Genomic DNA, 71,928 nt, shown 5'->3' on the forward strand with positions numbered 1-71,928 from the left:
ATGATCCCAATTCTACCTTACAAATCCGGCTACACCAGAGCATGTTCATGAGTACAGATAAGAGCTGGAAACACTCCTCAGGACCAAAAATGAAAGTAGTGATACCAGGAGGGCAAGGGGAAGGTGGGGGAGAAAGGGAGAACCAATCACAATGATCTACGTATAAGCCCCTCCCTGGGGGACAGACAACAGAAAAGTCGGTGAAGGGAGACATTGGACAATGTAAGACATGACAAAAAAAATTTATAAATTATTAAGGGTTCATGAGCGAGGGAGGGTGGGGGAGAGAGGGGGAAAATGAGGAGCTGATTCCAAGGGCTCAAGTAGAAAGCAAATGTTTTGAGAATGATGATGGCAACAAAAGTACAAATGTGCTTGACCCAATGGATGGATGGATGGATTGTGATAAGAGTTGTACGAGCTCCCAATAACATGATTTTAAAAAGAAAAAAATTTCCAAAAATGGGATTGCAGATTTGACAAATGTTTTAAGTGTCATAGAGAGTACTTTGAAGGTGATAAAGTTGTCTTATAAAAATTTTTTAAATACATAGTTTTAAAAAATATTCTGTTTTTTGGGGTACCCGCTCGTATGCTCCCATAACCGCAGTGCATCAGTGACAGTCAATGAGCAATGCTGTTCACAATGATGGTGCCGACTTCCATAAACATAATGTTGAGTGAAAGAAGCCAGACACAGAGATTCTATTTTGATTCTCCTGATTCTATTCTATCCTTGATTCTATTTATAGACAGAACATTGGGCAATGGTGGCGTCTGGCGCCAGCCGTGAGGGTGTAGCTACTATGGGAGTGGCGGGGACAGCACTCCCCACCACTGGAGGGATTCTGGGATCCAGGCTTCTTTCTTTTCTTGTTGGGCTTGCAAGATTTCAGTATTATTATTTTAAAATATTTTTTTTGTTAGAAATCTGAAGGGGCTTGAAGAAAGTCATGTATAAATGGAATGGGGGAAAAAAAGAATTATAGAATCTTTCATGAACTTTTTGAAGCCCCCTTGTTGCTATGAGTTGGAATCGACTCGGGGATATGAGATTAAAAAATAATAGTAATACATTTAAAATTTTTATTGGCCTATAATTCACATGTCATACAAATCAATCATATTAAAAGGGTTGTGCAATCATCGCTACAATCAATTTTAGAACGTTTGGTCATGTCGCATTGCTATTAGCTCCTCCCTAAGGGCGGTGAGTTTTTGAGATGTTGGCATGCCCAGAACAATGCCCAGCTCAATACGTTCTATGTGTGATGGTCTATGTGTTCACCCATGAGTGGATTACAACAGGGTGCTTGGTTTTCGAGACAATTTGGGGGTGTGCACTTGTGGTTTGTGCACTTTGCTCTTGTGAGTTTCCTTAACGAGGCATTTTCCATTGAGGAATGCCACACACCCTGAAAACACAGCTAAGAAACCACGAAACTCCTCATGACGGGGAGGGACCTGGAAACTATTACGCTGAGTGGAGGTAGTCACAACGAGGTAGAGAGCCTGCCTAGCGCCCAGGAACCATATGTGACCCCCTCTATACCGACCTAACACCCCCCTGACGGAGAAGACCTCCCCTCAGCTGGGGCAGGTTTTCAAGATGCAGTGGGGGGGGGCGGCAGGGGGAGCCGACCATTCAGTTGCTGCAGCACGAAATCGTGCTCAGGTCTTCCGAGTCAACAGCCACAGTGATTAGTGGAGCCCACTGGAAACTCAAGGGAAGACGTGGGGCGGGAGGCACGGATGTCTCAGAGAAGGTGATGGATGACATTTCTGCTGGTAGGAAAATGGGGAGAAGCAATCTCCCCAGGTGGAAAAATATCCCTGCTGCTATAGAACCTAAGAGGAGACTATGCCTGGTTGAGGAAACAAACAAGTTTCACATGGAAAATGCTGGCGACGGTGCGGAGAGATGGATTCCTCCACGGCTGGTGGACCTGTTACTATGCAGGACCGGTACGCAAAGTGATACGGCATTACCTCAAACAACTGGACTAGTGAATTCCTGTGATCTAGAAATACCTCTGCTGTGTATATATCCCCTAAAGCAGTAAGAGCCATGACATGAGCAGACATGTGCACATCCGTGTCCAGGGCAGCACTGCTCACAATACAAGAAGTTGGAAACAGCCAGAAGAAAGGGTCGAGAGGCGTGGTACATGCACACAATGGAATTCTACCCGTCGCTGAAAGACCATGCTGAAAACACGAAGCAGCTCCCGGTGTGGATGGACCTGAAGAGCATTACGCAGAACAACGTTGGTGGGAAACAGAACTGGGAAGAGAGTGGATGCGGGCAAAGCCTCAACATCCATACGTTACGGAGTGTGGGAGGCCAAGGCTCCCGTGGAGGAAACCTTCACGTTCGTGGGTTGGAGATGCATCCCACTCACATTCTCCTGAGTCAAAGATATTCCCCACGATGTCCCCACATAATTATGCCAAATCTAAGGTGCTGTCTGCAAACACATGGTCGCTTACTATACGCTTGAGGGTCCACTGCTGAAGGCTGTCTGCCTGCAGGTTGTCAGCCACCTGAGGCAATCAGACCCTATCGTCTGTCCCACCCTAAGTAGGACTCGCTCCCTTCTGATAAGGATCATAGATTGTTCCCCAGGAGAAGAGCCCAGGCACCTACGGCCAAGCCAACTCAGAGAAGACCAAGGTTAGGCCGCCCTCTTGACTCTAGCATCCACCCATCTTGCTACTTTTGTGCCTTCCTATCACCTGTATGCCTCCAGTACAACCCATTCCCATTGCGTGCACACCCCTCACTCACCCGCATCATGTCATGTGTATGACTCTTGTACAACCCCTTCCTGTTGACATTTGTGCTTACAGTGGGCTGTGTGTCCGAGATGCTAGCAACCCTTGAGGTTACATTATTTGCTCTCCCTGGCTCCTGAAGCCATGACTGAGGAGGTGAGCTCTTGCATGCTTTATCTTGTCTGATGTCTCTCTCACTTACCCCTCAATTACACAACCGCCCTTGAACCCATTTGGTTGTGGGGAGGTTGGTGCCCCACAAAAGTTAGTCAATCCCAAAAGGACTAATAATGTAGAAGGACCACTACTACAAGGTTAAGCATGAGAACGACTTGCATACTGAAGGGAGCAAACTTTGGAGGATCCCAAGAGAGGGGAGCAAGAATGGAAGACGAAGCAGTGGACTAGAAGGCTGATTGGTGTTGAGTGGGGTGAAAGGGAGGACAGAGGCCTACAAGGGGAGAAGAGATATCTGGGGAGCGGGGATGGGGTAGAATATGAGGGGCGGGGTTGATGAGTGATTTAATCTGCTGAATGCACAGTTGATAGCCTGAAAGGTAACACACACACACACACCACCACTGCCACCACCACCACCACCACCATCACCACCCCACCCCTGCTCGCTGGGTCTGTGGTTGAAGATGTGAAAGAAGCCAGCCTGAAAGACTGGCCCCTTTTGGGGAGCCCAGTCTCTGTGCTGAGCACCAATGTCAGTGGTCTTTAGGTCCCTTTCAGTGTGGGGGTGCACATATGAACCCCCAAGGGTTTCTGCAGGCATGAGGCTCAACCAGATGATGTGAGTTGCTAAGAAGGAGCGAGAACAGCATGTGAACCTAGCTCATGTTGGCTCCAGGGCCCAGCGTCTTAACCCCTCTACTCTTCCATGAACCAGAGAGACCCCTCCTCCAGGTCTCTCTGCCACTTGGGTTCATGCCTCCCAATCCTTATGTCCGGAATGGAAGCAGCAGCCTTGTCAGCGCTGATGCTTTCCTGGGACTTGCTATTGGCCTCACCCCGTCTGGGACAAAGCAATTGTTAGACATTTTATGAGACACCAAAGACTGGGGTCATGTCTGGGGTCACTCTGCTTCTGGATGAGGTCCAGATGCTTTGTGAAGGCCTGACCATCAGGCCTAGGCAGGGGGAGGGGAAGAAAATTGAGAACAACATACACATCAAGAGGGCGTGGAAACCACTCACTCTGGAACCCAAACTAACCACCCTGCCACCGAGTCCACCCTGACTCAGAGTAGCCCTACAGGACAAGGCCGAGCTGCCCCTGGGACTCTTTGAAAGGGAGGTCACGAGGAGGAGCCCATTGGAAGGTGTACTGTGCTCATGACCTTCCTTGCTTTGCTTTCTCTCTGACCTGGGCCTTTGCACAAGCTCTGTGCTCTACCCAGGCCCCTCACACTTCGGTCTCTGCTGAGGAGCCCTGGTGGCGCAGTGGTTAGGCACTGGGCTGTGGAGTGGAAGGTCAGGAATCAGAATGAACTTGATGGTAATATGTTTTTTTAATTTAATTAAAAAATTTTTTGAGTTTTAGTCTCTGCTTAGGAGCTAAGGAAGTGAGTGATTTTGGCTAAAGATTCAGACTTAACCTGGATTTGAATCCAGCCCAGATGCCTCTTGATTCAAAAGCATTCCATGGCCCCTTGAATCTGGGGTCCCTTGTACGTAGCCTGCTGTAAGCACTTATCCCATTGGATGTCATTATTTCTATCGGAGGGACGCTCCAGGTGAGCAGGGAAACCACCAGCCCGCCGTATCCAGACACATAGCAGGTGCTCAACAAGTAATCGTCGAAGGAAGAAGAAAGTGTTCTGCAGCCATCAGGTGATGGTCCTCCGCATAGCATTGGTCTCCAGAACTTGCCAAGAGCCACTCGCCTATGTGTGGAGCTTCTTTAACTGATGTTTGAGCAACTCGTCTTTGGGGGAAGATGAGAATGGGCGATTCTGATTTGCTGCGAGCATCATACGATGCACGCATCTGACTCCATGCAACTAAGTCAAAAGACTCCATTGTTTTAAAGCACTGCAGCAATGCCGTGCCAAGGGCGGCATCCACTTGGAGGTCAGGAAGGCTGACCTAGAAAAATGGAGGGAGAGGGTGGGGCAGGAAAGGGTGCCACAGAATTCAAACGGACTTAAGTGGCAAAGGCTCATTCTCACTGCCTCTCAAACATGAGTCCAGGGCTTCTCAAGGTCAGCACAATCAACATTTCAAGTCAGGCAATTGTTGGATGCGGTGGTCCTGTGCATTGTAGGGTACTTAGCAACCCCCTTGACCTCTAACCACTGGCTGCCTCCCCTCAACTGTGACAACCAAAAAGGTCTGTGGACATTTCGCATGTCCTTAACTCACTGCCATCGAGTCAATGCTGACTCAAAGTGACCCTATAGGACAGGGTAGTGCTGCTCTTGTGAGTTTCTGAGACAGTAACTGTTTACGGGAGTAGAAAGTTCTATTTTTCACCAGCTAAGCAAGCGGCTGGTGGTTTTGAACTGCTGGCCCTGAGAGTTGCTGCTGAACTTGTAACCCACCACAACACTAGGTCTCCACAGGGCCTAAATTGCAATGACAGTGCCAGGTGAGATAGACCTAGGTTTGAATTTTAGCCCCACCTGAGTCACTGCGTGACTTTGGGCAAGTTGCCTCACTTCTTTAAACCCCGGGCTTCTGATGAAATGACAGGCCATGCAAGTCCCTGTATCTCATAGAACCATCAAGCTGATGAAATGTGATCATGCGTAGAACGTGCTTAGCACAGCCCTGGGCCCATAGTGAGCACCAATATATAGTCATTGAAACACTAATTGCTAGAAGTGGTTTTATTAAGCAATAAGACTATCACCCAATTAGTAATAAATCCTTCTGGTTATTTAAAACCTTGCAGCCTGAGTCATTTTATCAAATAATCTACTAGAAATTGCTTCGAGCCAGGGCTAGGGCTTTTCCCAGGTGGAGGAGGTGCTGGGTTGCCCACCTTGCTATCTCACTGGCCAGTCTCCTCCTCCTTTTCCTTCCCGCCTTCTTCCTTCCCCTCCCAGTCCTCCTCCTCCTCCATCTTCATCTTCTCCTTGTCCCTCCTCTTCATTTCCCCTCCTCCTCCCTGTGCCCCCTGCTTCTCTTTGTCTTTCTTCCAGCCCCCCCCACTCCCCTTGCCCTCTCAATGTTTGATTGTAAATTGACTGAAGGTCTCCAGAGCAGGTCATCAGTTTTACATTCAACAACTCCAGCACATTTTGTTCCCGCTTATTTGTTGCAATCCCCACCTCTTCCTCCCGGTGTTTCCTGTTTCCATTCCTCCTCCTTTGAAGGCCAGCCCTTCTGAACCAGGTCCCTTGGATGTAAAGTGGTTGGTCGTTTCAAGATGTTCACACCTCCCTCGTGTCATGGCTTCCTTGGTAGACTGTCTATTATTTGGTTGGAAATTGAGCCACGTGGGGTGAGTTCAGTTCCAGATGTGAAAGGTCACTAAAGGGCACAGTCTTGAGGGATCCACCGAGTCTTTATGTGGCTCGTCAATCTGGTCTTTACGAGTTTGAATTCTGTTCCACAGTTTTCTCTTACTCTATCCGGGGCCTCTCAGAGCCTCCTACTCCGCTCGTGTGAGCCTGGTAGTAATCCTGTAAGCTGCACAAAGGAGTCAATGAGGTGAAAACGCTAAGACCCAAACCACTGATTTCTCCCAGCCTAAGGGGCCAGCAGCTCACCCAGGGCCGGAACCCTGGATCGGTAGCACATTCTGTTCTTGGTCCAATCTCGGGCAGTCACTGACCCTATCGTTCTGCCTTTTCCAGCATTTCACATAGTTGGACTCCTATAATCTCTAGTAACCTTTACAGACTGACTCCTTAGCAAAGCCTGATTTAGTTTTCATCGTGTGTGTGTGTGTGTGTGTGTGTGTGTGTCTTTTACTAGATTTCTCTCCCCACCCCCTCCCACTGACTCATAGCCCATGGTCTGGGTGTACTACAGCTGGTTGGGGCATTCCTGCGCGCGTCTGGTTGTCCCGGCAACGGGCCACCTGGTCGCAGCTCAAGTGACGCGGGCGGGCCCCTAGCCCCCGGCGCTCTCCCGTGAACTTGGCGCCTGCAAAGGCCGCTTGGGCAACGCGATGCACGAAGACGACTCCGAGAGCAACCTCACCGGGTCCCAGGCCGGGGATGAGAACGACCTGCCGGTTATCCAGCTGTGCGGGCTGGTGGAGGAGCTCAGGTACCCCCCGCGGGCACCCCCTCCTCCTCGGGCGCCCCGCACCCCACGTGGGCTTGGAGCTGGGGGTCAACGCGGTGAGGACTCCCGTCCGCCGCGAACGCTGGGGAAACGGACATCTCCGAGATGGTCAGGAGCTTGCCTCTGTCCCTTTACCCAGCGCTAGGACGCCATGGATGGAGCCACCACCGGGAGGTGCCCGGCCTGGGGCGCTGACTGGGGCTCCCAGCTGTGCGCTCACCCTGCCTCCCTGCTCGCACCTGCAGTGCTAAGGTTCCAGGATGAACCTAAAAGGAGGTTATTGAGATGAGGCCTCGGTGGGCCCGAGCCACTTTTACCAACTGGCCCAATGGTCTGTATGTTTAGCAGTTTGTGTAATATCTACAATAAAACAAAACAACAAGCCCACAGCCACCTAGCCCAGTCCAACTCACCCTCGACTAGACAAACAAACAAACAACCCCAAGCGCGCTGCCACCGAGTCGATGATGATTCTCGGCCTCTATGTCGGAAAGGGCAGAACCGCCTGTTGCATCTTTTAGTGGGAGTAGGAAGCCTCCTCTTTCCCAGCAGGAGCCGCTGGTGGTTTCGAAGGCACAGCCTCCTATTGGACAGAGTGAAATAGCTCCTTTGGATTTCGGAGAAGGTCCAAGAACAGAGTACCACATCTTTCTGTGGCAGAGAATGCTTAACCCACTGCACCACCACGGCCCATTATGTTCTCCCTATTTAAGCAAGTCGGTAGTTATGAAAATCCTATGATGTGCTTGAGGTAATTGTACAATGTATCGGTTTCCCTTAGAACAGCCTGGGTCTGGAAGGGGAAGTGCAAATGCTGTTACTTCTGTGTTGCTGGTAGGTGCCAGAGCGTCCTTTCTGACCACGGTGACTACCTACTACAGCAGGAAGCGTGGCCTGGCCCCGCGCCATCCTCACCATTGTTGCTCTGTGCGAGCCCGTTGTTGCAGCCCCTGTGTCAGTCCATCGTGTCGAGGGTCTTCCTCTTTTTAAAAATTTTTTGGTGCCCCTCCACTTACCAAGCGTCTGGAAACAGTTTAATCCGAACAGAGGTCTTATTGCAAATAACTACTATTATAAGCCAAGGATTTGGTGTCTACGAACACAGTAGCCCTCGGAAGTGGGTGACAAAAGAATAAGTCACTTCGGTATGGTCCCGCAGCTCGTACCGGTGTTCATACTGGACACATGATAGATTCGTGGATTACAGAACAAAGGATGCTTTGACTTATTGGTCTTTCCAGGCAGCTTTGCCACTAACCTTGACATTCAGTTAAATAAGAATGAGCTCAATAGTCTAGGAAAACATCAAAGCTAGTCTCTTCTCTCTAACTTCCTTTCACATGTGCTGCTGCTGGTGGTGTTTGTTGCCATCAAATTGATTCCAACTCAGATGGCAACCCCCCAGGTGCAGAACAGAGCTAACAGTTCTATAGGGTTTTCAATGCCGTTGACCTCAGGAAGGCAGATCACCAGGCCTGCCTGACGAGGAGTCTCTGATTAGATTCGAACCACCAACCTTTTGGCTAATAGTGGAGTGCAAACCATTTGTACCATCCAGGAACCTCTTCCCCATCTGTAGGTGTGTACTATATGCACACACACATATAACATACATGCTACATAGACAGAAGTTCAAAAGGCCAACAGCTTGACATATGCCGGAGAAACTAGGTTTGTCATCTCTAGTTGTCTAAAAGCCATCTGCTCATATCTTTCCCACCATTTATAATAAACTTCCCGTGGAGTGTTTCATCTGCTGGGTGCTAGAAATAAGAGCCGAGAAACCAAGAGAAACGTCTGAAGACTGCGGGGGTGGGGGACTTCAAGAATGGAGTCATTCCGGAGGAATTTCACAAATGGGCTAGAGCAGGCTCGGCAAACTGCAGCTCTCGGTACATACACATGGCTCTGAAGTAAAAGCGAAAATAAAAGTAAAATGATTACTCAGATAGTGGCAGTTTCATTTGCTTGTAAAAACATATTGACTCTTGAATACTTTTTCAGTGTGAGAGACAGGATTGGCTTTTCCATCTCAAACGTTTGCTGGTCCCTGGGCTAGAAGACGCAAAAAGGTGAAACCATAGCCTCTTTTCAGCAACACTTATATAATCCTGGGACGCTGAGTTTTGTGGCTCATTAGACACAGAACACGTAGGGTAGCAAAAGGATCCCTGGTGGCATAGTGGGGTATGCTTTGGGCTGTTAACCACAAGGTCAGCGGTTCGAACCCACCAATGCCTCCATGGGAGAATGATGGAGCTTTCTGCTCCCCTAAGGATTTACAGCTTCAGAAACCCACAGAGGCTGTTCTACTGCCCCAGGGGGTCACTATGAGTCAGAATCAACTCAGTGGCAGCGGATTTGTGGTGACACAAATAGTTTGTACTCAACTATTAACCTAGAGTTGGGTGGGTCAATTCCATTCAAAGACTTCCTGCAAGCACTGCCTGGCAATCTACCTTTTTTTTTTTTTAAATCTTATATCTCCTTAGAAGAAAGCATAGCATTATTGAGTGACTTTGGCATTCTGTGGAGAATCTCTTTTTTTTAAATCATTTTATTAGGGGCTCCTACAACTCTTATCACAATCCATACGCACATCAATTGTGTAAAGCACTTTTGTACATTCATTGCCCTCATCATTCTCAAAACATTTGTTCTCTACTTAAGCCCCTGGCATCAGGTTCTCATTTTTCCCCGTCCTTTCCCACTCCCCCTCCCTCATGAACCCTTGATAATTTATAAATTATTATTTTGTCAGATCTTGCCCTGTCCATTGTCTCCCTTCACCCACTTTTCTGTTGTCTGTCTCCCAGGGAGGAGGTCACATGTAGATCCTTAAAATCGGTCCATGGAGAATCTTAATCTACACTTGATCTTAGCCAAAAAACCGTTGGTCACAGCGTTAAGAGCTCTTGGTCTCCGTTCCACGAGCCCTCTTTGCAATAACCCGGGGAATCTACTTCTGTAAAACTCACAGCCAGGCAAGCTCCATGGGCAACTGGACTTTGTGAAAAATCTGCACTTGTCCTCACGCAGAATTCCCTGCATGCCAACAGGAATAATGTCACAACCACATCTCCTCACACAGCACTCACTCTGCGGGCTCAGAGTTCTTAGGACCCCACGTGTCCCACAGCAATCCTATCAGGTGAATGCTTTTTCCTTTTTGTCATTTCAAGGTTTCTTTCAGTTAAAGAGGCATGGATGGATTCAGAATTAACATAAGGCAAAACCTCGCAATGTTTGGCAAACAAAACACTATTTGCAGTTGGATTAAATGATTTCCGGTACCTGTGCTAGGTACTACAGACAGACAGTAATAAGACACACGGCACATTTTTGAAGAGAACCAAATTCTGATAAACTCCAGTTTGCCTGCCGCCCCCCCCCCCAAAATCACTTCGAAGTACAGTCCCCCCAAGGGAGAATCAGTTTGGCTTTTTCACTCACTGCCTGCCTGTGAGTTGCTTCCAACTCATCATCACCCAATAGAACAGCATAGAACTGCCCCTGTGGGTTTCCAAGACTGTAACTGTTTACAGGAGTAGAAAGCCCTGCCTTTCTCTTCGGAGTGCTAGGTAGTTTTGAACTGCTGACCTTGTGAACCAAAGCTTAACACATTACCATTAGGCCACCGGGCTTTTTGCCACCAGTTAAAAATCAAAAGTGTATAACTTTCCTCTTCTAATTTGACTGTCGCAGTATTGTTTACACGTTCAAACCCAAACGTTTTGTCAGGGAGTATAGACAACTATATTCACCAGGAAATACACTATGAACATGAAAAAAAAACCACCAAAAAAAAAAAAAAAGTCACACTCTACATTAAAAGCATCACATAACGGAAAATTGCATAAACTGGGACAACATTCCCAAACAGAAGTTCAAAGACCTTGGTAAATCCATACAGATAACATCAAATCATACCTAATTATCTTTATTAATGAACTTCAATGCAGAAAGAGGGAATAATCAACTGACCAATCAATAGACAAGCATTAAAAAAACCAAAGAAATAATTTTTTTAAAAATTGGGTTTACTATTATAATGCTGGGGAAAAAGAGAGAGAGAGAGAGAGAGAGAGAGAGAGAGAGAGCTCTTCTGCCCAACATAGATGCGTGCTTTTGTTCCCATTTTATGGAGGAGGAAACTGAGGCAACAGGAGGGTAAGTGTCTGGCCAGTGCTGCCGTGTTGTATGCCATGGACTTGAAAACAACGGATAAAAACCCTACAGGACAAAGTCCTGCTGTTCCATCCTTATGGAAGCAGGTCACCAGATCTTTCCTCCCACAAAATGACCATGAGCTTGTGGGTGCTTTACCCACTGCACCACCAGGACTAGATCCTAGTTCATCGAGGTTTAAACTCTTGTATCCACAGGACTTTGTGGTAGTTACATAATCTGGTGTCAATTTGAGGATTCAGAGTGTAGGGGTGGAGTTTGGCCTGTCAATCAGGATATAGCCAATGAGGCCTCTGTGTGGGCATGGACTTCTCCTGAGGATTCTGGGACCTCCTGGAAGCGGGAGACACTCTTTCTCTTGGCTCACTCCCTTCGAGACGTCCCTGTGGAGAGGACACATGGAGACAGGCTGATGGAGCCAGACCTCTGGAGCCAGAGAAGCCACGTGGAGACCCCTGCCAGCACTGTGATACTTACACAGCCACTGGATCCACAAGACTTCCCACCCACTGGCCTGTGATCTTCCTGCATTCGGCAACATTGCATGTGTTTCGTGAGTCTGAAGAGGAATTAATAGATTGGTATCGGATATATGGGCTAATATTGGACTTATGGACTTGATCTGGGCTGGGCCGAGATGTTTTCTTAATATTCAATTGTGCTTGTATGTAAAGCTCTTCCTTATACACATGTGAGTGTCCATGAATTTGTTTCTCTGGTCCACCCACACCAACACAGACTTATTCGGTGCCCTCTGTCTTACAGCTATGGAAACTCTGCTCTCAAAATTGAGACGGAGATGTTTGAGAAATATTACAATAAGCTGGAGCCCAAGGCTGATCGGTACACACAGTTTTCGGATGTCAAGGCAGCATCCATGGAATTCATGCAGGTATACAAGGGAGGCCTGAGAATGCCTTCGCTTCACTAGGCTGTGAAGAGGTACAGATGGCAGCTGTGTCTGTCCTTGGCATTCTTTGGCCAAAGAGGCTCTTTCCTCATTCTGCTCCATTCTTTTTCTTTGTATTGTGTGGTGGTGGTTTGCCTGAAAATTGCTTAAGATGTTCTCTCTTTCTTTTAATTGTTGTTACAATAGAGCTGCCAGGGCACATGCCAACTCAATGCTTTTCACATGTTATTTAGTGATGCCAGTCCTCTAGCCTCCTTTTGACTCCTCCTTGCCCTTCAAAGTTTCCCTTGTCAAAGAGCGAGAAGGGAACCGGGCTCAACGAGTGAGGTGACTATCCCGAATGACTCTCTTAGCTGGTGTGTTAGTCTGGATTGACTGGAGAAACACATCCAGAGACACTCAGATGCATGTAATAGAGAATTTTAGATCAAACGTCCCAGCCCAGTCCAGATCAAGTCCATAAGTCCAACATTAGCCCATATCTTCAATACCAAGCTATAAATTCCTCTTCAGATTCACACGACACGAGCAATGATGCCAAATGCAGGAAGATCACAGGCCAGTGGGTGGAAAGTCTTGTGGATCCAGTGGCTGTGTAAGCATCTCAGTGCTGGCATGGGTCTCCAGGTGGCGCCTCCAGCTCCAGGGCTCTGGCTCCATCAGCATAGCTCCATGTGGCTTGTCAACAGGAATGTGTAGTTGAGAGAGTGTGTGTCCCACCTCCAGGGAGGAATACAGGAGTTCCCAGAATCCTCAGGAGAAGGCCATGCCCACATGGAGGCCTCATTGGCTATGATCAGATTAACAAGCTAGACTCCACCCCTTCACAAGTTGACAGGAGATTATGTAATTGCCTCAGTTGATTTAGCAGAATTCCCTGGAATTGGTTGACTTGGACTTAAAAGTATTCAAGGCACAGCCAGCCACATGAAGGAGTGAAGTAGGCTTCCTGTGGGCATTGGAGAACGATTCCCTTGTCTAAAAGGCTCAAGCCCAGGCAGCCTTGGAGTTGCCAGAGTATCGGATTTTTCACAAGAAGCTGTCAATCAGGATTTGGGGGTCATCGTGGTAGAAGTTCCTGATTTTTAAAATGGAGTCACTTAATTAAAAACAAAAACAAAACTGCTTAGGTCTAGCATTTGAGACCTATTTTCAGGTCACCTATCCCCTGGGCCACCACTTTAGACACAAGCTTAGCGTCCAAAGCACTAGTTTTGTCTGGACACCTTGCTCTGTGTGCGATGCAGTCTCTGACCGACTAGCCTGCTCACCTGCACCACCTCATCCTTTCATTAGGTCTTCCTTCGCCCAGACTCTCCTTCTTGATCCTTTCTAGCTGGTCTGCAGGGGGATGGGGTGTGTGTGTGTGTGTGTCATTTTGGATTCCCCTCGCACCTCTGACCAATTCCTACCTCCAGTCGGCTTTGTTTTCTTTGGGGTTGCAGTTCCGCAGCATCCGGAAATCCAAAGCTCGGTTAGGTTTCGACCGCGTCATATCCCTCACCATCGACCAGAAACTCGAGCTGGTCCAGAAGGAGCTGCAGGACACGAAGGACGAGATAAGGCACATGCGGGCGAATGCTGAGCGGGACCTGCAGCACCACGAGGTACGGCCCCCCAAAACCGGAGCGCCCACGTCTACCTCCTTTGAGAGTGGCTCCCTCGAGTCCGACGGTGGGATTGCTGGTGCCTTGGGTGAAACGCACACAGAAAAACACACATTGCAGGCCCATTTCCAAGGGACTTACTAGCTCCGTGAGGAGACAGCACATTCCAGATGTTTTTGACGAATCATAATAACTTATGTGTTGTCATGGAAAAATAGACACAGCAGAGCATACACCGATGTACACGTTCTGCTCTTGGCATGCTTTAACCCCAGAGGTTCTTTCCTTCCTCAGTCTACTCCTTTAATCTAAAAAAAACAGTGATGGCTGTTTGTCTGAAAATGGCTTGATGCCCTCTCTCTCTCTTTAAATTGTCAAAACAGAGATGCCACAGTGCTCTCCAATTCAGCGCTTTTCACGTGCGCTCACACTCGGTTCTCCTTTTAACCCTTCCTCGCCCTTCAGAGTTTCCCTTTCCACTGAGTGTGAAGGGAATTGGGCCCAACTAATGAGCTGACTGTCCCAGAGACCACACCGTCTTTGTTTGGTAGAGTCAGTCGTATAAGCTCTGCCACTCTCCTTTACCCATTTGTTGCTCTCTGTTCAACTCACTGCCCCTTGCCTGTCTAGCCCGCCTTTTGAGTTGCTGTTATCGTTGGATCTTAGACGGCTCTTTGAGGAGCCCTGGCGGTGTACTAGGAGCCCGGGTGGCACGGTGGGTTACAGTTTGGGTTGTCAACAATATGATTGGCGGTTGGAAGCCACCGGCAGCTCTGGAAGGCAGCTACGCTCCACCACCATACCACCAATGCGCCTCGAGACGCTCTGATGGAGGGAAACGAGACTTCCTGTTCCCATAAAGAGTTACAGCCGTGGGAACCCACAGGGACAGTTGTGCTCTGTCCACAGGGTTGCGATGAGTTGGAATCGGCAAGCTGGCAGTGAGGGGAGTCCAGCTGGTGGTGTAGTAGGGTGAGCACTGAGCTGCTGACGGAAAGTCTGGCAGCTCCAACCCACCAGCCCCTCTAAGGAAGAATGCTGCCGCTGTCTGATCCTGTTGTGGTTTACAGTCTGGGGAACCCAGTGGAGCAGATCTGCCCTGTCCTTCTATGACTGCTGTGAGTTGGCATCAACTGCCCGACAGTGAGTGGGTTTTGAGACCTGAGGTAGTTAGTTTATTGTGCCAACCTGGCCGATGAACACATGTGGGGTTAATTGAAGGACGGAGGGATAATAAATGGCTCAGTGAACCTCACCTTTTGAGTTTTCGAGTCTCTTGCTTTGTGATGACCGGACCAGGGTGCAGCTGCTGCCTTAGCCAGGTCCTTGCTTCAGCCAGCAAAGCTCACTTCCTGCAAGACATCCCCAATGAGAAGCCGCATGGACCTACCCTGATGCAGCCCTGGGTGCTGGAGCAGCCGAGTGGAGACCCCTGCCAGCGCTGAGCTACTTACCCATTCACTGATTCGGCTTTGCTCCTGCAGTCGGCGTCATTGCGTGTGTCTTGTGAGATGAAGGAGGACTTTGTGGATTGGTGTCAGACATGTGGGTTAATGTTAGACTTGTGGGCTTGGGCAGCACTGGGGTGGGATGTCTTCTTGCTGTGCACTTAACCTTTATATAAAATCTCTCTCTTATACATGAGCTTCTGAGGATTTATTTCTCTAAAGTACCCAGACTCACACAAGACCATTTTAGAAAAGACCACGATGCTGGGGCAGACATTCTTCACTGGTTAAGCAGCACTGACTGCTGTTTGCTGTGAAGAAGGCTTCAAAAGGTGACTTCAGAGCAGTGGTTTCACAATTTCATGAGAAAACTTTAAATGCAGGAAATATTGTAAATGCAGGCAGTCCCCAGGTCACAAACATCAATCTAGATCCAACAAGGGATCTGTGAACCACCCCTCCGTATAAACGTGAGGCACAGACAATGATTTGTGAGAACAAACAGGTGCCACTCTGTGATGTACTTCAAAACATTATTGTTGGGGTACAGCTGTTTCAGCTCCCTGGAAATGTCTCTACGGTGTTTCATGCATACAAAGGTCCATCAGATGCAATGGACTAATGGACGTTAAACAGGAAACGGAGCTGACTGTTCTGATTTGCATGCAAAGTTGGCTCAGCAGATAGACTTAGCTGCCAGACTCACGTGTAGGCTGGGGGTGGCCTGTACACAAAGGTCTCAGTCTAGGCTTTGCAATGAATCCATTCCCTAGATACATCCTTCATCAGTGTCATGTGTGTGTGTGTGTTTGTGTGTTTGTGTCAGGGGGAGCAAACATTTGCCATTTCAACATGCTTCAGTTCAGTAACGTTAGTGATGCTCACCATGCCGGCCAGCCACCACCGCGATCCATTTCTGAGACTCCCAGAAGCACAGTGTCCCCTCAGCGTGGACGCCTCTCCCCCTCCCCCCCACCCCCGGGAAACCCCCAATACACGTGCTTAGTCTGTACGTGGGAGCCCACAATAGTTGTATGATTGAACTGGTTTTGCCAAGAAGCTTGGGAAGCCGGGTCTCCTTCGGGGATCCATGCTTGACCTCTCTGGAGACTCTGTTCTGTTTTTGTACTGACCCCCCCCCATCCCCCACCCCCCACCCCCCACCCCCCACCCCCCCGCAGGCTATTATTGAGGAGGCTGAAATCCGGCAAACCGAAGTGCAGAAAGCAGCACATGATTTTCAAAAAGATATTGTGAAAACCATATCCAAGAAGAAAGGCAGTATTCTGGCCACGCAGAAAGTGATGAAGTATATCGAGGACACGAATCGCCGCAGGGTGAGTTAGCAGGTGGTCAGCATGTAGGAGGGAGACCCAGTTTATCGAATGGCGACGTGGAAATGGCCCGTGAGCTCCCGGCGGCCCAGTTCCATTCACTCCACCAAAGATGCTGCCACTTACGCAGATTTTTAAAGTAACTCCCCACCTCCAAACAGCTAATACGTTTAAAACGCAAGGTTCTCAAGGCTAAAACCAAGGCAGCAAGATGACTCGGAATAGTATTACAGGCCAGCTTCCTCTTTTTCGCTGTTATTTAAGGCCTGGAGTTTTCCCCTAAGACGCAGGTGGGGCCCATCTGGTCAGGTGACTGAAGTGGAACACACCCTTTAGATCCCCTTATTATGAGGACATGGACCACTGCCTGGTCCTCCTCATTTCCAAAGAGACCCTGGTAGCACCGTGGTTAAAGCGTTCAGCTGCCAACCAAAAGGCGAGCAGTTTGAGCATCTTTCTTTGTGGGCACAGGAGGGAGACACGTGGCACAGATTCGTGACAGCCTGCCCCGTGGGCAATTCTCCTCTGGCCTCCGGGATGACAGTGATTTGGAATCTACTCAGTCTCAATCCCCCCATCTCCCTCCTGCGCCTCATGTTTAGAGACGTGATAGCACGCCAAGCTTTGACAGCTTGGAAGGACGGCGCATCCTGAAGTGTTCTAAGTAGTAAATGTTTTAGAAGCTACCAAGAGAATGAAAGACCAACGTCAGATTGTTTTGTCGGGAAAAGTCTGGAGAAGCTATATGGTCTGGTCTCTGCCCCCACACCCAAGTCACCTTGAACCTCAGAGCCATCTGACCTTGGCACGTGGTCCACTGCACTTCCTCTGCTGCGTGGTGAGGAGTCAGATGGCACAGTGCTCCCCGCCCGGAGGGGAATGGACCTGGAAATAAGGGCTTGCGTGGTGGGGCCCCGGGCGGGTGTGCAGCCCAAGCTACCAGCGCTCCAAACCAGGAAGGAGAGGAGCTGACTAAAACATGCTTTCTGGGTGGTTGTGTTCTAGGATAACATGAAGGATAAATTACGTTTGAAAAATGTGTCTCTCAAAGTCCAGAAGAAAAAAATGCTTTTACAGTTGCGACAGGTATGTGGCTTGCTTTCCTTTAAGGGGACTGAGGTGGGCAGAAGGAGCCCTGGTGGCATAATGGGTGAAGGGTTGGCAGTTCTAAACCCACCAAGTGCTAGGAGTGAGAACGATGAGGCTGTCTGCTCCCACAAGATGTACAGCCTTGGAAACGGAGTTCTCCCCTGTCCTATAGGCTTACGGTGAGGTGGAATCAACTCAGTGGCGGTGGGTCTAGGTTTTCTGTTCCGTGTGTGGTGGGCAGACTAAGGGCCTTCCATCATAATACCCCTCCCCCCAAATGTACTTAGAACATGTCGTCAGGAGGGATGAGTCCCTAGAGAAGGGCACCACCCTCTGGAGAGGGACAGTGAAAAAGAGGAAGGCCTTCGACAAGATGGACTGACACCGGGGCCAGCACCACAGCTCACGTATAAGAACGATTGCGACGGTGCAGGCCCGGGTCGAGACTCGTCTCCTGTTGTGATGCGGTGACACCTAACAACACCAGCTCCGAAGAGATCCCGTCCTCATCCCCAGCACAAGGGACTTTGCAAGTGTGGTCACGGATTTTGAGATGAGATTATCCCATGTCATCCAGATGAGCCCAATTTAAAATTGGTTCTAGTTCTTAATGTCTTCTGCTTTTTCTATTGAAGTGTTTCTCTGTTTACTTTATTATTGTTGGTAGGGGGTGTTTGTTTGTTTTAATGTTTTCTGTATAGGAAATCCAGAATAGGAAAACCTATAGCGACAGTACCTGCACGAATGATTCCTTGGGGGAATGGCAAGGGGAGGTTGGGGGGAAACGGGGAGCTCATCACGATGAGTGCAAGAATGAAGACAATGCTCTAAAATCGATTGTGGGCTGATTGTACAAACAACTCTTCTTGATGTGACACAAATATTGAATTGTATGGTATGTGGACTATATACACCAAGAATACTATTTTAAAGAAGAGGTCACCGGAGTGGAGCCACCAGGGGTCCTCCCGCCCAAGGGAGGGAGGCTCTGCCCTCCGTGGGGGCTGCAGGGAGGGTGTGTCGGAGAGAGGAAGCTCACACTCGCCGATGATGCAGACATGACTCTGGCTTGGCTCTTGCCCTTGGAGTCTCCTGGCCAAGAGGGAGAGGCAACCAGAGAGGCTCCAGGTTCTTCCAGAACAGTGGTTCTCAACCTTCCTCATGCCGCGATTCTTTCATGCAGTTCCTCATGTGGTGGTGACCCCCAACCATAAAATGATTTCTGTTGTGACTTCATCACTGTCATTTTGCTACCATTATGAATCATCATGTAAATCTCTGGTAGGCAAACTGAACATATTGTTACAAACTGAACATATAATCACAAAACGATATGTCACTATATATTGTGAAATATTTGTGTTTTCTGATGGTCTTAGGCAACCTCGTGAAAGGGTCCTTTGACCAGGCGAAGGGGTGGCGACCCACAGGTTGAGAACCACTGTTCTAGAAGCTCGGAGGAGGGAGGGCTGAGCCTCAGGTGTAGAGAACAGGTTGAGGGCATTTGAACTGGGGACTGGGTCACATTTGGGGAAGGGGAGGGAGATGGATCCCAGGAGGTGGACACCCAGCCTGGGAAGTGCTCTGGTGCAGACATGCCCCTTAATCACAGGAATTTATGGGTCGATTTCCCTGGGGCTTCAAGATTCAAAAATAACTCTGGAATACCCCAGCAGACCAGGCCTCTTCCTTCAAAGCCCTGTTTGAGCGCCCCCACCTTCCTGTGGGGTGCCCTCCCTGGCCCGCCCTAATGAAGGGTCTTTCTCTGCGTGCCCTCAGCCCCTGCTGCTCCCACCTGGTAGTCCCCTGGCCAAGTATGCACTCCTCCTCTACGCCAAGGGGCAGCCCATGAACCCTCATCTCAACTGCCATGCCTGGCTCCAGGCAAGTGCTCCGCCCAGGGCCGTTGTATAACCGTTTAGTGGCTGGCTGTCAGAGATGTGTCCAGAGCAGCAGGGTGTGAGCTGGACATCGGGGAGTCACGTCCGAGCGGGTCACGCTTGCTTGCTTGCTCCTTCCTGGGATATAGAAGGAAGAGGTGGGCGAGGCCCTCCACGACGTGGATTTTCAGCAGCTGAAGATTGAGAACGCTCAGTTTTTAGAAGCGATCGAAGGGAAGAATCAGGAGATGATCATGCTAAAGCTGACAACTGGAAATACTCTGCAGATCCTCAACATGTACAAAGTAAGGCTCTCCCCGTCACCCAGGCCCCGGGCACAACCACAGGCTCCCCACCTGCCAAGGGGCCCCTGAGGTCCAATCGTGTCCCCTCAGAATTCCCTGACTGCCCTTGTCTGGGAGAGCTTGGACATTAAGACAAATACTGATGACATTAGGGAGTGCAGACTAGGTGTCTTCTCGCTCCTGTCTCTGACATCCTGGGGGACCATTTGTTCGCTGTCAGCTTTCAGAAGCAACCTGGTCAGCTAGGATTGAGGACTGTTGGATTTAGGACTAAAGCAGTCAACACTTACTGTCTTCAAACTCAACAGAGGGAAACCATCTTCCCTGCAAATGAAACGGAATAACTTAAGGTCCAAACAGAGCTGGTTTTCAAGGAATAAAAAGAGGACCAGTCATAATTGGAGTCCTGGTGGTGTAGTGGTTAGAAGTTAGTTCTATGGAAACACAGGGAATCTAGGACAGATGATCCTTTCAGGACCAGTGGTGAGAGTGACGATACTGGGAGGGTGGAGGGAAGGTGGGGTAGAGAGGGGGAACTGATTACAAGGATCTACATATAACCTCTTCCCTGGGGAATGGACAATAGAAAAGTGGGTGAAGGGAGACATCAGACAGTGTAAGACATGACAAAATAATAATCACATATAAATTATCAAGGGCTCCTGAGGGAGGGGGACAATGAGGAGCTGATACCAATGGTTCAAGTAGAAAGCAAATGTTTTGAGAATGATGATGGCAACAAATGTACAAATGTGCCTGACACAATGGATGCATGATGATGAGTTGTACGAGCCCCCAATACAATGATTAAAAAGAAGAAGATGTTAGTTCAAAGCCACCAGCCAGCTCTAAGAGAGAAAGACATGACTTTCTATCCCCATAAAGAGTTACCCTCTGAGAAACCCACAGGGGCAGTTCTACTGTCTTACCCGGCTGCTAGGAGTCAGAAATGACTCAGTGGCAGCGAGTTTGTCCTGGTTTTCACCCATAATTTCCAGGTCAATAGGTATGAGCAGAGCAGTGGGGCAGCAGGTACAGAATTGGTCCCTTGCATGAGGGAGACCTGGGTTTCATTTCTGGCCAACACCCCTCAAGGGCAGCTGCCATCTCAGAGCAGCCTGGGGGTTTGAACTGCCAACCTTTCCGTTAGCAGCCCCACCTGTAACCCACTGACCACTGGCGTGCTGTAATCTCATATAGTTAGTTCTTAAAAGCGCATAATGCACAAGGCAGACACCTGTTGTTGTGCTAAAATATTTGGTTTTAAGAAGATTTCAGGACTAGCTTTGGTTTAAGGATTCTCTCAGAACAATCGTGTCCAAGGTTCATCCCGTCCCCTTGGCGCCTGAAAATCAGGAATTCTTGAAATTTTGAAAATCTGTTCTGTATTACATCCTTTTTTGATCTGGATTCTTACACAGGCGCTTAGCTCAAACTGTTCTGCAATGGTAGCCTAGTCCCATCTGGTTCCTCTGGTCTCCCAGCACAGGAGACAGTTGTTCCTGGGAGCAATGAGCCCCACATTCTGTTTCCTCTTCTTGCTCCTGACTCTCCTGCTTCTGGTGTGCCAGGTGAAGAGACCAGTTGTGCCTTCAGTGGCTGCTTAAAAGCTTTTAAGAACCCAGGTACTGAGCAATGAATTAGCAAAAGCAGAACAGAAGCTTACAGATCCTGCAAATGTATTTTGGGCTTCCGCTGTCATCCATAGCCTTCTGCACATCAGAATCTCACAATTTAGGCCCGGATACTATTCCCTCCTTCGGATTTGTATTATGGAATTGACAATCCTTGGATCACGGATGTGGGTGTGTTTCTTCCATATGGGCTTAGTTGATGTCTCACTTGAAAACAAACCTTTAAGACCCCAAGTGCTATTTTATCTGATAGCCGGGCACCATCTACTTTCTTCACCGCACTTTGCTATAGCACCATATCTTCTATGCTTCCTTCATGAGGGCAAGTATTGAGCAGGGCCTTGTCATAAGAACTAGTTGTTCTTAGATTGGAGCTAGGATTAAGTGCAAGCCCCACATCCATTCCTGAATCTGTTTTTTATCTGTCTCCAGTTCACCTTAGAGACCGCCGTGGTAATTTATGGCAGAGAATCTTATAGATCATCTCCCTGGAGCATATGGACCTTCTGTTTATAGTGTAATTGATCAGCCCGTGGTAGTAATTTTAAAACAATATCTAGAGAGGGAGATTGAACAAGTGTGGGTCACCTACATATCTCAGAACATGGGTAACTCGCTTGCACAGAATAAGCCTTATGTGACAGGATACGATTTGCACTAACCCTGGGAGCTGGTGGTCAGTTATGAATCCTTATGGCAGTACACTGCCACATCTTTCTCCCGAGGAACCGCTGGTGCGTACAAACGGCCAGGCATTTGGTTAGCAGCCAGCCTTTCAACCACTGCACAACGGGCTCCTTTTGGAGCCCTCCCCCGGGGCTGACCTTTGTGAACGTGCTGGATCACACTGGTACTTGCCTAGGTGGCAGAGTGGGTTTGGTATCGCGCTGCTAACCTCAAGGTCGGTTTTGTATCCTGCAGTCACTCTGAGGAGAAGGGTGAGGCTGTCTGCTCCCATAAAGACAGAGTCTCAGAAACCCCAGGGAGAAGTTCTCCCCTGTCCTATAAGGTCACTAGGAATCAATCTAACAGCGGTACATTCATTTAAGAAAAACACTTGTCTATTATTTTCTTTTAACTAAGGAAAATAAGAAGCCCATACACTTTTTTTTCTTCGTGGCATAAAGGAAGAGTAACTGTCAACTGCAGCCACCAAGCAGGGACTTCTACACAGATGTTTTACCTACTGACCTATGTTCGTCTGGGTAGACTAGAACAAATTCATAGACACTCATGTGTATAGGAAAGAGCTTTATATGTAAGACTCACACAGCACATGCAATGACGCCATATGCAGGGAGATCACAGGCCAGTGGGTGGGAAGTCTTGTGGATCCAGTGGCAGTGAAAGCATCTCAGCACTGGCGTGGGTCTCCACGTGGCTCATCCAGCTCCCGGGGCTCTGGTTCCATCAGCGTAGCTTGATGTGGCTTCTTGTCAGAAATGTCTCACAGGGAGTGATCAGAGTGTGTCTCCTGCCTCCAAAGAGGAAATACAGAAGTTCCCAGAATCCTTAGGAGAAGGCCACGCCCACACAACGGCCTCATTGGCTATGACCTGATTGACAGGCTAGACTCCACCCCTTCACTCTTAATCCTCTCAAATTGACAAAAGATTATATAACTACCACATGACCCCACTCTACCTCTTCCTGACATGACATTCGCCGAAAATCGTTACCGGGTATTCACATGTTCATGTTATGTAAATCCTCTTCTCCTCGCTTGTCTCACCTGAGCATAGCTTCTCCAGCCAGGGCCATTCCAGGATGCATCCAGGACTCCCAGGCTCCTGCTGACTGCAGGGTGGAGTCCGCGTGCCTTTACTTATCACGTTGGCCTGGATCTTATCCTGTAAAATAAATGAAGTATTGTAGCGTGGAACCTGTCTGATCTTGGGGTGGGGGTGTGTGTGTGGGGACACCCAGGGACTTTGGCAGGGGAGCTTCTGGTTCACAGAAGGAAACTCTCAGGAGGCAGAGCCAGACGGAATGTCTTAGTAGGAGGTCGACACAGCAACACAGCCGCTGTGGGCGCCAGCAGGCCCATCTGGTTCTAACCCCAGTGGACTTTGGGGCACAGGGAGCAGAAGCAGGTGGTGGAGCTTGGGAGTGCTCCCATCCCAAATCCTGAGGTGTTCTGAGCAGATTTGAGGGAGATGTGGATTTGCTCCTTCTAGTTCCTATTTCCCAGAGCTCCTGAAGGGATATGGAGGCAGGGCAGCCTTGAGCTGTGGCGTAGGACCTCTGCTGGTTGGAAGTGGGTACTGACTGGGCACCCAGGGCAAGATGCTTCCACCCTCACAGGCAGGCACTCTGGTCTGAGCTATGTCCCTCGCACTTAACCACAGCACTTGACCAAAGCAGGGGCTCAGCCAGTATTGTTACAGGTGTTAGTGCATAACATCCATAGTGTAATTGCTAGTACTAAATTGTGCACCGCAACTGTTGGATTGGCAAATGTCGTTATATATATTTTCAACAAAAAGACACATTGAATGAACAGGTAGCAATTAGCTGTTGGGAGCTGGTGGGAAGATTTCGTTTTGAATATCAATCAAGTGTGAGACCTTGTTACAAATGTGGAATTAAGTTCATCTCTTACCATGGAAGTGCTGGAAGCCAGGGGCTTGTCAGGCACAGGGTAGAGACACAGGTCCAAATGAGACAGACAAGCTCTGCTCTTCTGTGAGTGCCACACATGAAGCTGAGTCAAGGTGAGACTTCGCTTGCTTTCACACCATACTCTCAAGCCCTGCCGGTAGACTCAGGGAACTATCTGTGGAGGAACAGATAAACCCACTCTGGTGCATACACACAATGGAATAGTATGCACCCCTGAAAACTGAGTCTGTCAAATCCCTCACGACAGGGACAAAATAGGAGGACATTATGCTCAGCAAAATTCACCAGTCTCTACAGAGGAAAAAAATCAAAATGGTTTTCATATCAAAGGATAAGACTTTAAAGACTACTAGAGGCCAGTGCTAGAGTGGGGGATCCACATATCAGGGGTTTCACAGGATACTGTCACTGTAAAGATGACAGTCTATACAAGCTGTGCAGCTATGTATGAAGGGGTATCCCCCCCCAATGGAATTTTTCCCAAAGCTATATATGTAGTTTTTTTTCCTCAAAACCAACTTATCACTTTCAGCGTACTCTCCATTACACTTAATACATTGGTCAAATCTGTGATTCCATTCTTGGAAACATTTTCCAAACTCATCTGTTTGGATGGCTGGCAGCACCTCCCTTGTTTTTTCTTCATCTCTTTTATGGTGTCAAACCACTGTCCTTTCAGGTCCCTCTGCATTCACAGAAACAACAAGAAGTCCCACAGAGTGAAGTCAGGTGCACGGGACAAGCGAGGCATGCTTTTTTTTTTTGCCAAAAACTGGTGCACTGAGATGGCTGCATGAGCAGGTGCATTGTCATGGTGGCAAAACCAGTGGCCCCTGTCTGCCACAAATCAGGCCGTTTTGGTTGCTATCTTTTCAGAATCTCTAATTAGAAAGTTTGATTAGCAGTTTGACTTACTGGAATGAACTCCAAATGCAGTATGAGTCGACATTTTTGTCCGTTTGGGAAGTTGATGGACGTCAAGAATAAGGTTTGTCATCAAACAGCATTTCACCTTTATTGAAATGAGAAAACCACTCAGACACTTGAGTTTTCCCATAGTGCTGTCCTTGTAAGCTGTGTTCAACATCACAACAGTTTCTGCGGCATTTTTCCTGAGCAGGAAGCACATTTTCACAGCCACATGCTGTTCTCTTAAATTTGCCATCACCAAAAAAAAAAAAAAGTTTAAGTGAAACTGCTTTCACGAAAAAATTCTCTGTGACCAGAGAGAACCTTCCCAGGTGATGCCACTGGGTGAACTAACTCAGAGCGAGTTGCTTGAGGCTTGCCAAGAGGGAAAAATTTGTACTATGAAAGCTCTGCCTAGCAGAGTTTTTTTTACATTTTATGAGTGGGGAGGGTACCCCCTTGTATACTGTGTTTTTCTTTGTGTTATACTCTACAAACAAAAAGGAAAAACATTAAAAAGAGAAAGAGAAAGGTCACAGCCTGAAAAACTCCCTGGATTCCTTACCTATCAACCTAAACACTGGTCTGGGTGGTTATAAAAAGAGGATATTAAAATTGAAACCAACTTCAGTTCTATTGTAACCCACAAACTAGTTACAAACAAGCAAACAAGCTAACAAAAAGGGGTCTCCTACAATGTCTGTCCTTTTGTGATGGACTCATTTCACGCAGCATGTCATCCAGGTTTAGTCACAGATTCATAATTATTTTTCAGCGTTGCATTGTATTCCATTGGGTATATGGACCATGGCTGTTTTATCCATTCTTCCACTGCGGGGCAGTCAGGCCGTTTCCATCTTTTGTGCTGTTGTGAACAGTGCCACCATGAACGTGGGAGTGTAGACAGCTGTTACTGCTGCAGCCTTTAATGCTCCAGGTATAGCTCCTGCTATATTGAAGTAGGATGACTGGGTCATGTGGCATTTCTGTTCCCAATTTTTGAGTTAGCGCCATACTGTCTTTTACAGTGGTTGTACAGTACAGTTCCACCAGTAGTGCATGTGGGTTCCAGTCTCTCCACACCCACACCAGCAGTTGTTGTTTTCTGTTTGCTTACCCATGGTTCAGGTCTCTGGCGGATGCCAAAGCAGCTGTTTTGATGTGAATCGAAGAGTGCAGAATTCTTTGGGGGAGGGGTTAGCGAAATGGAACTACCCCCCAGAGAAGTATGGGGTCGGAGATGCAGGATTACATGGAAAAGCAATAGCTTCCCATTTAGCTATTCCTTGGTTTCGTAGTAAGACCTTTGGACCTAACCTCACCTGTGGGGTTCTCTCCCATGATCAGATTATGTCCAATGGCAAAGTTGAGCATCACACTGGAAGATCGCCCAGGTATGCTTGTCCTAATCACAGGGAGCCAGGAGAAGTCCGCCTGGAAGCGTAAAATGCGCTCCTGGGTGGGAAGTTCTGCGCAGCTGGCTTAAAGATGAACTGGGCCAAGTGGGTGAGAGCTAAGAGAGACATCTAGAAACAGTGTGTGCACTCTAGCCAATAGCCAGCAAAACCGCAGGGATCTCAGTGCCCCAACGGCAGGGAAATGAATTCCGCCCACAACGTGTGAGGCCACAGATGAGAACCATGGTCCCGGCCAAACGTTTTGGTGATAGCCTGGTGAGACATCCTGGTTGAGAACCCAGCCACACTGGGCTGGGACTTCTGACTGGCAGAAACAGAGACAATACAGTCTTTGCTTCATGCTACACAGTTGTGATGCAGCAGTAGAAAACGGATGCCTGCCTTTCCAGAGCCGGCCTGCTCAGTGACCCACATCTTCACTCCACATCACACACTGAGCGTAGGCCATACCTGCCTGAGGATGATGTCGATGGAGGATCCCCTGTTGCCCCAGTGCTTAAAGGCTCAGCTGGTGATTTGAAGTCCCAGTCACTCTGCGGGGGAAAGTCATGGTGGTCAGGTACTGTACAGGTGTGCAGCTTTGGAGACCTGCAGGGGCAGTTCTACTCTGTCCTACAGGGTCGCGAGGAGTTGAAACCAGCTCTATGGAAACAGGCTTGGTTTGGGAGTACCTGCTTAAAGGCTCTGCCTGAGAAAGCCAGCTAGGTGCCTTGTAGTTCCACTCCCCTCCTCTGACTCTTTAAGTGCCAAGTGAGCGTCTTTCCTCCCTGCTTCTCCCACTCGAATGGCTAGTGGGGCAGTGGAACCTAAGTCCTGCGCTGACCCCTTGCTCTCATAACAGACGCCCTCCGTCTGCAGGTCTCTGCTGGGCAGAGCGATGCTGGTGCAGAGACTCGGAGCAGGGCACGAGCCTTATAGAAACCAGTGCAGTGAGGAGGAAACTGGTGAGAGGATAGGTCTCTTACCATCCTCCAGACAGGTGGTTCTAGGCTTTTCTGCTGGGTCTCCAGTATGAGATCTTGCAACAAAACCCCAGTATGCTCCTCCCCCATCCTTCACTTTTGCCGGTAGCCCTGTGACTGCTTGCCCCACCGCCAGCTTCTTATAGACCGTCCTCCCCTAAGGTCAGAGTCCCAGGGGGTATACATGATGAAGTACTCTGCAGGTCACAGCCTTGAAAACCCCCGTGGAGCCATTCTACTGTGCACATATGAGGTCACAATGCATTAGAGTGGGCTCTCTGGTGCCAAACAACAGCAATACAACCCCCTCAGTCACTACCACTGAGTCAATTCCGACCCATAGTACCCCTGTAGTTCTAACACCCCTGTGGGCCTCCAAGACTATAGCTCTTTACCGGAATAGAAAGCCTCATCTTTCTCCCTCAGAGCGGCTGGTGGTTTCAAACTGCTGACCTGTGGTTAGCAGACCAATGTGCAACCACGAAGCCACCAGGGCTCCATACAAGGTGACCAAGTTTAGGATTTGGGACCTGATCAAGTGGTAAGTGGTGAGGCCAGGATTTGGGGGCCTGTGTGTCTTACTGCACTGCCTCGCCAGTGAGGACAAGACTCCTGAGACTCTCCTGATTGCTCCCCACCAGCACTCTGGGCGCCAGTTGTGAAGACATGAAGATTGGGACACTGTGAGTAGGGGTGATCCGAGTCCCACAAAGAACTGACTACCTTCCCTGTAGTTCTGGGACGTCTTCTTGCTCACAGCGTGCTGCGCTTTTATATTTCAGGGCAAGCTTCATCAGGCACTGGAAATGTCCAGCAGTCTGGACAGGGAGATGGTGCTGAGAAATGAGTTGATGGACAAAATGGCAAGAGAATCTATACACGCAGAAGAGGTAGGACCTCCCTGGTAACAACCTGCCTTTTCTGACGCCTGTCTCCTGCTGCTATTCCTTCTCAATGACCCAAGGGAATGCCCATTAAGATCCAACCCAGTTTGATTTATTGTCTCGAAAAGCCTAGACCATAAATAAAAACGGCTCTGAGTCATCAGGGAGAAGGCGACACGTGACGACTTTCAGCACAGGAGTGCCCTATTTTGCTGCAGGACTCGGCTCTTGAGTAAGCTCATGTAAAGCCCAAATAACACGTAGGAATTCGTTAACTGGCCCATAAAGCATGGCATTAAAAGCTTGATTTTATGACCCCACAATAAGTATATTATACATAGAAGTGATATAATTTCTGTAAGGAAAAGGATGCGTGTCAAAACACATTTTACATAAAGTGAGAGTCTTTAAACACATAGCTCTCAGTAGTGGATGTTCAGTTAGAGAAGCCTCTAGGCCAGCGGTTCTCAACCTGTGGGTTGTGACCCCTTTGGGGTTGCTGGATTCATAACAGTAGCAAAATGACAGTTATGAAGTAGTAATGAAAATAATTGTATGGTTGGGAGGTCACCACAACATGAGGACCTGTATGAAAGGGTCGCGGCATTAGGGAGGGTGAGAACCACTGCTCTAGGCAGAGACAAACTGAAGGACGGCAGAGCTGGGCTCCGTCCTGGGCTCTGTCTAGGGTCTGTGGTCACTGGTGAGATAGTGGGTAGAGGCATCTGAGTTCCTACATCTACAGGATTATTTGGCTCTTTATTTGGCTGTGATAGAAATCTGAGGGACCTTCATTGGCTTATGTGGCACAACTCAACATTCGATGAGACAGCTGCAAACATCCATCACTAATAGGAATGCACAAAATATTAATCTAGGAAAATTGCAAATCGTCAAAAATGAAATGGAATGCATAAAGATCGCTATCCTTGTTAGTAGTGAGCTGAAATAGACTGGCACGGTCATTTTGAAGCACTCATATGGTTTACTATTTCAGGATTTACCCTGAAGTGTAATGCTGTCATTTACAGAATAGCAGCTGCATGCCTATACGGAAGACTGGTTAAAATGACGACTCAGATTTACACAAACACCACGAATGCTAACGTGGAGGACACTGAAGATGTTTTTTTAACCAATGTCTGCATCCGAAATTGATCAAACTGGTAATTAGAATGTGAAACCTGGAAACAAAGAAGAAGGATAAACAGTTGGAAAATATGGCTGTAATGATAGAAATCATGCTTGAGATCACATGACATGGTTTTTTTTAACCTTATTAACTGAATTTTATTGTGGTGTTAAGGAGAGTGGATTAGACAAGTCTTTTAGTCCAAGTAAGGGATCAGTCAGGAGAATTACGAGTCTTCACTTCTCTGAAAACCAACATGTTTTGCAAAGCTAAGACATATCTATATCAAATGTGACTTGATGAGATTTCTATTTCAGGTGGGGGGGGGGACTGTTTTTTTAAAAACAGTTTTATTCATGTTCCATACAATTCAGTGATTTGAATCTATTAAAGAAATTGTGTGGTCATCACCACAGTAAATTGTGGAACATTTTCATCATTTTTGTACTCAATCTTATTAGCTTCTCCTCTCCTCCCAGTCTCCCCTGTCATAACCCTAAGAAACATTTCCTCTAGTTACTGTTTCTATTGATTTGCCTATCCTGGATTTCATATGAAGAAAATCATACCAACAACAATAACCAAATAAAGCACAGAAAAGTCTCAATCCGAAACAAATCAGAAAGAATAAAAACTAAAACAAATTTAGAATGCATCAAACGGAAAATTTTAACTGAACGTTATCTGCATTAATTCACTTTCTGAATGAAACTGAACAAAAATTCAAGCCTCAAGTTGCAACATTGAAAGAGTCTATGAATAAAATGTTGACTACCTCAGGAATCATCAAAAGAAGGTTTAAGGAAACCGGAGTCAGTGTTACCAAAAAGAACTGGTTGACGTTTAACCATTTCAGGCGGTAACATATCATTAAGGGCTGATGATATCGAAGGAAGTAGAGGCTGCACTGAAGACACTGGCCAGAAACAAGCCTCCTGGAATTGATGGGATACTACTTGAAATGTTTCCACAACAGATGCAGTGCTGGGAGTGCTAGGACATTTGGCAGACAGCCTTCCGACCAGAGGAGATCCATACTGCACCCCTTCCAAAGAAAAGTAACTCAGCAGAATGTGGGATTATTGCACCCTATCATTAATACATGTGCAAGTAAAGTTTTCCTGAAGAAAATCCAAAAGAAGGTTGTACATCAACAGGAACAGAAACTCAAGCCAGGTTCAACTGAGGACACAGAACCAGGGAGAGCATGGCTGACATCAGGTGGGCGGTGGCTGAAAGCAGAGAATACCCGGAAGATGTTTACTTGTGTTTCGTTGACTATGCAGTCATTCAACCGTGTGGCTCAGAACACATTAACATTGCGAAGAATGAGAATTTCCAGACACTGAATTTTGTGCACAGGTGGATCCTGTGCACAAAACAAGAGGCAGTCATTGAAACAGAGCAAGGGGAAACGGAATTGTTTGGTATCAAGAAAGGTGTGGTTCTGGGTTGTGTTCACGACATTTGTTTAATCTGTATGCTGAGCACATCTGAGATGCTGTATGAAAAAGTGGTCACAGCATTAGAGGAAGACTCATTGACAATTCACGTGCGATGTACAGGTGACACAAGCTTGCTTGCTGAAAGTAAAGACGACTTGAAGCACTTACTGAAAAAGACCCAAGACTATAGCCTTAAGTAGTTTTCAATATAAAGAAAACCCAAGTCCTCAACATAAAGAAATCAAAATCCTGGATCTGTTGATAGAAAATATCACGATAAGTGGAGAGAAGATTAAAGTTGCCAAGGATTTTATTTGACTCGATTCTACACCCACTGCCCATGGAATCAAACAATGTATCGCACTGGGAAAATCTGCTGCAGAAAATCTCTTGACGTCCAAGCCAGGATTTGTTCAGTCGCCTCAATGCATGCCAAAGTTGTGCAATGAATAAGGAAGAGTAAAGGATGAACACCCTAGAATGGTGGCATTGATGAAAAACGCTGACTGTTCTGCTGACTGCCAGAAGAACAAACAAGTCTCGGAAGAGGTACAGTCAGAATGAATGCCCCGTAGAAGGATGGATGGCAAGCCTTTGTCTCATTGACTTTGGACATGTCATTAGGAGAAACCGGTCCCTGGAGAAGGATATCATGATTCCAAAAGTAGGCCAGTGAAAAAGAGAAAGACCCTAGACGTGATGGATTGACACAGTGGCTGCAACAACGGGCTCCAACATAGAAACAATTGTGAGGATGGCGCAGGACCAGACAGGGTTTCGTTCTGTTGTTCATAGGGTTGGGGCAAGGCACAATGGACGCCGCAGCACTAAGCAAAGCAACAACGCACGGTAACTGTGTGTTTAACATTTATGAGGAATTATTAAAAAATGGTTGCATGTGGCGCATCATTTTATATTCTCATCAGCTACGAGAGTTTCAATTTCTCCACATCCTCACCAACACCTGTTATCTGTTTATTCTTTAAATTTTAGTTACCATGCTCTGAACTGACTCAGTGGCAGTGAGTTTGGTTTTTTATTTCCAAGAACAGTTGCCTCAGGACATTGACGGAGAGCTGCCAGAGATTCAGGCTGGATTCAGAAGAGGATGTGGAACAAGGGCTGTCATTGCTGATGTCAGATGGATCTTGGCTGAAAGCAGAGAGTACCAAAAAGATGCTTACTTGTGTTTTATTGACACTGCCAAGGCATTCAACTGTGTAGATCATAGCAGACTATGGATAGCCTTGAAGAGAATGGAAATTCCAGAATACTTCATTGTGCTCATGCAGAACTTGTACAAAAGGTAGTTTTGTGAACAGAACAAGGAAATACGGCATGGTTTAAAAATAGAAAAGGTGTGCATAAGGGCTGTAGCCTCTCACCATACTTATTTAATCTGTATGCTGAGAAAAATAATCACAGAAACAGATAATATGAAGAATGTGGCAAAAGGATCAAAGGAAAGCTTATTAACAATCTACAATATGCATATCACACACTCTTGCTTGTTGAAAGTGAGGAGGACTTGAAGCACTTTCTGATGAAGATCGGGGATTACAGCCCTAGATATGGATTACAACTCAATGTAAAGAAGACCAAAATCCGTACAACTGGACCAACAGGTAGCATCATGATAAAGGGAGAAAAGATTGAAATTGTCAAGGATTTCATCTTGCTTGGATCCACAATCAGTGGCCCTGGAAGCCGCAGCCAAGACATCAAAAGATGCATTGCATTAGGTAAAACATGCTGCATAAAGTCTCTTTAGGGCGTTGGAAAGCAAGGCTTTGATTTTTGACAAACGCTGTCATTTTGGTTTCACAGGTAAGTTGATTTTTTTCAAGGAGTGCATTCCTTCAAGGTGCCCTTGTTTATTTCATAGGCCAATTTATTCTTTGGCTGAAAGGTGGCTCCTGGGAATGTCTTTAGTTTCAAGTTAGACGGTTGTCTTAAGCAATAGTCTGAGGGTCCCTCCAGTCTCGTTCAGGCTGTTAAGTCTGGTCTTTCTTTTCTCTTTTGAATTTGAACTTTGTTCCACGAGTTTTAACCCATTCAATCCAGGACCTTCTATTGGGATCCTGGTCAGAATAGTCAGCGTGGTAGAAGGGTACCATCTAGTTCTTCCAGCCTTCTGTTAGAGGAGACTGCTGGTCCATTTGAGCGGAATCCTTTGGACTAATTGCTTCCTTGAATCTTTGGTTGTCTTCATTTTCCTCTGCTCCAGGAGGTAAGAGACCAATTGATGCTTTTCAGATGGCTATTTACAAATGTTTAAGACCCCAGACACTACTCACCAGAATGGAATAGTGAACATTGTCTTAATGAACTGCTTTGCCAATTGACCTAGATGTCCCCTGAGACTGAGACTAGTAGTTCAGCCTCGATGTCTAAGTGGTAGTTTCTGTAACTGTGTCTCCTGCATGGTTCTATTATATCAGAGCAGCATTCACCAATTTATAAGTAGCAATATCCGCAACCATACCTATCTATGTACACAGGCGTACTCTCACACTATCTCCCTCATATAGTAAGCATGCCTATTTACCAGTGTATCCAAGCACAAATTATTATTGTGTGTTATCACGATGCTGCAGCATTGTATCTGTTACAGCACTTACTGTGTTGCTTTTGTTCTCAGGTGTCTTCACGTCAGTTCTGATTCATAGTAATCCTATCTATGTGCCACAGAACCAAACGCTGCCGGGTCCGATGCAATCTTCACAGTTTCTGTTATGTCTGAGCTTATGGTGGAGGTCATGGTATCAATCCATTTTCTTGAGGGTCTTCCTCTTTTTCACTGACCCTGTACTTTCCTCTGCTTAATGTCCCTTTCCAGGGACTGGTCTCTTCTTAGTGAGGCACCATCCTCGCTCCTAAGGGCCATTCTAGCATGATTTCTTCCAAGACAGATTTGATTGACCTTCTGATCATCCAGGGCACCTTCAGTATTCCTCCCCAACACCATGAGTCAACTGCATCCATTCTTCAGTCTTCCTTATTTGTTTTCCAACTTTCAGGTGCATACGAGGTGACTGAAAATGCCAGGGCCCGGGTCAGACGCTCCTCAGTCCTCAACATGCCATCCTGGTTCTTCAACACTTGAGAGAGATCTTGTGCAGCAGATCTGCCTAATGCAAGGCATTTGATTTCTTGACCATGAGCACTGATTATGGATCCAAGCAAAATGAAATCCTAAACAACTCTATTTTTTCTCCACTTTTCATGATGTTGTCTATTGATCCAGTTGTGAGTTTGGGGTTGTTTTTCTTTAACATTGTGTTGCAATCTATACCGAAGGCTGCAGTTTTTTGTCTTCATCAGCAGCGTCAAGTCCTCCTCACTTCAGCAAGCAAGGAGTTATTACAATGGCTACTGTAGTTGCCCTTTAGTTTCACTTACCTTTCAGTATCTGTGCCTTGGCCCTCTGGTACTGACTTCCCCTATATTGTACACTGCCTTTTCCTTCACCAGAATTAACACATATGTACTAATTAGTGAGTCTCCCTTCCCCCTCCACCCGACCTTTAGTAACCATCAAGACATTTATTTCTGGAAGTAGACTATTCTTTACCTAATATATTTTATATTCTACAAGGTTTAAATTGGCTGTTGCTACTGTCATTTGAGTTTATTCACATCCATCCCTATCATGTCATATTAAACATCTTATTGCCTTTATTTTTATTTTATTTAATGGCATATAATTTGTATATAATTTACATAATTCAATTGTTTAATCATATTACAAAGTTGTGCAATCATCACCATAGTCAATTTTAAAACATCTTGTACTCACTTTTAGCTCCCCATTCCGCTCCAACGTCCCCGGCCAGAACCCTAAAAAACTAGAATCTAGTTACTGTCTCTATAGATTTACCTAGCCTAGATTTCATATATAGAAAAACATACAAAACAAAATTAATAATAACAAAAACATATATAGAAATGAAAGCAGAAAATATTAAAAATTAGAACAAATTTTAAATAAGTCAAAAGGGAGAACAAATGATAAAGCGTTACATTTTAACATAATCTACCCTAGTCCACTTTCCAATGCCCTCTGTCTTATAGCATGGCTGCTCATATCCTCCCCCCCTCCACCCCTGGTCAATGGTCTGATGGGATTCATCAGAGGCTTAATCCAAGGGGGACCCTGCAAATGGATCTGGGGCTTTTACTGTCGTAGATAGCCTTCTGCAACCTGTGTGCTCAGAATTTAAGCTCTAATACCATTCCCTCCTTTGGTCTTGGATTTTATTATTTATAATCCTTGGATCACACAGGCTGATGTGCTTCTTCCGTGTGGATTTACCTGACACCTCACTTAGATAGCTGCTTGTTTTCAGAGAAGCCTTGGAGACTCCAGATGCTATTCTTTCTGATAGCCGGGCACCATCTGGTTTCTTCACCACACTGTGCTATAGCACTCGTATCTTCAGTGAGACCTCTTCTGGAGGGCAAGTTCAAGTAGGACTACATAATAAGAACTAATTCTTTTATTAGGGTTCTAATTAAGAACAAGTTCAAAATTCATGAATATATTTCTGGTTTATTTATGTCCCTGATCCACTTTAAAGACATCTTATCATTTTATTGCAGATCATTATAAATCAGCCCCATGAGTTTTCACAATATGGCAATTCTATTGACAAAATCATTCATTTAGCTGATGGTATAGAATTTTTAAAATACGATTGAGAAGAGGAAAGTATATATGTATAGGGCAGCTTTTTAGACTCAAATACATAGATTGTTAACCTCTATTGATTAAAAACTTAATTGACCGGACACTATGCAAACAATGAGGGTTGGAGATAGGGCAAAACTTTCTGTAACATTCATTCATGATGGCAGAACTAAGTCTGCTGGACTAAGACATGTATTCTTGACCTTCATAATAGTGGCCTCAGATAATAGTGCCCTTTTGTGATTGACTTACTTCACTCAGTGCCCATGATATACGATGTTTCACAGATTCATCGCTATTCCTTATTCCATTGTATATATGTACCCGTCTATCCGTTCATCCATCAATGGACACTTGTTTCCATTTTTCACTAGTGGGAATGCCGCTGCAAAGAACATGCGCGTGCATGCGTCTCTCCATGGCACACTCTTATTTCTCTAGGTTATGCTTGTGTACTTATGGGATTTCTATCTTTTTAACAAAATGCCAATTTCTTATACAGTCTGGATTCAAGTCTTTCATCATCTCATCAGATAGATGATTTACAAATATCTCCTCCCCATGTACGCGTTGTTTTGTTTTTTTTTTACCCCTTGAATATATTGTGTGTAGCGTTCACTGTGATGAGATCCAATGTATCAGTTTCCTCTTTGGCCATTTATGCTGTTAAGTGTCACACAGTACAGCTAAAGGACATTCTGACTCTGCTAAAGGGCACAACGATTTACACTTGTGTTTACTCTGGAGTTCTTACAGTTTTAACCTTTTTAGGTCATTGATCCCTTCTCAGTTAATTTTGGTGTGAGATACGGGTCCTTTTAAAATATAGATATATATTTTTTAAATGTTTGAATGTCCAGTTGTTCTGAATGATTTTTCCTAGAATGGAAAGGAGAGATGGTTATTGTTGTTGAAAAGATGGTCCCTACCCCCCCACACCACACCCCTACTCATTGAACGGTCTTGACACCCTTGTTGAAAAATCCTCCACGGAAGGGCTTCTGGGAATCTCCTGGGCTGACTCGTCTTTCCCCACCCAGGACCGGGCCAAAGCCGAGTATGTGAACAAGAAGTTGCGGAAGCAGCTGGCCGAGTTCCGAGTGCCCCCCGTGATGATGTACGTCCAGGAGAAGATCGTGAATGCGGGGCTGGAGAAGAACATCAAGACTTGGGAAAGGAAGGTGGAGATCACGGAGGTGAGTTACAGCAGAATCCCAAGGGCGCCTTTTTCCCCTGGGCTTTTTTTTTTTTTTAATCATTATATTAGGGGCTCATACACCTCTTATCACAATCCATACATACATCAATTGTGTAAAGCCCATTTGTACATTCATCGCCCTGGTCATTCTCAAAACATTTGTTCTCCACTTAAGCCGGGATCCTATTTCTATCAGGACCAGACTACAGGTGCTGGGAATGTCTATGTGAAATCTTAGCTGTTGTTTCAGGCATCCTCAAACTATGGTCTGCGGGCCACAGGTGGCCCGCCGGGAGCATTTATGCATTCCGCCAGGTGTTTTTGCCCCATTTTGTTTTTTACTTCAAAATAAGTTATGTGCACTGTGCATAGGAATTTGTTCATATTTTTTTTAAACTATAGTCTGGCCCTCCAACGGGTCTGAGGGACAGTGTACTGGCCCCCTGTTTAAAAAGTGTGAGGACCCCTGAGTTGCTTTATTTGACCAAAACAAGGCTTGATTGTTGTCTTGACAGCCCTTGTCTCATGGCAAGGAGCACAATCTTTTCAGGTGCCAGGGAGAGGCTCCAGGGCAACAGTTCTCAACCTGTGGGATGCGCCACCCCTTTTGGGAGCTGAATGACCGTTTCACAGGGGCCGCCTAAGACCATCGGAAAACACAGAAAGATTTCACAATATATAATTACATATTGTTTTGTGATCAATCACTATGCTTTAATTATGTTTCATTATGTTCCATTTGTAACAATGAAAATACATCCTGCATATCAGATAGTTACATGATGATTTATAACAGTAGCAAAATTAAAGTTATGAAGTAGAAATGAAAATAATTGTATGGTTGGGGGTCACCACAACATGAGGAACTGTATGAAAGGGTCACAGCATGAGGAAGGTTGAGAACCACTGCTCTAGAGCAATGTGCTTTTAATGTTAATGGTTCGTGTTCTTCATGAATTCTGGAAGCTTACGAACCCCTTCCCCCACGGGTAACTTAATGATTGCTACTGAATACATGGATAAGCCAGTTAGGGCTTGGGTTGTTTGTTTGTTTTTTTTTAACACAATTGGGATAATTATGGATTTTTAATAGCACCCAGCACCCAATTCCATGCACGTCCACAGCCACACTGCATCTTCCTTTTCCACTAATCCTGCAGCCTGAGAGGAGGCATTGTGCACTGGAGCGCCGGGCTCCTGTGAGCCTCAGAAGAGAAGCTTGCAGTGTGGTCCCGACTTGCTGGCTCCAGAAGTCAGGAAAGCACTGAGATTGTCACAGACCTGGCTGCCACTGAAGTCACTATTTGGGCACCCTGCAAACCCCTTCAGGTGACCCCTCAAAGGAGCGGGTGCCCGGCCCTTGCTATCACATGTTGACCCCAGCGCAGGGCCCATGGCACTTTCTCCTCTTTCCCATGATCACATGGTGAGAGGACATGAGTGGGGCTTCAGGCGTGGGCCACATCTGGAGCTGAGAAGTAGCTACCATGCCATTAGGCACCTGCAGCCTGTCACTCTGGGGAAGGAACATCTGACTCCTTAGACATTTTCTGGATGCGTGTTGCTCATGGGTGACCCTGCCCAGCAGCACCACAGGGCCCTGCCCCCACGGGGGTCACCCACACCATCAACAGTGCTGGAGGAAAGGCTACACTCTGGATGGTCACACTCAGTACTAAATGACCTTCTCCCCCCTACCCCTTGCTTCTTCCTTTTTTCTCCCCCCTCTCCCCCGCAGATGTCCTTGAAAGGCTACCGCAAGGCTTGGAATAAAATGAAAGCCACGTGTGAACAGTTGCAGATGATCAGCTCTTCTGGGAAGTAACCAGAGGAAGACCGGGCCCTGGGCCACAACTGCAGCCCCTGCAAAGTGACCTATTAAAGTAATTGGTTCTTTTCGAGTCATGGGGTCCCCTCACTGCTCTCTGGGCTGATTGGTTCCCCCACTTCTCCAGCCAGGCTGCCCATCACCCCCCACGCTGTCCCCCGGGCCACAGCTGCCCATGCAGAGCGTTCACAGGCCGGCCCCGGCGAAACGTCAGTCTGGAAAGAATCACAGGGCACACGCCAATGGTTCGACACTTGTCAGCCCACATTTAGTTCACAAGCACAAACGGAGGCGACTTTCCCGCGTGTGGGATGGGAAAGAAGTGGGGTGGGGTGGCGGGGCAGCCCAGTATGTGCCCGTGGCCACCCAGAGGTGCGACTGTCAAACAGACAAAATTAGGCATCCTCCACACAGCCTGGTGAGGACCTGGCACCTGGCATCCCAAGGTGGGTGGGTCGGGTCCTAGCTTAGGTCCCACTGCAAAGGAGAAGCAGCAGGAGGCAAAGCAACATGGTGCCTCGGGGCCGATGGCAGCCGTTGCGGCCTGAGATGGTGCCCCCTTCCCCTGAACCCCCACCATAGTAGTCATAGTACATCGGCTGAATGGCTAACTCCGAGGTCCGGCCTGCCTCCCTCAGGCCCGGTGGACGAAAGTAGAGATTGTTTCTAGAGTGTTTTCCTGGCAGAAAATGACTAGCATGCCAGCCTGGTTTATGGTGGTGCACGTGAAACCTCCCAGGGTGGACAGCATGTGTCCTCTGTAGCTTGATGTTCTTCAGATCCATGGAGGGCAGGGCCAGCTTCTCCCAGTGCTGGAGGGAATTGAGGCTGGGGCCGACCCTGTCAGACTCCTCCAAGATCCAGTCGCTGTAGTGTTCTACCCTGGTGTATACAAACGGGCCCGTGCATTGCTCACCGCCTTCATTGAGGACCCCTCTGAGGACCCACAGGTCCTGTTGCAGCAGCTCGCAGATCACTGGGTTTCCTGGGTCCCCCTGTGACAAAGGACAGAAGGCTTCAGGTCTTAGAAACACTGGCTGCTGCTGCTGCTTTAAAAAAAAAAATAGATCCTTGTGCTGCTGGGTACACAAGGAAAATAATGGGGAAGCAAATTTGGCAAGATAGCCTGGTACCATTAGACATGTCTAACCTGGATTCTCCCCGGGGAATGGGCGCTGTGGGTTAGGCGATGAGCTGCTAACTTTAAGGTCGGCAGTTCAAGCCTATGGGCCGTTCTTCGGGAGGAAGATGAGCCTGGCTGCTCCCGAAGAGAGTGACAGGTTGGACCCCTTATGTTGAGCTGTGATGGCATGGGAATTGACCCCCGTGGCAGTGAGTTTGGTTTTTGGTTATTTTAAATCAAGGAATAGGCAACAGCCCCTACAAGTTCCAATAGCACGGCCTTTTCCTTTTTATTCACGTTATGTATGGATCTCTGCAGTTTGCATTTCATTTCCTCACTTCCTTCCTTCCAAAACCTTCACTGGGTCCTTCCTCCTCCTTCGATTCCTCCCTCCCCAGAGTGAGGCTACTGGATCTGCCCTTTCCAGCCTGGGATGACGGCCCCCTCCCTTCTGGTCTCTACCTGGGCCCAGCCTTAGAAGAAGCTGCTCCCTCCCACGCCCAGACCTGTGGCATCAGAGCCAAGCTTCTGGGCAGATCCACAGCTTGCCACCTGTTACTCCACCTGCTTGCCGGCCTTGGCCCTGCTCCTGGCCTCCCAGCTCCCTGGAATTCTCCCTGACAGTGAGTGGGCCGAAGCGTAGCTTAGGAGACTCTGTGACCCCGGGCTGGCTAGAGTGGGGGTAAACCTATTACTGTAGAGTTGATTCCAACTCCTCTCCCCCCACTGTGGAACTGCCCCCAGGGTTGACAAGACTATAACCTTCCCAGAAGCAGACTGCCGCATCTTGCTCAAGAGTGGGTGGGTCGGTGGGTTCAGACTTAACCCCTGCACTACCAGGGCTCCCCCTTAGTGGAGGTACAAACCATTGCTGCCCACACGCACATTCAGAGCACTGCGCACCTACGGAACATCCCCCCCCCCCAAAGGTTCCTAACGCCAAACACACTGCCCCCGAGTCCCTTCCGACCCAGATCGACTCTGCTAGCCAGTGCAGAACTGCCCCTGTGGGTTTCTAAGACTCTTTCTCTTTATGGGAACAGAAAGCCTCATCATTCTCCCTAGTGGCACGGGGGGCTGCTAACTGCAAATTCAGCGATTCAAAACCACCAGCCACTCTGCAGAAGATGAGGCTTTCTATTCCCATCGAGATTGACAGTCTGAGAAGCCCACAGGGGCAGCTCTTCCCTGTCCTAGATGGTCACTATGAGTCAGCATCATCTTGATGGAAGAGAGGGGTTTTTTTTATATTAAAAGAACATTTTGTTGGAGGCTCTTATAGCTCTTATAACAATCCAGACATCAATTGTATCAAGCATATTTGTACATATGTTGCCATCATTATTTTCTAAACACTTACTTTCTATTGAGCCCTTGGTATCAGCTCCTCTTTTTTTACTTCCCTCCCCCCTATCCCCCCACCCTCATGACCCCTTGATACATTGTAAATTATTATTATCATTTGCATATCTTATACCCACTGCTGTCTCCCTTCCCCCATTGTTTCTGTTGTTCATCCCCCTGGAAGGGGGTGCCCCCCTCACCTTTTAATTTTTTATTTCTTGAGTTCATCTTCAAACTGCTAATCGGCCAAGGATTCGGAACACAAACCACTTGAACCACCCAGAGACCTTTGCACACACGAGACCCAGTTACAGAGAGTGTCCCTTCCAGACGGCCCACGGAAAGGACCTTTGTCTCCAGTGCAGCTTGCTGGCTGGAAGAGCTTCACCACCCTATGTAGCTCCCGCCTGTTTGGACAGGGGCCCAGAGGGAGTGCAGAGGCAGCAGAAACAGCCAAGAGTGGCCGCCTTGGCCCCTGCCTGTGCTAAGGCCTGGGCCTCCGGTCTTTCTGCAGTTCCCTCTTTCTGAGGAAGGCAGATGGGGTTGGAGGGTAGCAGTCCTGCAGAGCATGGAAGCAGGGAGGCACAGCTGCAGCAATGCCTGGTGATCCCACAGAAGCTGGGCGGATCACCCCGGAAGCAAGTAAGCACAGGCTTCCTTGTGTCTAATAATCTGCCGCGAACAGTTACGTGTTTTGGTTTTTCCCTAAGTTTTTTTTTTTTTTTGGGTGAACAAAACACTTGCCACAATTCCAAAAAGACAGGTAAAACTATTCGCTACAGGTTGGTAAGGAAGCACAAGTAAGCCCGGGCTATGTTGACAGCGCTCTGTCCCACCCCTGGGGACTGTGTGCTTTGAAAAGAGGCCTTTAAGGTGCTGCGGGGCTGGGAGAGAGACGGCTGCCTGCCAGACCTGGCTGCAGATTCTCTGACGTGGGGGTGGGGGAATGCACATTGGTTCACTGCAGTCTAGTAAGCACAAATAAGGCCATGCTTACCTTGCTGGTTGGGGCATCTGGCACTGCTCAGACGGCCAAGGCCAAGGCCGTGGCATCTGCACCGAGCGTTAGATGTTGGAGGATGCTATCTTGAGCCTTTCAGCTGCGCATCCTGTCCTAGTCTCCCCCTTGCTGCCCAGCAGCGGCAGCAGCAGCGGCAGCAGAGTGAGGAGACTTGGTGCGGGAGATCTGGCTGGCTAGCCTTGCGGGGCAGGGCTAGCAGTTAGGTGCTGGACTCTTAGGAAAGGTGACCGCGGAAGGTCACAGCCTCCAAACCCTGCGCCACTCTGCGCAGAAAGGTTGTCATGAGCCAGCACCCCGTTGGCAAGCGCCAGGGTTTTTTTTTTTTTTTTTTTTTTTTTATGATGTTCTGGTGAAGCAGGCTCCTTCTTGCGCAGAGAAAGAAGCTCTCTGGCCAGAATGGTGTGGCGCCGTCACCAGTCCCAGCCCCACCTTGTTTTAAAATGTGCCCTTATAACTTGGAGGAGGGGGGTGGTAATGAAATTTAGAACAAACAGATTAATGAATGGCTGTGTGGGGGACATCCTGGCTATTGCACAGTTTTGCAATTTGTACCCCCCCCCCCCCGCCCCAACCGGAGGAAGAACACTGCTTTGGCACTTCTCATGCGGGCCCTCATGGGGCTGAGGCTTCCAAGTGCAATCAGCCAGAGACACAAAAGGTACCAGGTGGCAGCTCCCAAGGGAGGGGAGCTCTCATGACATCATCTTTTCCCTTTAGACGTGGCAAAATCCCTAACAGTTGTTTTGGTGGGGGGGTAGGGGGAGGTGTTCAGAGTGGCTCTACCTTTGATGATTTCTGGACAGACGCACTAGGCCAGCGGTTCTCAACCTATGGGTCATGACCCTTTTGGGGGGGTCGAACAACCCTTTCACGGGGGTTGCCCAATTCATAACAGCAGCAAAATGACAGTGATGAAGTAGCAACGAAAATAATGTTATGGTTGGGGGTGGGTCACCACCACATGAGGAACTGTATGAAAGGGTTGAGGCGTTAGGAAGATTAAGAACCACTGCACCAGGCAGATAGTGAGTTTGCTGGCTTTGAGGACCCCTGGGGAGCTGGACACAACTCTGCACCTCTGACAGAGGAGAATTCTGGGTAAAGAGGTCACCGTGCTTTCATCTGAGGCGGTTCTCAAGCACAACTGTTCAAAAGCTGAGAAACAGCTACAGGGGCACAGTGGCTACAAACCCATCTGAACTTTGCAGGGAGATTTTTAAAAGGCTGTCGTTTAGACGTTAGAGCACAGGTTCCCAAACTTAGTTGGCCTACTGCCCCCTTCTCAGAAAAATTACTAGCACCCCCTGGCAATTAAGAGCGTATGCACTATAGCTGGTAATCCAAGATAAAGTAGAGGTATCTGCTTCTGCAGCCTGCCCCTCTGGATCGGTGCAGAGCCCCCCCATCAGGGTGTGGTAGCCCCACTTTAGGAAACACTGATGAGTATATAAACACCTTATTCAGCTGAGCCTAAGATACACTTAAAATTTTAAAGCATCTTTGAAATTGGAATGTGTCTTTTCATGAGCTATCGAGTTCTTAAGTGGCAGCATTTCTTTCTGTCTGGAGAATCTCTAAAATGACAGTTGATCCCACAATTGACGTGGGCACCTTAGAGCTGATGAAATTTAGTTATCATGCTGAGGGAATGGTTGATGTCACAATTTGATTGAATGGCCACATCTACTGAATTTAACTAGTCTGACTCAAGGAGCCCAGGAGTACAGTGGCTGCAATCAGAAAACTTGCTGGTTTGACCCCACCAGCGGCTCCAGGGAGAAAGATGTGGATCCGGGCGTCCGTCCAGGGAACCCGAGGCGGCAGCTCTACCCTGTCCTACAGTGGTGAGATGACCTGAAATGGTCTCACTGACAACAGGCTTTGTCTGATTTGAGAAGCTGTTGAGACGCTGGACCAGGTAGGGGTCCAGGCCCCTACTCGAGTGAATGTTGGAGGAACTTCAGAAGGGTTGACTCAGGAGAGGCAGCACTCCATGGTTGAGGGATGAAATGACTTTTTCATAAAAATTATCGACACCTTTTCCCTCCCTTGAAAATACCATGCCCTTCTAGATCCTCAGTAGTTCTGAAGGTTAGTTAAAGGGCAAGAGATTAGCTTCTATTGTCAAAATATTGAATGATGTAGGAAGCATCAACAAAAGATGGAAAGAATATACAGAGTCACTGTCCCCCAAAGAACTAGGAGACATGCCATCAAAAAACAAGGCTCCAGGAATGGATGGAATGCCAAGCAAATGTTTCAACAAGCTGATGAAGCACTGGAAGCACTCACTAGCTATGCCAGGACATTTGGGAGACAGCTACTTGGCCAACTGACTGGAAGAGATCCATAGTTGCACCCATTCCAAAGAAAGGTGACCTAAAAGAATGCTCAAATTATAGAACAATATCATTGATAGCACATGCAAATAAACATTTTCAGAAGCTCATCCAATAATGGTTGCAGTAGCTCACTGACAGGGAGTGGCCAGAGTTTCCCGCTGGATTCACAAGAGGATGTGGAACCAGTACTACCGTTTGCTGATGGCTCGGTGCAGAGAATACCGGAAAGGTGTTTACTTGTGCTTGACTATTCAAAGGCATTCGACTGTGTAGATCATAACAAACTATGGATAACCTTGAGAAGAATGGGAATTTCGGAATACTTCATTGTGCTCATGCAGAACTTGTACATGGATCAAGAGGCAGTTGTGGGGACAGAACAAAGGACTACTGCAAGTCTTAAAATCAAGAAAGGGGTGTGTCAGGGTTGTATCCTCTCACCATACTCATTCAATCTGTATGTTCAGCAAATTGTCAGCGAGGGTGGATTAGATGCAGAAGAGTATGGGTTGGAAGAAGACTCATTAAGTGAGGACTTGAAGCACTTGCTGATGAAGATCAAGGATGGCAGCCTTCAGTATGAATTACAACTCAAAGAAGATCAAAATCTTCACAACTGGACCAATAGGTACCATCATGATCAATGGAGAAAAGATTGAAGTTGTCTTGGATTGCATCTTGCTTGGATCCACAATCAATGCTCATGGAAGCCGCAGTCAAGACATCGAAAGATGCATTGATGTATTGGGTAAAAATCTGCTGCATAAGGTCTCTTACAGGTGTTGAAAAGCAAGGATATTACTTTGAGGACTATGGGTGCGCCTGACTCAGTCATGGTGTTTTCAATTGCATGTGAAAGTTGGACATTGAAGAAGGAAGCCTGAAGAATATTCGGTGCATTTGAATTGTGGTGCTAGCAGAGAGTATTGAAAGTACCATGGATTGCCAAAAGGACACACAAATCTATCTTGGAACAAGTATGGCCAGAGTGCTCCCTTGGAGGCAAGGATGGCAAGACTTCATCTCTATGTCCTTTGGCCAGGTTATCAGGAGACCAGCCCTGCAGCGGGACATCATGTTTGGTAAAGCAGAGGGGCAGCTTGCCAAAGGGAGGCCCTCAAGGAGATGCCCGACACAGTGGCTGCTAATGGGGCTCAGGCACAGGAACCCGTGTAAGGGTAGTGCAGGAACGGGCAGCTTCGTTCTGTTGCGAAGAGGGTCACTATGGGTCAGAGCCAGCGTGACGGCACCTTCCAACCACAAGCTGACGAGCATCTTAGAGAGACACTTTTAGAGTAGAAGAATGAAGCGATGCTTAGAAACGCACTAGACTTTTCCCCAGTCTCTTTTCTAACATCTATCAACTATGTGACCTGGCAAGCCATACGTTCTCCAGGTACAGACGCAAGAGGCTTAGACTAAGGCTTCGTGCATATTTTATGCATTTTTCTTCAGCTAGCAAGATAGCCACATCTGTCTCACTGGCTTCCTAACTCGAATAACCCCTAGTAACTGACAAGCCTCAGCCTGGGTGGGGGGGTGGTAATCCAGGTTCAATGTGGTGACCCCCCCCCACATGGTAGTCTTGCTCAAAGCATTCTGTCTGTGTGGCTAGGGCTCACACGTCCATATATGTAGCTAGCTTTAAAATACCGATGACTTAGCCTTGCTGAACCACATCACACTGAAAATGGCGACTAGTTAGTCCTTTCAGTAGAGTTTTATTGAGCACTTGCTAACTGCCAAGCCCTACTCACCCCCCCCCCACCAGAGACCAAGGGGAGTCCCACAGGGTGGTCTCTACCTTCAGGGCGCTCACGGCCAGCCAGGGAGAGTCCCAGGGCTCACGCTGCAGTGCCCAAAGCGCACACCCTGCCTTTCCCTTCTCCTCCATCACATCCTTACCAAGCAGATGTTCTCCACTTTCTCCTCTTTGTGAGTGCAGCAGGCTGTTTCTGGAAGCTGGCTTAGGGGGCACGATTTCACGCTTTTCACAGCCATTTTCCTCAGCACACTCATCGTCATGTGCTCTCCTGTCTGGACCAGGCAAAGGAGAGTTTAGGAATGGTTCCCAAGAAGACACGCAATGTCCCCCCAGCTGCCAAGTAGGAAATGCCCTTTCCTCATAGAAACCCGAACCTATGAGTTCCTACTGGAAACCACCTTTGCTGTGGACTTGAATAGGAAAACAGACAGAGGACCAACTTCTTCTGCCTCCACACCTACCAATTTCCGCCCCCGGCCCCAAATTAACAAACAAGCGAAAACTAAACACATACACACACACGCACGCACACGCGCGCGCACACACACACACAGACAGACACAGACACACACACCCCCTCAAAAAATAAAGATGGCTTAGATGAGAGAACAAGCCACCCCTGTTCAGTGAATAATGCCCCCTCACTCCTCCATGACCTGGCATTCGGCCCTGGCTGTCCTCTGCCTGTGAACTTCCAGTTTCAGTAAACAGCTAGAGGGGAAAGGGTCCAAGGTAAGAATGGCCACAGATAGGTCAAGCACTGGGCGTCTTCAACGAAAAACCAAACGGGAAAGGGCTCCAGCCCAACTCTCGCCCCTCCCCTGAGCCGAATGACTAAGAGAGACCCTACAACTGCTCCTCTGGGTCACCCCACTGCTAGCACACACACAGCTTCCTCTAGGAGAAGGCATTAACTGCAGAGGTGGGGTTCCATCCTGCCACCCAGCAGGTCCGAAAGGTTGGTGGGTTATGCAGCCTCCTGCTGAGGAAGCAGATGGGCTGGACCAGGTCGTTGAACTGCATCGGCGAGTCTGTCTTCAGGAGGGCTATGTTGTTTCTCATGGAGTGGTTATTAAAGGCCTCATGGAGGATAATGGTATTGACTGGATACTCTGTGTGGCCTCTCTTTCTGGCGTCCATGTTAGCTATACCAACTAGAACGACCACGTTCTTCCTGGAAAGAGAGCAAGCAAAGCTTGAGAAACCAAGGCAGAGAGGGGGCTTCCTACCTCCCTGTTGTCACAGCGACTAGTCCTTGGCCTGGAAGGCTTTTCCAACTCTTCCCTGGTTTGTACTCACCCTTTCAGACCCAGCCTCCAGGAAATCCCTGAAGCCCAGGTATGTGCCCTTCTTGTGAGCCCTTAGACATCGTGAGGAGTCTTCTGTCTTATTACCATTTGCTACACGGCCCAAAGAGAATCTGTTAACACGTCCCTGTTGACCCTCAGCGCCCCCAACCCCCCACCTAAGTGTTGAACTTTTTCTTGTGAATCATGGGAATGCTTGCAGCTAAGACCGTCTGTTTTGTATCCAACAGTGTGGACCGGTTTGTTTCAGCTCACCGCTGCTGTCCCCTCAGTCGATCATTGCACATCTCACTTCCTCCCTGGGGTTCCTGTTTCCATCCCTCCTTCCAAAGCTATACTTTGTCCTTGGGTAAATGCTGCCCTTTGAATCTTGAATCTGGGTTAGAGTTCGGTTCTTGACCTGAAGGGTGACTGGAGCCTCATAGTCTTGGCAGTTCCACCAGTCTCTGTCCATCCAGTAAGCCTGGTCTCTTTTAGGATCATGAATTTTGTCCCACATTTCCTCCCATTCTCTCCAGGACCTTCTAATGTGATGCTTCAGTTTGGTTGTTTTGTTTGGGTTTGGTGTTTCCTTGGTCGTGATCATACTAAATATGTACTCTTAAAAAAATGTACTCCTGACTCTTGCCTTTGGCATCTAATACTTCAACATCAGCATTTTCCCATCTCTCTAGCCTGTGGAAATTCACTGCAGAGAAATGCACATTTTGCTAACGATGGAGCTCAGTTGAGTGCTTTCCTCGGGTGCTCTGAGAAACCACCCAGCGAGTCTGGAGGAGACACAAAAGCAGGCATCGGAAAACGCGGAGACGCTGGGAAACCCACCCTGGCACTCAGAAGCAGGGCTGCCTGGGGTGTGAAGGCCAGCAGGAGGCAGGGCGTCAGAGAGGGTGCAGCAAAGGGCCAGCAGGCACGTTGCTCAGCCAAGAAGCGAGAGGGACAGCAAGAAACCCAGCCCAGGGATGAAGGCTCAAGGGGAAGTCACACAAAGCCGGGGTGAGACTACAGAAACCAATCAGGCACATGGAGAGAAGTGGCCAGAATCAGATGGAAAGGAGCAAATATTGTTCAAAGGTAGGAGAGAACACCCCCTCCCCAAATGGCACATGACTGTTAAAAAAGAACCAACATAGCACCCAGGCTGTACATGAAATAATACAGCAGGATGGATATATATCTGTATCTTTTTAAAGCGAGAATGTATAAAAACCTCAGACTCCACAGACACCACGTCGAGCTTTCCAGACCCGCTATGAGACTTAGCTCTGGGGTTTGGAAGAGTACTCCCTGTTTTCAGGAATAAAAATGACAGTGATCAGCACCAAGACACATCCTAGTCAAGTTCCCTGCAGCGAGCGGGTGAGTCGCCACATGAGGACACTTAAGGAGCGTTAATTAAAACGGGCTCTTCACAAAGGTCTGGGCAGAAGGTAGAAAAGCCACAAGCAGATGCAGCACCTTGGGACTAACAACAGCCTGGTGCTGAGGCCGCCTCTGCGGTCCAGGCGAAGACGGGGAAGGGTTTGATGGAGCTGTGTAGAGAGCCAGTTAGCTGGAGAAGGAACCCGTCCACAGTATGCCTGCAGAGAGTCAGATACCTGGCCCCTCCTCCCTTCCTGCCACTGGTCATAGACTCATTGATGTAACGCACACAGCTCGGTCTCCCAGTACACAGAACAGGGGAGAAAGGGTAGAGTGTGGATCTGAAGGGGCAAATGGAAGCAACCCAGCACAGCAGTGACAAAGAAAGAATCCGTGGGCATCCCAATTAAAAAAAAAAGATGAGGTCATCATGAAGTCATATAATTCATTGTCCAACCCAGGGAACTTGTAAGTGTAAAAGGCACTCTCAAACAGGATTCTGGGGTAGTTGATATAAATCAGTCATCTTCTAGTGCTGGTAGCACTGACTGCTAACCTCAAGCAAGGTTGGTGGTTCTCGCCACCAGCTGTCGATGGAGTAAGATGCGGCAATCTGTTCACAACTCAACCAATAAATAACATCATAATAAATGGGGAACAGATTGGAAGGTGTCAAGGATTTCATCTTGCTTGGATCCACAGTCAACGGTCATAAAATCATGAGTCAAGACATCAGACAACATACTGCATTGGGAAAATCTGCTGCCCAAAGAACAGACAGACTATCTTGGAAGAGGTACAGCTCCTTGGAAGCAAGGAAGGGGAGACTTCGTCTCATGTGCTTTAGACATGTCAACAGGAGAGACTGTTCCCTAGAGAAGGACATCCTGCTTCGTACGGTGAAGGGACAGTGAAAAGGAGGAGGACCTTTGGCGGATGGATTGGCACAGTGGCTGCAAAAGCGGGCTCAAACGTGACAACCATGGTCAGAATGGCACAGGGCAGAGCTGGGTTTCCGTCTGTTTTACAAAGCGTCGCTATGAGTCAGAACCAACTGGCTGACACCCAACATCATCATCTTCTCCCACAAAGATCTGCAGCCTCCAAAATCCTAGGGAGGCTCGTTATGAGCTGGAACAGATTCAAAGGCGGTGGGCTTTTGTCCCTCTTTCTAGTAGGGGAAAATCAATGGTCTCAGCAAAGTGTAATAACCAAAGCCAAGGGGTGATACTATACTGTCCTCAAGAAAAGAAGGTGCGAGCCATGGATTCTACAAGGGGGTACCTCCAAAAAACAGAATTTTCCCCCCAAAAGCTATGTATTTAATTTTTAAAAAAACAAAACAACCTTATCACCTTCAAAGGACTCTCCATTACACTTAATAAATTTGTCAAATCTGCAATTCCATTCTTGTAAATATTTTTCAAACTCATCTGTTTAGATGACTGAAAATATCTCCCTCGTTTTTTCTGCACCTCTTCAAATCGCTCTCCTTTTGTGTCCCTCTGCATTCGCGGGAACAAAATGAAGTTGCATGGAACGAGGTCAGGTAAGTCAGGTGTGTGGGGCAAGAAAGACATGCTGTATTTTGCCAAAACCTGGCGCACTGAGATGGCTATGTGAGCAGGTACATTATGGTGGTGGCAAAGCCAGTCCCCATCTGCCACAAATCAGGCTTTTTTGTTGCACACTGTTATGCTATCTTTTCAGAACCTCTGAAGAGAAAGCTTGATTAACCGCCTGACCTGGTGGAACGAACTCCAAGTGCACTGAGTCAACATTTCCATCTGTTCAGGAAGTTGACGGACATCCAGAATGAGCTTTATCATCAATTGACATTTTGCCCTTTTTGAAATGAGAAACCCACTCGTACACTTGAGTTTGTCCCATGGCGCTGTGCTTGCAAGCTGGGTTCAACATCACAACAGTTTGTGCGGCATTTTCCCCGAGCAGGGAACAAACTTTCACGTTGTTCTCTTAAATCAGCCATCACCAAAAAAACGAGGTTGAAGCGAAATTGCTTTTAGGAAAAAAATTCACTGCAACGAGAGAACCTTCCTAGGTGTCTCCACTGAGTGCACTAACTCAGAGTGAGTTGCTCAATGCTCACCTAGCAGGAGATGCGTACTAAGAAAGCTCCGCCTAGTGGAGCTTTTTTTCCGTTTTGGTTTTGGTAACCCCTCATATACTTAAGTGATCACTCTGATGTAAAACTCACTGCCGTTGAGTCGATGTTGACTCACAGTGACCCGGTAGGTCAGGACAGAACTATGCCTGTCAGTTTCTGAGGCTGTTCCTCTTTACAAGAGCAGAAAGCCGCATGGAGCTAGCGGTGGCTCCTAGCTGCAGACCTTGTGGTTAGCAGCTGCACGCATAACTGCTACGCCACCAGGGCTCTCTCGCTCTGATTGAAGGACAGCATTATACTATTTTTTATTTGAATAGGCAAAACCAGAGCAATACAGTTCTTGAGGGCCCTTTAAGGAATGACATGGAGACAAACTTCACCCGATGCTAGCGTTGAATGAAAACATCCAGCACAGAGGGGATCAGTAAGTGTGGAATCTACTGTAATTTTGGAGTCCAATTAAAAGAAAACTTTTCCCAAGTTATAGATCTGAATGAAAATGTTACAAATCCTGATAATAACCAGATGACATATCAAAGGGTATAAATAAAACAGGAAGCAATGCATACTTCTTCTTTTTTTACCTTTTATAAAACTCTCTCTGCCTTCAAGCTGGTACCCATTCATAGTGACCCCATAGGACTGGGTAGAACTGTCTTGTGGATTTCGAAGACCGTGTCCCTTTACCGGGTAGAAAGCCTCTTCTTTCTCTCACAAAATATCTGGGAGTCTCGAACTGCTGCCCAACTCATAAACTCTACACTACTAGGGCTCACTTGCCTTTCACAACCAGAAGTAAAACAGTATTTACAGATAATATCTGAAGTAACAATGGTGTACAATTATAAACCGGTAGGGATAAGCAGTAAAACTCGGGTAATCTATCAAAATTGGGGGAAAGGAGAGAGAAAAGATGAAATGACCAAGTTCACTTGATGCAATGGATTTATGGATTGTGATAATATCTGTAAGAGCGCCCAATAAAACGATAAATTAAAAAAAAGATGAAGTGACAAGATGGAATTCTGACCTGACCACAGGAGGAGTGGCGAGGCCTGCCCAGAGAGAAAGGCACTTTACACATCTTAGAAGACATTGAAACCCTGGATCGATGGTGAAGCCACTCTGCAGGAGGAAGATGAGGCTGGCTGCTCTCCTCAAGATTTACACCCTCGACGCCCAATTCAGGAAAGAATTCGATGGCCGTGAGTGGGTACACGGAAGCATTTCCTGTTGAATCACAACAGAATATTGCCGGAAGAAGGCGCTCCTTGACCATTGGCCACAATGGTGGACTCCGGGGTACCGAGCAACAGGAAGCTGGCCCTGGACTGGGCAATGCCATGTGGTCACCATGAGTTGATGCAGACACGATGGCCCCTAGCACCACCACCTAAAACTACAAACATGTCCCTCTCCAAGTGTGTTTATTCATATGTCGGGGACTACAAAACAAAGGCCAGACAGGAAAAAGAAAAATACGAGGCATCACAAACTGAAAGCATAACCTCCCATCAAAAAGGTTAAACAGAGTCACGTACTTCACATCGAACAAACTTGATGAATTCAGAGCAAAAGGGAAAAAAAGCATTAGACAAGACAAGTAAAGGCCCTTAAGAATGATAAAACATGCCATCCCTGGTGAAGATCTCACAGTTATAAATCTCTCCTGCGAGTGATGGTGTTCACAAGGGCACAATCTGAGGAGAAAAAGCCAGAAGCCCTTTCATGGAAGAAGTCTCCATTCCATTCTCCGAGCCTACGACAGTTTTATATCTATGATTAGACAGGAAAGACACAGAGAATCCTTTTCCATTTCTTTGTAGGAACTAGCCACATGAACGGTACACATGAGGCCATGAAGGCAGCCTCCGCGTAGCAGAACAGATCACCACGCGGCCTAAACAAGCATCAACAACGTCAGAAAACAAACAAACAAAGCCCCTACCACCCGGAAAAGTAGAAAATGGAAAAACGGAATTTAAAGACAATGGGGATTTTTTTTCCCATCAACTTTTTGAAGCCCCTCCAGGCAGTTTGAAGACTCAAATTCCTGGACCATGAGTGCTCCCTAGTAAACGTTGAGCCTGCTGGACCGGTGGTGAGAGCCCTGTCTCCTAACCATAAGGTTGGTCCTTTGAATCCACCTGCCCCTCTGCAGGAGCAAGAGGTGGCTGTCTAGTCGGTGAGGGCAGCCTTGACAGTCCTAGGGGGCAGCTCGACAACGGCCATAGATTTGGGGTTTTATCTGGTTACGGTTTTATCAGTGCTTGACGGAGAAGGAGGAAGTCTTCCTAAGTCACTTCCTGTCGCCGTGAGTTACCGAGTGGCTCTTAGCTGGTGACAGCCCTAAATGTGCGGACTAGAGCTGATTGGCCAAGGCTGTGACCTTCAGCCGGTCATCAAGTGCCCGCTCGCACCACCCATGGACCCTACTCACAGGGTCTCCCCGTCCCCCCACCCCTGGACTAAGCTATCTCACTGAGCTTCAAGCATGCTTGTATTTCGGGGCTGGAGGATCTCTAAGGCCCCAGGGCAGCCAGTCTTTTAGGAGAGATGATCTGACTGCAGGACAAAGTCGGCTGCAGTGCATTAGGAGATTTCGCACCTATTGAAAAAACCATCACTGCGGTCCAGTCAATGAGACGTCTAAACAACCCTACGGAACCGAGCAGACCTGCTCCCGAGTGGTTCTGAGGCTACAGCTCTTTCCAAGCTCACCTCGCTCCCTCACAGCAGCCGGGGAGCTGGGGCCTCAGCAGCCTTGCGGCTCGAAGCCCAACACTTAGCCCACTGCGGCAATGTGGGCCTCAAGCAGTCAGTTAATGCCTCCACGAGTCTGACACGATTGAAACAAACCAATTCCCCCCCCACACACACACACCAATAAAAGAGAATGGAAGGAGCCCTGGTGGCACAGGGGTTAAAACGCTCAGCTAAACCACCAGCTGCTTCCATCAGAATTGATTCTACACAGCGGTTTCTGCTTTGCCTTTTAAACCTTTACGGCTTTTTGTTTTTAAATTTAATCCTTTGTAAGAGATGGCCAACTTGGGAAACGGGTGGGGCAATTTTACGCTGCCCTAAAGGGTCGTGGTTATGTGTTGGGCTTCTAACCTCAAAGTCAAAACCATCAGCCGCTCGGAGGGAGGAAGATGAGGTTCTCCTGCGCCTGTGAAGAGTTGCAGTCTTGGAAACCCACAGGGGCAGTTCTACCCTGCGCTATAGGTCCCCGAGTCTGACCGACTTGATGGACAGCAGTGAGCTGTGTATAGGGTTGCTTCCAGTCCAGAAATCAACTACACAATGAAAGACGCCTCATCCCGCTTTTCAGCTGTGTGGCCCATCGTCTACACAGCAGAGAAAAATCATAAGGCTGTGCCCCCCTCCCGACCCACCCCCCCTTGGCCACTAGGGATCTCAGGACCCAAGAAGCCACTTTTTCCAGCCTCCCACCCCCAAAGGCAGGGGTACTGGCCTGTGCTGAAAGGTGGACGCGCTGCTGAGGATCCAGAACTCACTAAGGATGCAGCCGAAAGCCAGGTGGGAGTACTGGGAATCCTGTAGGGACACCACCCACGGGAACATCTTGCTGTGGACCACAGTGTCCTCGAGAATGTCCGAGAGTAAGCTTTTCTGGATGCCGCACTCTGCAGAGGGAACGTGGGCCTTGCTGCCCGCTCAGCAGTTGCCTGCCTGAGGCCGCCGCCACCACCAAGCCAGACCTCAAGACAGCCCCTCCTCCTGCCCTGTCAGCCCGGTGGCTTTCCTTCTACCACCCCAATCCTTGTCCTGGTGGATCTTCCCCATCCCCCCCACCCCTAGGATCTTGGTGGTATCTCTGAGACCACCGTGTCAGAGCACGGGTGAGAACCCCTAGCCATGGCACCCTTGGGAGTCAGCCCCTGGGGGCGGGAGTGCCATGGTTAATGCATTGAGCTGCTAAGCTGAAAGGACAGAGGATCGAGTCCAGCGGAGACAGCTCCACAGGCCTGGCGATCTGCTTCCCCAGAAGCAGTCATGGGACCCTATGGCACACGGTCCCACTCTGAGACATGAGCAGTTCACTCCAATGGCAACTGGGGGGGGGAGCACCTAGGTGCTAGACAGATATGAAATCTTCCATGTTCTTGAGCACTTCTCCAAGTGTCGCCCAGAGACCTCAGAGACCTCTGAGGGTCCCCAGGACCCCTTCCTTCTGGGACCTACTACTACACATAGTTTAAATATCTTTCCCTAAGAAAGTATTGACTCTTTTCCACTCCCCATTCTCTTGCAAGTGAGCGTAGGGTGGAATGTCCCAGAGGCCACCAACAGCCCTGAGCAATTGTGTATCCCTACATTTTAAAGGCCTCTGCTTTTGTGTCCACACGTGGCCCATGTGGAAGGTACAATAGCCACGGCCCTTTACCGTTATGTGAGGGCCAGAGAGGCGTCCGCCATGTTAAAGCCTCGTGTCAACCAAACATCTTGTGCTTGGGGACTTCGCCCCAACACGGACAGAGCTGACTGTTGACGAGATGATATCCACAAGGCCGTGCATTGCCGCAGAACCATCCAAGAACAGGTGGGCTACGCTCAGCCTGAGTCGCTCTTAGGATGTTGGTGAGCTGTGGTGTGCGAGAGGCAGGGACTGTCCTTCTGAACCCAGCAGGGACCTAAGCCTGGGTGGTGACTTAACTTTTTCAGTTTCAATCCGCTCGCTCACTGGACCTCCCCAAACCCTTGGGAGGCCGGGATGTACGAGGAAACCCAACGGAGAGTGGAAAGTTGGCCCTGCGTCCCTTGGCTGTCACTTTTTTAAGAAGGAGAGAGGGCCCGGGCCCTCTGTGTGGATTTCTGGGCAAGCTCTGGGCTCACTGGGGCTGCAAGGGGGGCATTGAAGAGGAGACGTCTGAGGCTAGGTGGAGTGTTCCCCCACTAGGTGGGGGTTCTCTGTGTCTCCCATCTAACCCCCAATCAGTGGACAAAGCCAGCTTTGGTGGCTGTGACAGCACCTGGGACCAGGCCACAAGAAGGGCCAGGCAGCGCTGTGAGCAGGGAGGGATGCCTTTTCTGCCTATGGCCCTCTCCACACTCCCCTGAAGACACCCCTTTCACGAGGCTCCTGAGGCCACCAAGGCCTACATCCACACCCCACACGTCTGCCTGCTCCCACCACCCTGCGGGCTGCACGGAGCAGAGAGCTGTGCAACATTCCTCCAGCGTCCCTCTCTGTGCAGTCAGGACAAGTTCATGCCCCGGATGATCCCCCCACTCAGCCAGGTGACACGTTCAACCAAAGCCATCCCGGGAGAAGCCCCACTCACTGGCCGAAGAGTGGGAGACACACAGCAGTAACAAGAGCATCCCTGTCATCTCTGCCATCCCCCAAACGGACTGCAGCCGACACCATGGGCAGCTGTGAAGAAGACAAAAGCCAACAGCTCCATGATCTTCCCAAACGTACAGGGCCGCCCCACTCCCCCAATCCCGCCCCCCCCACCTTCCCTCCCACTGCCGAGGCTCCCGGATGTGGAAACGACCTGTCACATCCCTGTTGTGTGGTTCTGTGCAGCAGAGAGCCAGGGACCGGCTGTCCAAGTCCCGTCTTCAGTTCTTGCTTCGTTGGACAGACCCAAGGAGAGAAGGCAGCTGGTGTGGTCCCTTATCTCTTCAATCGAGCCTGCGCCCCCGGGCTTTCCTAGAGAGCTGGGTTTCTGAAAAGGGTTGTGTTTTGATTCGTGGACTTCGACCTTAATTCTGTAGCCATGAAACACTGCTAAAAACACAAACAAACATAAGCGGTTCATGGCTCTGCTGAGGGAGTCACGCCAGCGTACCAAAGGTCTGCAACCTGCTGGTTTAAGTCATGCCACGGCGACAGCTCAGCATGCGGCTCAGGTCGCCCATACAGTCATCCCAGGAGGCACACGTGACCGTGAGCCCCATTTTACAGATTCCGAAACGGATGCCCACGGACGTGGGGCAGCTTGCCAAGATCACGCAGCTAGTGGGATTCTAACTCAGGTCTGCCTGCATCCAAAGCCCCGGAGGGTCTCCCTAGCTGCCAGACCCCCCAGGGGCCTCCAGCAATGCTAATAGCCCGAGGAGCCCCCGGGCCCAGCCCTCCCTCACCATGTTCCACTCATGACCCCGGGTGTTTCTGGTCCTCAGGGTGGTGCTCAGAGTGCCTCCGTGAATTGCTTGCTCCTGCTACAGGAGAAACGAGCTCCCTGCGGCCTGCAAAGCAGAGCTCAACACAGGGATTTCTTCTCCGCCTTGTGAAGAATGTTCCATTGTGGCATCACGGTTACCATGGCGCCACTAAGCAAACGTCCCGACATAAGGATTTAGGAGGAGCTGGGAAGAAAGCCTGCTTGTTACCTAACCTCGGCCACTGTCCCCAAAATCCTGGCTCTGCCCACGTCTGCGGGATTGAGAAGACCGCTCTTTTGCTGAGTCACAAAACCCTTCCCGGTGGTGGCCATGGCCCGCCTGCCTCCGGCAGCACCCACAGCGCAAATGCCAAGTGTCTCCCGGAGTTTGTCAGACAGGACGGAGGACGCCCACGCCTCGGGTGGGTTTGAAGTCTGCAGGCGCTGTGGGCACCTCCCATCAGGTTTATTTGAGACTCATTCAGCCCTGTGTCCTTTCAGCCTCTGCTGAGGACCCAAGGAAAACTACCAGACCACCGGCTCTGCCAAACCCAAGGGCCAGACAGGGCCTGCACCCAGCCGCGTGGACCAGCTTGGACTTGAGCACTGATGCAGGACTCCGGAAGGGGGTTGACCACTTGGCGGTAAGCTGCAGCTCTGTGAGAACCCAGGAGGCTGTAAGGTTCTCGTGGGTCATAGGTTCTGAAGATAGGTTTGTTGGACAGGCAGGTGGAAGATAGGGTGGATGGGTAAAAAGCAAAACCATCAGCTGCTGTCAAGTCTGTTCCAGCTCATGGGGTCCCTCTCGGTTTTTGTTGGCTTTGTTTTCAGAACTGGATCACTAAGCCTTTCCTCCAAGCCCCCTCTGAGTGGACTTGAACCTCCAATCTTTCAGTTAGCAGCTGAACTTGTTACCTGGTGCTGCTATAACTCACACACACGCACGCACACGCACATGCACACACAAACACAGGGATTTATTGTCTCACAATTTGGGAGGCTACAAGTTCAAACCAGGACATCAGCTTCAGAGTCCTCCTTTACCTGGGAAACGGGTTCCACAGGGGCCTCTTCCTCCTCTGTAGTATCATCATGTCTCTTCTGTTCTTTTCATAAGACTGGGCTCAGAAAGGATTAGTCTAGAGTCCACTTTATTCTTGCATGACCTCAGTAATATAACAGAGGAAAACCTCTGTTTCCAAGCGGGGTTCTACTTATACTTACAGGGCGTGGGACTTCCATATAACTTTTATACGCAGCAAAACTGACCAATTCAAGAGTACTCACACGCACTGTTCATTGACGTGGATGGCATTCTCTGAATTACGTAAGGATCCCCCCAGCCTGCCTTTTAAAGTTGTCTCTCCTTCGTTAACATAAACTCACTGCCCGATAAGGTTCCTAACTAACCTTTTAAGCTGTTGTCCATGCGAGGCCACATTGTTGTTGTGAGGTGCTGAGAAGTCAGTTCTGAATCCTACAACCCCAGGTAGCACAGGACGGCTGCCTGGTCCTGCCCCATCCCAGGGAGCAGGTTCTTATCAGAGCATAGTGCTCAAGGCAAACCTCTCTTACTGGTTAAGCTAACCCATGGTTTGGTTTTAAGATGATGTTAGGGAATATTTTGGGGTTATCATCTCAGGGGTTCATGGCTAGCACCTTTGACTCCAGAAAATATAGAATCCATGAAAATTCAAATTTCCCCCTTCTTGATCAGGACTCTCATACAGAATCTTTGATCAATGAAACCCAGGATTGATGAACCTATATGGACAGCAAGTAGAATAAGTGGGGAGGGAGGAGGGGGAGACAGAGGGAGGGAGTAAAAGCGAGAGGATGTCAAGGAGTCCATGTAGAAAAAGAATGGTTAGAAAGTGATTGATGGAAATATAGAATGATATGTTGTATGTATTAAATCCCAACTTAAATAAAAAAGAGGATCTTTCATCAAACGTTCAGTAGTGGTAGCTGGGGACCATTCAACCCTTCTGGTCTCATTGCATAGGGAGTAGTTGTTCACAGAGGCAAAATGTACACATTCCATATCTTCCCCTACTCCTGAGTTTCCATCTTCCTCGGTTGCTCCAAAGGAATAGAAATGAATGCTGTGTTTTGGATGGCCCTGTTCAAGCTTTTAAGAGCTACTTTTAAAATTTTTGTCATTATTGTAAATATATTTATCACACAGCTTTGCTAATTCAACTTTTTACAGGTGTACAACTTATTGACAACAATTCTAATGATCTATTGTACAACCCTCTCCCTTAATCAGTGCACTATTTCCATCATCATTCCTCCCTGCGCCCCTTTACCTTTTTCTTCCTGCCAATGGTCACCACTAATAAACTTTGTTTGCTTTACCGTTATCTTTGCTTCTATCAATATGAACTCCTTTGTAAGGGACTTATTTCAATTGACACGTTTCATGGTTCCATCTATATTGTCACATGTGTCAATACTTCGCTTCCTTTACTGACTGCACTCAGTACAGTATTCCATTGTGTGTATGTACCACCTTGAGTTTGTCCATTCATCTGTTGATAGGCATTAGGCTACTTCCACCTTTGGGCTATTATGAATTGTGCTGCAATGAAAATTATTTACAAGTCTCTACTTAAGCCTTTGCTTTCAAAACTTTCAAGTATATAGCCAGGAGTGGAATTTCTAGGCCATTTGGTAGTTCTAAGGATCCCTGGTGGTGCTGTGGAATAAGCATTGGGCTGAGAACCAAAAGGTTGGAAGTTCAAGCCCACCCTCCACTTCCTAGGAGAAAGCTGAGGCTGCCTGTTCCCATAAAGAAATCCTAGCCAGCCATTCTACTCTGCCCTGTGGGGTCGGTATAGGTCAGAATCAACTTGAAGGCATGGGTTTGGGTTGGGATAGCAGTTCTATCTCTAGTTTTTGAGAAACGGCTACGTTGTTTTCCACAAGAGCTACCATTTTGCATTTCCACCAGTAAGGAGCGAGGCTTCCAATTTTTCCAGATCTATGCCGACATTTGTTATGTTCCAACTTAAAAGAAAATTTATAGCTGTCCTGGTGGGAATGTAATGGCGTCATCTCACTGTGTTTTCGATTTGCAGCTCTCTGATGGCTAATGATGCTGAACATCTTTACATGTGTCAGGTGGTCCTTTGAATGTCCTCTTTCATGAAGTGTCTATTTCACGGTTGGGTTGTTTCTCTTTTTGTGGATAAGTCATCAAACTTTCTGCATGTGGAAATCCAATTTTCCCAGCATCACTTAATGAGGAGACTCTTCCTTCTCCATTGATTGGACTGAGCACCCTGATCACAAATCCGTTGATAATAGATGTTCACATTTAGTTCTGGCCCTCGATCCTCTTCCATGGGACTATATGTCCATGTGATGCCAGTGCTGGGTTGTTTTGATTATTGTAGCTCTTGTTGTTGGTCCTGTGCCACCCTCACAACCACCCCCATGTTTGAAGCCATTGTTGCAGCCACTCAATCAATCTTTCTCCTTGAAGCTCTTCCGCTTTTTGCTGACCTACCTTACTAGTCCGGGACACTCACAGAGGCGGTTCTACCCTGTATGACAGGGTCACTATGAGTTGGCCTTGACTTGATAGTAATGCATTTGCCTTTGCCTTTGCTTTATATTACTGTGTTAGACTGGGCTCACTGGAGAAATAAATCTGGGGATACTCATGTATATGCAAGAAGAGAGCTTTCTGTCAGAGTAATTGCATATTGAGAAAACATCCCAGCTCAGTCCAGATCTAGTCTATAAATCTAATATTACCCCATACGTCTGATATTAGTCTATAAATTCCTCTTCAGACTCACATAGCACATGCAATGATGCCAAATGCAGGAAGACCACAGGCCGGTAGGTGAAAAGTCTTGTGCATCCAGTGGCAGTAGAAGCATCTCAGCACTCCCGCCTCCAGGGAAGAAGAGAGGAAGTTCCCAGAATCCTCATGAGAAGGCCATGCCCACAAGGAGGCATCAAGCTGTGGCCTGATAGGCTGGACTCCACCCCTTCACTCTAAATATCTTCAAGTTGGCACAAGATTATGTAACTACTACGGTTACCAAGGCACTTGTCCCTCTGGAAACATGTCCAAAATGCCTAAGACACAGTCTCATCATCCTTACTTCTAAGGAGAATTCTGACTGTACTTCTTCTAAGACAGAGTTGCTCATTCATACCATGTCAGCCCATGGTGCATTCAATTAATTTTTTTACCCAATCATATAATTCAAATGTATCAGTTTTTCTTTGATCTTCTTTATTGATTATCTGGCTTTTGTGTGCATATGAGGTGATTAAAAATACCATGGTTTGGGCCAGGCCCACTTTAGTCCTCAAAGTGATGTCTTTGTTTTCAACATGCTAAAGAAGTATTTTGTAGCAGATTTACCCACAGCACTGTTATTTGGTTTCTTGACTGCCATTTCCATGAGAATTGATTGCAGATCCAGGTAAAATGAAATCTTTAACAACTTTAATCTTCTCTCCATTTGTTATAATGTTGCTTAGTGGTCCAATTGTGAAGATTTTTGTTTTCTTGATCATCAGCTGTAACACATAATGAAGACTGCAGTTTTTGTTTTGTTTTTCATTTTATTGAGCTATAATTAACTGTTCAATTAATCGCTAGTTCATTCATATCAGGAAGCATTGTGTACTATTACTACAATCACCTCTGGAATACTTTCTTCCTTCTTGTACCCACTGATGTTGGCTCCTCATTTTTCCCACCTTTCCCTTCCACGCCCCCAAGGCAATCACTAATCCAACTACTTCACACATCTATCCATCCCAGTTTCCCATTACAGATAAGCATACAAAACAAGGGCAAGCAACCAACAAGGACCCAGCAATGATGATCATAGAGAACAAGGAAAGACCTCTATCTGGGAAGCAGAGAATATACAAATGTAGAACAAATTCACATTGGGTCCAGAGAGAGATAAATGACGAAAGGTTACATTCCGGCCTAAGTACAGTTGTAAAAATCCACTTTACAATGCTCTTTGTCTAGTATTAGGGCTGTTAAAGTTACCAGTGATGTGTACTGGGGATTCAGCAGGAACGCAGTCCACATACATTTCCTGTAAATGGATTTGGGACTGCCACTATCATTGATAGCTTTCTAAAACCGGTGCTTAGAATTCAGACACTGGTTACCGTCCCCTCCTCTGGATTTGGATCTTATTATTTACAATCCTTGGCTCACACAGGCTGATGCTTCTTTGTGTAGATTTAGCTGACTCCTCAATTAGATGGCTACTTGTTTTGAGACACGCCTTCAAGATCCCAGACACTATTTATTTTTCATGATAGTGGGCACTATCTGATTTCTTCACCACACTTTGCTATGGCAGCCATGTCTTCAAGTGATCCTCTCATGAGGACGAGGACCAGGCAGGGCCATGACTTAAAAACGAAATGTTCTTATATGCTGGAGGAACCCAGCCTCCAACAACTAAAGGATGAGAAGGCACAACTATAGGGCGATGCTGTATAAAGATGATAGTGGAGTCATCAAGTATAAGAAAGATGGGAGAGAGAATAAAATAAAGGAGTCAGACATCTGATGGACACGTGCTCACCTCAGCTCCTCTTGATGGACCATCGGAACAGAGTGCACGGGAGAGACCCTTTATTATCTCAAGAGCTTCATAGGTAAGCTTAAGACATGCATATTCACTAGTTACATGCATCGCAAGGTGGGTGGTATCTACGTTAAAGGTCCCTGAGCTCACAGGTGAGGAAACCTAATAGCTGCATTGGGGGAAGTTAAAAGGGGGTTGAGTGTCAGGAAGGGAAGAGAGAGCAAAAAGATAATGTCTGCTTCTACAGGGAGATATAATCAACCATGAGCTCACTTTAAGGCAGCATAACTGTTAAAGGGAGAATCTGTGGGAATGATTTTTAAAACAGGATATGGTACCTGGACTTTACCTCTAACTTACCCAAGTGGAAGCTCTCCTACTGTGGCATACCAGCTTTCCAGATCCCCTCTGTATTAAATTAGGGAATATAGTCCTTGTCATATTTCCCTGTTAGTTTCCCACATTTCCCCCTTCTGTATTATGTTTAAAATTTAATAGTCATAGAAGGTACATGATTTCTTTTCATTATCTCTTAGTTTTCTATAGTAGCGGCATGAGACTATATCAAAATTATGACCATGAACAGGACAGTCAGACTAAAACTTAAGTGATGTGAAATACTTTGAACCCAAGTGTGTGGATCCAGCCCCTCTATACCAGCCACCTCAGAGTTTCATCACCTCAGAGCTAGGGGATGCTTTTAGCCTCATTCATGTCTACTGAAATGTTTCCCTTAAAGCCTTGCAAATATTTTCTAGTCAAATCCTAATGAAGAAAGGTTACATTGTACAACGGAGGGGTTACACAAAAATCTGCGCTATTCCAGTACATAAGAACAAGGCTACTTGAATTTTATCAGTAAGTGAATCCTCCTCACTTTCAGCAAGCAAGGTGGTCATCTGCATAGTGAATGTTTTTAACGAGTCTTCCTCCGATCCTGATGTCGCATTCTTCTTCAAACATACAGCTTGTCAGATAATCTGCTCACCATACAGACTAAGTATGATGAAAGAATAGCACCCTGAAGTATAGTTTTCCCAAGTTTAAACCATGTAGCATCCCCTTGTTCTGCTCAAAGGGTCACTTCCTGGTCTATGTACAGATTCCTCATGAGCACAGTGAAGTGTTCTAAATTGCCCATTCTTTGCAATTTATCCGTGTTATGATGCACAGAGTCAAATGCCTTTGCATAGTCATGAAACACAAACAAGCATCTTTCTGGAACTCGCTGCGTTCAGCCAAGATCCATATGACATTGGCAATGATAGCCTTCATTCTCTGTCTGATGTCAACTTCAAGGGGTCTGGGAGAGCCTGTCAACTGTAGCCGAAAACAGAGACCAGGTTGCCTCAAAAAATGCTAAGTTTATTCCTACAAGCACTTACAGAAGGAAACAGTCACGTCTCTTCCTACAGGAACTGTTTCAAAGATGCAGGAAGAATGGAACAAGTTACACACCCCAAACTTTGTGGCAGGTTCCAGGGGAAAATAGTTACTAAGTTCTACACTGGTCTGAGAATCTCAAGGGATGCTAAAACAGGCAGCAAGGTTCCCAGGAAACAGTTTACATTTCCCCAAGGGATTACCAGGCCATCAATGAACATCTTCACTATTCCAGGGGCTGTCATACCTGTGCCCCCCTAAGGTCACAGGCTCCTTGCTTATCTAAATAGCCCTTTCTTGAATTAGGGGCATGCTGGATAATTAACAGGTTTTTCAACAGGCCCAGTCTTTGAATAATTAACAGATTTAAAGAGAATTTACTGTAGGAGAGGGGTCTCTTTTAACAAACTAAAATCTCAACAAACTATGTTACATTTCCAGTATTGATTAACAGTAGACTAACTCTTTCACATCCGTATATCACGTCCTCTTGTGAATCCCTCTTAAATTCCTGGCACTACTGTAACTGTTTGATGTACTGCTGTAACTGTTTTTAATTATCTTCAGCAATTTCTTACTTGCATGAGACATTAATGATATTGTTTGATAATTCCTACATTTGGTTGGTTCACCTTTCTTTGGAATGAGCACAGTTGATTCAGTTGGTTGGCCAGGTAGCTGTCTTCTCAATGCCCTGGCATAACTCGAACGACTTTACTACAAACGGTGATTATTATAAACTTGATTTTGCCGGATTGCATTACGGTATGATGTGAGACGTGGTTAGTGGACCTCCCACTTGACCCAAGACGAATTTGTTCTGGGCTTAACTATTTCTCACTTGTTCCGTGAAAGAAACGTCTCTAGCCTTTTTAATATTGCTGGCGGTCTTTTCTTTTCTACTCTTTATTTTTATCTTTGCATGATTATTAGTGTCCTCTTTCTGTTTCACTTTGGTTTTGTTAGGCTTCCCAATTAAGGAAGCATAGAAGGAGTAGATGCATAGAGCTCATAACTGATGCCGTGGCTTCTGAAGGAGGGGGCAAAGGGGGAACAGTGGAGGGGAAGCGGGAAAGGAATTGAGCAAACAATGAATGCAGGAGGGAGCACTAAAACCGACTGTGATGGTGTATATGCAGTTCTTTTTAGAAGCAACTTAACTATGAAAGTATATGATATGTGAGTTTTCTATCAGTCAACTACTAAATTAAAATTAATGCCCTGGCACACATGTGTAAACCTCACCAGCTCTGCGTCTGTTGGTGGCAGCATCTCCATGGATATTTCATCAATTCCAGGAGCTTTCCTTTTGCCGATGCCTAAGGTAGCTTGAACTTCTCTTTTTCCGTTGGTGGCCATAAAGTGTATTTTAAAATCAGGAAATGTGGATTCTCTTACGTGGCTCTTCTCTTCCTAGGCAGCTTTAGCTATGAAAAATGGTTTAGAAACATGACAATAAGGTCTTCCGCACATTGACAAATCTCCTCCCACGTGACATTAGCAGAACGACAGCACAACAAAAGCCACATGCTTCACGTGATCTTAGCCAAAAGGCCGAGAACTAATGGAAATCCAAATACTTTTCTAAATGTTGTTTCATAAAATGGTTGAGTAAACTACCAGCAGGACTGTAGCAAAATATGTGGTGGTCGTGCACCTCCTCATGGTATACCTTTAACACTAATGCCCACTCTGCCAAACAGGGCTTTGTCCATAGATCATGCCACCTGCTTCTTTATGTCCCTTTTCCTGAATGTTGACATTCCTCTAATATTCCTTAACCGCAGTGCTCTGATGTGCATTGTGAGAACAACTTTGAATCCATCTCCCCACCCAATTAGACAGCATCTCTATTTTAGTGAAACAAGTGTAGAATTATTTTGGAAAATATTATCATGCCCTCATTTGGGAAAGAAAAGATGATTTATCTAAGAGATTGTTCTCCCTGTTTAAAGATGACCAAAAATGCTTGAGAAGTTCCATGACATTATTTGGCACTTCTATTTTCAGAGATCTGTGTTAGATTTGCAAGTCTTTAGCGAAATAGATCATCCACAGAATATTTTTAACTTCCTAAAAGTGTTTCAAACAGAATATCATGTTTGCCATATGCTTAACCCCTAAAGAGAGAGAGAGAGAGAGCGTCTGTGAAGAAATGTTTAAGTTAACGTCAAAACGAAATGGATCTCATTATCCGCAGCCCACAGAGAATCATTTGTCATTACTGAATCATCTTTTTTTTAATTGGTAGATTATGAATATTTATACCACATATATCTTTTATCTATTAAGGTCATTTCACCAATGACAACTTTGGACTTTAAAACGTCCAGTTTAAAAGTAGCATCTTTTCTTGCCCTCATGAAGAGATTTCTGGAGATACTGTAAGTGTGCTAGTTCAAAGTGTAATGAAGAAACCGTATGGTGCATGTCTGCCAGAAAGTATGTCATCTGGAGTCTTAAAGGCTTGCCTTCAAACAAGCAACGATGTAAGTGAGGTGTCAACTAAATCCATGTGGAATAAACACTCCAGCCTGTGATCTAAGGATTATAAAGAGTAAAATTGAAACCTGAAGGAGGGAATGGTATCAGAGCTTAAATTGTGAACACCTGATTTGCAGGACACATTGGGTGACAATAGAAGCCCCCAATCCACTGGTGGGGTTCCCACATGGGCCTGTTAGGTTTCTGGGGTGGTTTACCTCAGTTCTTACTTCTCAACACTGAAAAAATTCAATGGACAGAGCACTTTTGTAAATCCAAGTTTGGGGTAATACAGTCTCACCTAGTACACGCTATCTTTGGAAAGCATGCAAGGCCACATGATGGGGATCTTGGGAAAGTTTGCAACCAAAAATGAAAGAGAGGGAAAGAGAGAACACACAGGCACCTAAGTGCTGCCTGCACAAGGGAGAGATTCCACCTTCTGACCTGCAAGAAAGCCACCTGAAAAGAGAGGAGCGGCGTGACCTCTCAGTCGGCTATTATCCCCTCCTATGTGCACTGGCTGGGGGCACGTTTGATGCTAGGTGGCTGAGTTCAGGTGCACATGTGTAATGCAATGTCACTAGTGCCTAGTGTGGGTGTGCCCAGGTTGATCTCCACCTGGGCCTGGGTGACCTGGGTCTGAGCATGCCCAGTTTGGGATCTTCCCAGTGTACCTGATCTCTTTGTAACCCCTTTCAGTTTTAATATTCTCTCAATTCTTTTAGTATTCTCTAATTGCTTTTTAATTGGGGTTATTCTGTGCTTTGTCTAGGCATTGTTGTTGCGTTTTTTGTTTTTTTTGTTACTGTTACCTTCCCGTCTGTGTTTTGTATGATTTTCTGTACATGAAATCCAGAGACAGTACCTGGATTGATAATTGCCTCGGGACATAACAGAGGAGGATAAGGGGAAATGGAGAGCTAAGAACAATGGGTCCAAGAAGAAAATTGATTCTGAAATTGATTGTGGTGACAATTACGCAAATCTTCCTCATATGACTGCACAATTGACTTGTAGGATATGATCTATAAAGTATATGCCAATAAAGCTATTTTTAAGTAGCATGGTTTAAACTCAATTAATTAATTGAATGTATTTCCTTAGATCACCCCAAAAAAGACGACTCAACAGAATGTGGAATTTATCAAATAATATCATTAACAACATGCAAATAAAATTTTGCTGAAGATAATTCAAAAGTGGTTACAGCAACACATCAACCGGGAGCTGCTAGAAAATCAAGCCAGATTCAGAAGAGGACATGGCCCCAGGGACATCCTTGCTGACACCAGATGGATCTTGGCTGAAAGCAGAGAATGCCCAAAAGATGTTTGTGTTTTATTAGACTGTGTGCGTCACAACAAGCTCTGGATGATATTGAAAAGAGGGGAAACTCCAGAACACTTCATTGAGCTCCTGTGGAACCTGTACCAAGAGGGAATGTTTCTCACAGAACAAGGAGCTACCGCGGGGTTTAAAATTAGGAATGATGGCAGCGTTGTATCCTTTCACCATACGAACCATCTGCGTGCTGAGCAAATAATCCCAGAACCTTGACTGTATGGAGAACACGACATCGGGATTAGAGAAAGGATGGTGAACAACCTGCGCTATACAAACGACACAAGCTTGCTCGCCACCAGCCAGGGGACCTTGAAGCAGCTAGCTACTCATGACAAGCCAAGAGGCTCTGACTCCACTATGGGTTCCACCTGAATGGGGAGAGAACAAAACCCTCACTACTGGATCCCGAGACAGCGTCGTGACAAACAGAGGAAAGATGGAAGTTGTCAGGGGCTTCATTTTGCTTGCATCCACAACCAGTGCTCATGGAAATGGCGTCCAGGGAATCGAACAAAGTAGTGCAGGGGCAGATGTGCTGCACGAGATCGATTGAAAGTTAGGTGCAGGTCAACGATGCCACTTTGAAGACTGAGGTGTGCCAGACCCCACATGCTGTTTCCAACCGCCTGATAAACACGTGTCAGCTGGACAACACATGCAGAAGAGGCAGAAGAATTTTCTTTAATAAGTCATTGTACTGGGGCTCTTACAGCTCTTGGAACAATCCACACATCCATTGTATCAAGCACATTTGTACATAGGTTGCCATCATTTCCCTCCAAAACATTTTTCTTTCTACTGGAACCCTTGGTATCAGCTCCTCTTTTTCTCTCCCACCCTCCCTCCCTCATAAGTCCTTGATCATTTATAAATTATTGTTATTTTCATATCTTACACCGTCCGCTACCTCCCTTCACCCACATTCCTGTTGTTCACCCCGCCCCCCCAGTGGTAGTGGGATGGGAAGGCAGAAGAATCGATGCATTGGAATCATGCTGAGCTATTTTTATTATTGTATAGAAATTCTTAAAGCACTCCAGATATTACATCTCTGCTCAGGATGTATATTGCAAGTATCTATCAATCTGTGGCCTGTTTTTGATTTCTTAATGACGATTTTGAATAAAGCAAGTGAAATGTATTTGTCATTGACGGGGTTCTTCATGTTTTGTTTAAGATACCCTCCTGTCACACACACACACACACACACACACACACACACACACACACACACACTCCAAATCAGAGGACTCCCCTAGTATATTTTCTTTTCATATTGTACGTGTGTGTGAATCCACTTTTCTACCTCTCGGATGTCCCCACAGACTGCAATGTGATTTCAGATTTGTAGCAAAGGTTCCTCATGTGCCTGATCCTGTTTCCGACGTCTCTCCCCTGCTGGTCAATTTTCCATGTTATAGCAACAGCTCAAGTCTGCATGTCTCATCGAGCAAACTGTGGGTAGCTGTCATGAAGCTGGCCCCGCCCATGGCAATCCTACGCACCACGAAGTGACCCCGCCTGGCCCCACACCAGCCCCATGACCAGCTTTCCTAATGAATGTCATGTTTTCAATGCTAAGACAGTTTTCTCTCTGCTGGCTCTGGGGGTGGGGGGGGTGGCCTTGTTCCTTAGTGATGTTTTTTATGTAACTTCCCATCCATCTTCCCCCATTTCTGTTTGTGTCTCTATTCCTGATCTGTTCTTTGTCTATCTCCAAGGGGATTGGTTTAAGACATGGCATGGAGGCCAAGACTGCTCTTCTGGGACGTCACAAGGGGAAAGAAGAATCAGACCCAACATCAGCGTAAGGCTGATTCTAAGGCAGAAGTCAGACATATACTTCCACTCTCCCACCTCCCCTGCTCTCTTCGGACGCCAGCTGCCCCTCCCATGACACTCTACGTCTCTGCTGGGTTTGATAATCTGACGCAACAGCCACGTAGAACTCACGGACAATACCAATAATCATGGCGTCTGTTAGGGAAGCTAATAGGTTACAAGTCAAGATGAGGAATATTAAGGAGACAGTTCTTTTTGTCCACAGAGGCTCTTCTCAGCCATGTTGGCAAGCATGTCTCTCTGGTTGTCGGTTACCTGGCCGCTTGGCTTCTGCCGTGCTTGGGCAACGTTACAGAACTTCTTTAGGGCAGCTGAAGCCTGGAGGCGCTGGGTTTTACCCATTCTGTGAACTCACACCCTCAGTGCTGCCGTCTCTGCTTTTCCACGCAGGGATCTCGGACGGCCTCCACTGACAGCTGCTTCGTTCTTAATGCTCCTGGGATCCATCTGCGTCTTTTCCAACTCAGAACAACCCTGAGCGACAGAGCAGAACAGCTGTCCTTTAAGGTTTCCAAGATGGTAACCTTTATGGAGAGAGATGGCCACGTCTTTCTCCCCCCAGCAGCGGGTGGGTTCGAACCACCGACTTTTCAGTGAGCTCTGTAGACTATCCACGTGGATGAAGGCAAGTAGAGAGGTGTGGTTACTGGGCTCTGGTTAGTCCAAACGAAACCTGTCTCTGAGGCCAGTGGACGTCTGCGGACAAGTCCACGCAGTAACAGTACACTTGCTTAGACTTCTTGGGGTAGCATTCAAAAGAGAGACCCTAAGACATAAGAGCTCACGACACATGGAATCCAAGAAGAAATGGAAGTAGCGATACCAGGAGGCCAGGGGGAAGGTGGAGAGAGGAAGGGAGGAAGGGGGAACTGATTGCAATGATCGACACATAACCATACACACCCCACCCCTCACAGGGGACAAACAACAGAAACCGTGGGGGAAGGGAGATAGCTGTCATAATAATAATAATAATAATTTATAATTTATCGAAGGCCACAGAGTGGGGGGTATGGCTCGGGGGGCGGGTAGGCACTGACACCAAGAGCTCAATAGAAAGTAAATGTCTAGAAAAGAATGATGGCAACCTATGTACACTTGTGTTTGATACAATTGATGTGTATGGATTGTTACAAGACCTGTAAGAGCCCTCAATAAAATGTTTTTTTTTTTAAAAACAAAACAACAACAACAACAAAAAGAGAGACCCAATCAAAGCAGTGGCTTTTAAAGGAATCTGCTGGTCGAGGTAAACTCACGACAGCCGGGGTCAGCACAGAAGGTCATGGCACTGTCTTTTAGGATTTCAAGGGGGTCATCTGGAGAGATTCTCTCTAAGGACACAGGACAATCACACAGGCTTTTTAGGAAGCATTGCTAAGAACATGGAAACTGCATTGGTGAGGAAACGGCCAGGAAATTTGTGCTTAAGGAATTTTTTTCCTTCCGTCCCGGCAGTGCACTTTCTCCTTGGAGGGTGGCAAGGGCCGTCCTAGGAGAATTCCCTGGGAAACCTCGTCCTGTCCACTCCCCGGCCCTGCTTTTGTTTCCCAAACTCAAAGGACATTGACAGGAACATCATTTGACTTCCTGAAAAATACCAGAACAGCCGCTTTGATGTGGCATTCATCTTCTTCAGGGAAAGCTTAGAGGAAAACTTGGAACAGACCTTGATGGAAGATATGTGGAGAAACACTAGCTGCTCACGTCAATATCTGTAACATCAAAGTTGAACATGATTCTGTAGCAATCCTTTTTTTTTTTTTAACGTACCTGGGTGCATATTCCACAAACCCGTGTGCAGGATTTTCTTGGTCCTCTGTCGAAAAGTACGCAACAGGAATCCCCTCGCTGGACTGCACGGAGTGGGTGCAGCCATTAGTTTGCCTGGGAGGGACTCGCCCTTGACACAAATAAGTCAGCTCTTCATCTAGTTCTCAACATCAGTGTCTAAAGTCCTGGAAGAAGAGGAAAATGTGACCTAAGCCTGCTTGCTGGGCTCTAGGGAACCCCCTGCAGCAAGCGTCTGATGCCTCACGCTTAGCCTCCACTGCACCCTGCTCTCCCTGTTCATCAGCCATCTCCTCCTTCCGGGGACCCTCTGCCTGTGGGTAAGGGGGTAATCTCCATGAGGACACGGCATCTAATGTAGGCTGATGCTCACAAGCACCTCCCCCCACCCCCGCCCCAAGGAGCCTTTTGAAACGTATGTGGTTGGCTTCGAGGTCCCCAAGGCTACTGACCCTTTTGTGAAC

The 71,928-nt window shown here is 47.3% G+C and overlaps 2 protein-coding genes across 2 annotated transcripts; one reads left to right on the forward strand and one right to left on the reverse strand.

The window, feature by feature from the left end:
* Positions 1-6,901: 6,901 nt before the first annotated feature.
* Positions 6,902-38,500, forward strand: CFAP263 (cilia and flagella associated protein 263). The gene is made up of 9 exons (XM_075536708.1): positions 6,902-7,002; positions 11,974-12,100; positions 13,564-13,725; positions 16,355-16,510; positions 17,513-17,593; positions 19,626-19,781; positions 28,109-28,216; positions 36,518-36,673; positions 38,414-38,500. The coding sequence occupies exons 1-9, from the start codon at positions 6,902-6,904 to the stop codon at positions 38,498-38,500; spliced, it is 1,134 nt and encodes a 377-aa protein (XP_075392823.1).
* A 207-nt stretch (positions 38,501-38,707) lies between these two features.
* On the reverse strand, positions 38,708-56,290 carry PRSS54 (serine protease 54). The gene is given in 6 exon segments (XM_075537625.1): positions 38,708-39,498; positions 46,239-46,370; positions 47,014-47,272; positions 54,374-54,545; positions 56,205-56,253; positions 56,255-56,290. Coding segments are annotated over 6 exon segments (1,176 nt in total). The 3' UTR covers positions 38,708-38,970.
* Positions 56,291-71,928: the final 15,638 nt, after the last annotated feature.

This window comes from Tenrec ecaudatus, chromosome 18, assembly GCF_050624435.1.
Source record: "Tenrec ecaudatus isolate mTenEca1 chromosome 18, mTenEca1.hap1, whole genome shotgun sequence".
NCBI classification, from domain to species: domain Eukaryota; kingdom Metazoa; phylum Chordata; class Mammalia; order Afrosoricida; family Tenrecidae; genus Tenrec; species Tenrec ecaudatus.

What these genes read in the sequence shown, in the direction of transcription:
- CFAP263 (XM_075536708.1), top strand. Translation starts at nt 6,902, where the DNA reads ATGCACGAAGACGACTCCGAGAGCAACCTCACCGGGTCCCAGGCCGGG. An exon ending in CATCCATGGAATTCATGCAG is followed by an intron (nt 12,101 to 13,563) that starts GTATACAAGGGA and finishes TTGGGGTTGCAG; the next exon opens with TTCCGCAGCATCCGGAAATC. An exon ending in AGATCCTCAACATGTACAAA is followed by an intron (nt 19,782 to 28,108) that starts GTAAGGCTCTCC and finishes TTTATATTTCAG; the next exon opens with GGCAAGCTTCATCAGGCACT.